The 72,089-nt window shown below is 36.9% G+C and overlaps 1 protein-coding gene across 1 annotated transcript; it reads left to right on the top strand.

The window, feature by feature from the left end:
- The first annotated feature begins 2,632 nt into the window (after nt 1-2,632).
- LOC143247619 (LIM domain transcription factor LMO4.2-like) lies at nt 2,633-51,618 on the top strand. Its single transcript, XM_076495956.1, has 3 exons — nt 2,633-2,767; nt 5,659-6,158; nt 49,278-51,618. Exons 2-3 carry the CDS (start codon nt 5,830-5,832, stop codon nt 49,546-49,548), a joined length of 600 nt encoding a protein of 199 aa, XP_076352071.1. The 5' UTR covers nt 2,633-2,767; nt 5,659-5,829; the 3' UTR covers nt 49,549-51,618.
- The last annotated feature ends 20,471 nt before the right edge of the window (nt 51,619-72,089 follow it).

Raw genomic sequence — 72,089 nt, forward strand, 5'->3', positions numbered from 1 at the left:
TCAACTTTAAAGACAAACAACATGCGTCTAATACCTGACTGACGGAAAATCAACTCACGCGGGATCCACCGGATTAAGCAATTAAAATATAAGGTGGAGTAAAGACTTGATTGGCTAAGTTAGAAGATAAATGAAAGACCTAAACGATACGTTTCTTGTTTAATGTAAAATGTTTCTTTTCTAAATATTTTGTTTATATGAAATAAAAACATTTGATTAATTACATTTCAGTAGATAAACTTGACGCTCAATATGCACGATACCTGAATTAGTAAACGAGAATATAGCTCTTCAGTAGCTTCTCACCAGAGGGCATTATGTTAGGAAGACGTATCTTTTTAAATTCAGTTTGTTCGTGGACTTCCGTTCAAAGCTACTCAAGGGTTACCTACGCTAGCATCCCTGATTTTGAAGCGATAGATTAGATTAAAGGTAGTTAGACAACGCCACCTACAGCCGACTCTTGGCCTACTCTTTAACCAAAGAATAGTGGGTTTCACCGTCACATTATAACTCCTCCACGGCCAAGAAAGCTAGCATATTTAGTGACGGGAGCTCAAATCAATAATGAACTAAGGCCAAAATTCGTGTTATTTGTATCACGAACCAATCAGGGTGCGTTTCTCAAAGCATTAGATGGAAAAGATTGTATCACGAACCAATCAGGGTGCGTTTCTCAAAGCATTAGATGGAAAAGATTTGTGGAACCCAGACTGAATTCCAACAAAACCTTAGCTCATTTTCATATATCACTGAGGACAAATTTGGATCTCGTGTACTGTGTTGTACACATTGTAACACATTTAAATATTGAACTAAAACACTCTTAAATATGTAATCTGGCTACATTAACACCGTCACTTATGTGATAATTAGAATACAAAAACAAACCTGCAAATTCTATTGGGGTTCTAATGCGGATAGCTGTGTTCAGTATTTCCATGTTGGGTTAGGAGATGGTAGGTAGTTTCATCGACACTCGCTCGGGACGCCGTTCCCTCCGTTTCACTTGTTTGATAGACAAGATGTTAAGCTGAGAGAAAAACCACCACACAAAAACACGTGTTTTTCTTTGTATGCCAGTATCCACCATCTGTTGAAGATTAATATTTCATCAGTGACCTGAGTTGTTCACTCGTATTGTACGACACGAACCAGGTAAAAATAGTAAAAGAAAGACGTAGAAACATGCTTTGAAGTTCACTTGTATATCCCACCGTTCACGTTCTTACATCCCTGGAATATTATTGGCTCTGTTCGATTTAAATCTTTTTAGGTTTATATTTAGTTAATAATTTCTCTGAAAACAAACCTGTGTGTGATGATAAGATAAAAATGTAAAACAAGAAAAGTATAAAAAAAAAAATGGAAGTTTTGCCTGTTCTACCATTAGGCCTAGTAATTGTTTCACTTCTGTTATATTGTACCATTAGGCCTAGTAATTAGGCCTAGTAATTGTTTCACTTATGCTATATTGGGTTCTAAGAATGACTTGTTTTGTTAAAAATAAGAATATTTATTTTTATACTCTATACGTTTCACCGATATTTATTTTGAGTTTTATAATTATGTAATCAAATAAGGAAAAACAAATGTTCAGGTCTTTCTCTCTAGTTTCATAATAAACACACAATATATATTAGCAGTTTTATAAAGGGCTTTAGAGATGCAGTGCAAAACGGTTTATAAAATAACAAAAAAAAATACAAGTTTAAGACACTCCCAGATACACAATAATTTGTATAAGAAATCATAAACTCGTTTTTGTGTGCGTGTGTGTTTTGTTTTTTGTTTCTTTTAGAATATATGTGATATAACTGTGGATATGGTCGTGTGAACTGTTTTTGTAGCTAAACACAAAGTTACAGAGTATCGAAACACAATGTGTTTCAACACTGACCACTGAGCCGTCAGGGAAACATTCATGTGAATAACACGGTGTGTATTCGTCATCGGCTGCTGCTGTCTCTACGCAAACTGTTAGCATTCGTTCACTCACTGAAAGTCTTTGAGGTTACGAAAACTTGTTTATATGCGTGTAACTTTGGCGGTTACTCGTAACAGTTCCACGTTACATTATTAGTTGTTAGCGTAGGATGTGGCGCAGAAGATCCATTATTCGCGATTTGTTCCGTAAAAATGCAATCCACACTTTAGGCCTAAGAATGCGCTATAAGTAACGTAGTAGTTGGTGACGGGCGTGTTCAATCACTTAATAATTAGTAATGGCTGTGAACGGATAACTTTTAATTAATTTTACGTGTAAACCTGAAACAAAGTAACGTAAACAATGGAACTAGACAATATATCACGTTTATTGAGTCATCAGTACCAAGTGGTTTAGTGTGACGATTTCTTACCACCCTTCTAAGAGTTGGTATTGTAATTTGGTCTTTGAGTGCTTGCCTGTCTGTCTTTCCGCGCACGTGCTTCGAAAACTAATAGACCGACGCACCTGAAAGTTACACAACATGGAAAGTCGGTCAAGCACAGCCCTCCATGAATTAGGTGCAGATTCTGTTTCACCGTGAAGTATATTTTCATAAGGGAAAGATAGAGCATGTTTATGGTTCTATGTTAATAACTTTATCAAATGTGATTGGATTTGTACCAGTTTTGATATAGAAATTAAGGTTGAATATTCATCACTCTACAGAAATGATCCGGATTGTTGGTTATTTCAGATAAGAGAAGCAGGGTTTTCTCTGTTTTCGAAGGTGAAATTTTAAGTTGTATAACCCTTAAAAAGACCAGCGGGGCTATAAAGGTATGTAGTTTATATGGTTGTTCTTGTTCATTAGGACTGTCGCTGGAACTAAACTGTTTCGTGTTTGCCGACATATAGTACCAAGTGTTTCCGTATTACCATCAGTTCGTTAATACCGAATGTTGTAAGCTGTACATATTAACACTAAATGTCTCGTGTACTGACACAGTTGTACAAGTTCTCTTGTTCTAAAACATTCATTGTTGTCAGATATATGTATTTCTGTGTATTAATACCGACCATAACACGTGTACTTTCACATCAGTTTCACGTGTCTTCATGTTATGACACATTTTGTGTGCCTCATTTATCATTGTTCGTAGAACTTTATTTTTACAGCTTCCGGATTTCTAATTCGATCTTTAATTAATAATGTGTTGTATTTGTTCATCATTTTGTTATTTCTAGATGAGTCTTTGTAATAACTGACAATGTATTCTGGTTTTATAATGTGTAAATTTCACGTGTCCAGTTTTTTGCTGTTTCCCTTTTAAGGAGATATATGAAAACTGATTAAGCCCGCCAGCTCTTAATTCTGTTTATATTTGTGCTGTTTAATAAACAGTTTTATTACACTTCCTTGTGAGTTCCTTTATTTCATACACCATTAATTTGATCTCGGTAGCATTCTGAAATTAATGTCTTGTATACAATTCATAATATACTACAACTGACCAGTGCTTAAACTTTTTAATGGTCGTTAGAAGGTTTTACTGAAGGTCCTATCTCGGCGATGAATAACTGTATAATATAGATTACTTCGATTAAAACCACTTTAACCCGCCCATTTAACAAACGAATCTTCACAAACACGAGTATCACCTATCCTTTTAACACCCAAACAACCTTCACGTATAAAGTAATGTTGTTTTTATGATCGAAAGGTCAGTAGTTCTCTGAAGATTTTTAAAAATATTTACATTATACTGATCTCCTATGACAAATGTAATGTTTTGTGATCTTAGACTTAATATTATATATACAGATTAGGCAGGAAAATGGAAATTATATTTAAAATGATTCTTATGTGTAAGTTCTATTGCGATATAATGGATTTAAGTCTCTGACAAACATTTAGTCCTATGAGCAGTTTTGTTTGTGCTGTAAACTTGTCTTTTTCCTGGTGTCAGGCGTGACTGTAAATCCAAGGGTTCCCTAATTCGCGTTCCACTTTCACAAGAACACTCCTCTTCTTGGAACTGTCACTGCGCTATAATAGTGAATGTCAAATCCAAATATTCGGTCAGACGAAAGTAGCCTAAAAGTTGGCAGTGGATACAGTTGACTAGCTGCATTCTCTATAGTCTTTCAGCTCAATACCAGGAACGAACATGCGCAGAAGCCATTATGTAACTTTACGTGAAAATTCTAAACAAATAAGGCTTTCTAGTGTTAGACAGTGGAGATTCCTAGTGGTTTTTACGGCAAGTCTCAAGCCACGGACAGCTCATTGTGTAGCTTTGTGTGGAGACAGAAAGAATTGGGTGAAAAGGAACACATCTGTCCACTTGTCCAACCTAACCAATAGGACAAAAGACAGACTACATACTTCATCAGAATTCTTGTTAAGTGGCATTATTTTAACTTGGAGCATTGGACGTTAATACGATGTAACTTACGCGCATGCCCAGTATCGTTTAAGAGATAGGCATGGATTTGAGATCGCACTCTTCCCTTCGTAAACTTCTCTATGTTCCGTTTCATTTCACATACCTATCTATATATACACAAGTTACTTAGGACTAATAATAATTAACTTAATTAAAGTAAGAACACAATCAGTTTTTCGTCCTATTATCAGCTTTTGTCACATGATCTTAGAAACTCTTTGTTTTCATGCCAATGTCCTACTTGTTCATAAAACTCGTTTGTCCAGTAGATAATGAAACCCGTGGCGTAACTGCATGTCTGTTAACAGATTCGAAACATTTTTTTAATGAACTAGTTAATAAGTTAAACTGACGTTTGGTAAAGCGCCCCCTCCCTAAAAAAAAAACGGATCTTAAATTACAATTATATTTGTGGTGATTTATTATTAGTCATGTCTATTTAGTAGCTGTAAATTCCATTCATCATGTCATGGTATTCATTTAAACAATGTTGAAGTGGAAATGAATCAGCTTTCACGCTGCTCTTAGTGTTTTTTTTACTGTGCTATTAAAAAGACACGACGTCCGAATTGAAACGATAAGTGTCCTTTTGGTGTCTATTGAATGACTGACAGACAACAAGGTGGTGCAAGTGATTAAAACAGGTGACCCCTTCACGTGGTTTTCATTTTATTTTATCCTTATTAACTTATTTATCCCTGGTTCTTCTAACGTATAGAGTTATTTAGGTAACAATTTTGCCAAAATAAGAGAGATTTATAAGTTTAACCTATGGCCCTAAAAGCTAATATCATTGGGCTGTAGTTTAGACTGTCGGTCTTGAATGGCAACATGCTAGTCTTAAGAAACATAACAAAGCTAATTACGAAGTAATTTCAATCAGTATTTCTAAAATCGCCGGTGTACCTAACACCTGTTGTTCCTCACCATATTTAGATCTTAGCGAATACCAGTCTTTCTTTTAAAATTCTGGAACTTAAACCTAAACAGAGTTTATATGCCATAAACGTAAATTCTAGTCTCATTTAAGCACAAAGCTACATAATGAGCTATCTCTGCTCTGTCAACCATGGGTATCGAAACCCAGTTTCTAGCAGTGCGAGTTCGCAGACATCCCGCTGTGCTACTAGGAGGGGGCACCAAAATAAATGAATATTTTCGGACTGAATTCCTTTACAAAGATATTTACATCACGCATGCTCATTACATTATTTCAACAGAAAGTAACGAAAGATATTTAAATGGTTTGTTTTGACGTGTTTTATTCTTTTTCCATTTTAGATCAAAGATCTTATCAACAGTCATGTAGGCACCGAAAACACCGTGAAAGAGCAGTTTTCTGAAGTAATTCAATCTCGCTAGAGAACCGAACCATGGATTCTCTCGAACTGTGACCAATATTTAAACCACCATTTTAACCAAAAGACGCTCTGAGGTACACCCAACTAGGCCATGAATCCAAATGGTCAATCACCAATGTGTCCAGGAGATCCAGGAGCAACTGTGATGGGTATGATGACTCATAATCATCATGGCGGAAATCCCATGATCCACATGCAGTCTCACTCGACGCAGCTTCCCACGTCAGCAAATACCGGTAGTGGGCGCTGTTGTGGCGGATGTGGTGGCAAAATAATGGACAGATTCCTCTTACATGCCATGGACAGGTACTGGCACACTGGATGTTTGAAGTGTTCTTGTTGCCAGGCAACCCTCGCTGACATCGGCAGCTCTTGTTACACAAAAGCAGGAATGATCCTCTGTAAAAACGACTACATCCGGTGAGAAAGTGTTCATTGTAGTTCTAGTTTTATAATAATTTTGATAATTGATACTTTATCTTGCGACACACACACACACACACACACACACACACACACACACACAAAAGTACTGTCCCTTTCGAAGAAATGATACAGGTTCCTATATCGTAATCGTTTGGGCGCGAGTCATCATCACCCACCGCCAACTAACTCTTGAGCTACTCTTTTAGCAATGAATAGTGGGATTGACCATCACGTTATAACCACTCCATGATTGATAGGGCCAGCGTGCTTTTGGTGGGACGTGGATTCTGTCCCTTGACCCCCCCAAGTTGCGGGTCAAGTGCCCTAACTGCCTAGTCATGTTGAGCGTTTCTGATTTTATACGCGTGTGCAAGCATACTTTGTGGAAATTCAAATCCGGAAAATAATCTGTGCAAAAAATTTGGACCTTTTCAAACAAATAACCACGAGTAATGTTTAACGCTTTCAATATCACCTGACAGGAGTGTTAATGATCTGGACTAGTGTTTCTTCCAGGCTGCGCAGCCGCACAACAACCAGTCAACCACTTCATTATGTCATCCGCGCACATTAGTGGGTAGTCTCAACACGATGATGGCCATAATAAGGCTGGCAGTTGATAGACTTAAGGCCCAAATAACCGACTTGTACCCATTACAAAGCAGTCTTAGTAGTCCAATAGGGTTGATGATCTAAAAGTACCCCGACCCTTAAAAAAAAAAAAAAAAGACAAAAACGTGCAGCCTACATCCGCATTACCTTGATATTGGTTCACATGAAAAACTTCATTCTGCACATGGATTGAAAAATTAGAGGGAGCTTTGGTCTGGATACGTTTAGAACCATTTCGAACGTCTTTCTAGTACATTTTTGTCTGTCTTTTCTCATTTCGATTCTGAGAAAAATAAGAGCCTCCGTGAAGGTTTCAATATGTGACTCAAAAACGGTGAGTTTTTATAACCCCAACATTTCACGCAGATACCCCCCAAAATTAAAGAAGTTTGGTGATCAATATTGTGTTCCATACCCGTTTTCATTATATGAATGTATTTCTTTTATAATAACTTGTTTACCTTCTTACCGGTTTCTCACATGCTATCTTTGATTTAACACAAATCGTATAACATTCGAATGTGTTAAATTAACAAACGTAATTGCTGGCGTCATCGTCTCTATAAATTCCACAAGATGAAAAAAACAAAAAAAACAGTTACGAAAACTGTCTGAAAACGTGTCTGAAAGAAATACGGGCCCCCAACTAGTACAGCGGCAAGTCTACGGATTTACAATACTAAAATCAGGGGTTCGATTCTCCTCGGTGGGCTCAGCAGACAGCCCGATGTGGCTTTGCTATAAGAACAGCACAAAGAAATACGGGCCCCCAACTAGTACAGCGGCAAGTCTACGGATTTACAATACTAAAATCAGGGGTTCGATTCTCCTCGGTGGGCTCAGCAGAAGGCCCGATGTGGCTTTGCTATAAGAAAAGCACAAAGAAATACGAGGAACAGTTACAATAATATTGTGATATTTTATTGTGATATTTTCACTTTTTGCCTTGTATTATAAACTACAATAAACCAGCCAAACGGAGCCGTGTTGAGCTTAAAATAACTTATCAAGTTTCGTTTGCGGACTTATATTTTAGTTTAGTCCAGCTTAAGGAAGACCCGGCATGGCTAGGTGGTTAAGGCATTAGACTCGTAATCCAAACATGCTCGCCCTTTCAGCCGTGGGAACGTTATAATGTGACGGTCAATCCCAATATTCGTTGGTAAAAGAGTAGCCCAAGAGTTGGCGGTGGGTGGTGAAGACTAGCTGTTTCGCCTCTAGCCTTACACTGCTAAATTAGGAAGGGCTATCTGCGATAGCCCTCGTGTAGCTTTGCGCGAAATTCAAAACAAATCAAACCAGCTTAAAGAACCACTTAATGGCATCAATCGTAAAATTATTTGTTGCTGGTTGTTTTGTTACCTTGTATACAACGTGAACAAAAATGTTGAAGGTTTTAAAATATATTTATGCTTTCAAAACTTGGATTAATCAACTAGAGAAGGACAAAACTTACTGTTATTATTTTTGGTTGTTTTTATAACTATACAAGTTCTTTCTGTTCTTCATTTTTTTAATCAGCTTTTGTAGAACAAATAATAATAATAGAACCTCGTTCACATCCAACTTAATTTGGGCCTTAAAAACGAGATAATTCCTGTGGGCTCGAGCAGCATCTGTTGAAAGCAAAAGAAACCATCACTTTTAAATTAAACGCCATCTATTTATCTTTTTTAATACTTTTTGAAAGGCTATATTGAAAATGTATTAAGCTGTAATTTTACAACCAAAGACGTAGACTTTTTTTCGGTTATTAAAAGAAAAAAAAATACGGTGCCCCATAATTTTCGACATTTCTTCCACGTGGCGACTCAGTATTCATCTCTCTTCGCTGAATATGCTCGCGCTTACTAAAAAACAAAGATTTTATTGGTTGGTTATGATCTCCCCTTCCCCAGCTACGCCAGGTTTTCTTGAGAAAATTTTCTTATTACAGCTGTTCTATTACCTAGGTTATCATTCGCATGGTGGACTGTAATAATGTCCATCATTTGTCTAAAGCAAGCCTTGTCATTCAGGTAACGTGATTTTTTTCTCCCTCGTTCGTTTAATCTGAAACGCACAACAAAAACTAGAGTCGTTTCAGTTGACGTCATAAAGATTTATCTTTCAGAATAATAATGGAAGGGGTCATGTACCATTTACAAGATTGGAAGAAGTCTCTAACCTCAAATATCGTAATTTTTCATATACAGGAGACTGAGGTATAAATTAAAAGACAATAACTATCTAAAGTAAGTGATAATATACAGGTTTTGTTTTTAGATCGAGAACTGGAAAAGACTGGATATGAGTAAAGAAAAGTTACTATATAGTGAGTGTTTAAAAAAACAACAGAATACATATTTGTCGTTTGCCGGAGGAGTAATTATTAATTAATTACGTTTCTTTAAACAGTTCTTTAGTTAATTGTGAGTTTGATCTTTTAATTTAATATATTTTTGTTGCGTTCTTATTTGTAATGAATAGTTGTTTGTTTGTCCTTTGAATTTCGTGCAAAGCTATTCAGGGATTATCTGCACGAGACATCCATAATTTAGTAGTGTGAGACTAGAGGGATGGCAGCTAGTCATCTTTACTTACCGCCGACTCTTGGACCACTCGTTACCAAATGATAGTTTTGTTAACCCTCTCATCATAACGCCTCCACAGCTGAAAGGACCATCATGTTTGGTGAAACAGGTTTCGAACCCGCGATCCTAAGATTGCGTGTCGAGCGCCCTCTAACCACCTGACCATGCCGGGCATGGAAATTTACAGACATTTATACAAGGCTACATGCGTTATAGAAGCTAGCTACTTTGTTCTGAACTAATGAAAACTTCCTGTTTGGTAGCGAGATTCGAACCAGCAACTTGCGATCAAGTGCCCTAACCACCAGACCAACTTGGGTACTTTCGTCGTTCACGATATTTTTAATACAATATGTATTCAAGATTTGTTACTGGTGCTAAAAGTATAAATTGTAACGTTAATAATCATGACTTGTAGCAGCTGCTACAAGTTGAACGTTTCTTGTACGATAAATAGCCTTGATTTGTAACTTTTGTTACAGGTGTCATTACGTATGGCGCAATATCTGTTTTTCATGTTTGCAGGTACCAATTTGTTTATCACCACATTTCATGCAACTTAATATCCATAATTCCTGCGGTTGTTACCAACTGTCAGGTGTAGTTTTTATTCGAGGCTTTGTTGCTGAATTGTAAGTAGATATAAAGGAAGTGGGATGGTGGATTGTTTGTCTTTAAAACTGGTAGTAAAATGGGCCGGATGTTAAGACTCGAATCGCAATCTTAAGGTCGACGGTTCGAATCTCGTTACCGATCATGCTTGCTATTTCGGACGTAGGGGCGTTATAATGTGACGGTCTATGATGTTTTGTTTTTTTGTAAAGAAGTAGTTAAATAATGGGTGTTGTTAGCTAGCCGCCCTCTTTTTAGTCTATCACGACTACACTAGGGATAGCTCGCGCAGATAGCCCTTGGTATTTTAAAACGAACCAGTAGAACCAAACGAAGTATTACAAAAGCGACTGATGGAAAGTCTGTGTTGTGGTATTCCATTTATTCAATAAGAATGGCAAAGTAACGTATTTAGTATTTTTGAAGTTCATTTCATACCTAACGTCACTTAGAGTTTGGGAGATAATTATCTCTGAATGGCGCTCATGATCTCAAGGATGACGTGTGGAAGTCAGTTATCAGGCGCTTCCAACCATTTCTATTAAACGTAATAGGCGACTGTAGTGAGTACCATTTCAAAATGCTCCGTAACTTACGTATCCGAACATGTATTCCCACCGAATGGAGCTGATTTAAAATGTCGTCGAGGCAGCTGACTGAATAAGACGTCACGAATCAGGTGATGTCACACAAGTTCCAGTGAACTGAGTCAAGCTCCATTGTTACTTGTAGCCTATTCACAGCCACCATTCTGAAAGCGTAACCTTTGAGCGTCGCTGTATTTTTCGACTTCAAATTGCAAGCGCTGATTTTTACCAACCAAAGATGCATTTTTGTTCTTTTAATCACAGAGGAACATTACGCACGTAAAAGCGTTCTGTTATTATTTTTGTGTTCACAGATGCATGCATACCTTTTGTAATTTAACTTATGAAGAAAGTTCTGTAAAATATGAAAAGTAGAAAAAAAGACGAAATACGAGGGCTATCTGCGCTCGCCATCCCTAATTTAGCAGTGCAGAGACAAGAGGGAAGGCAGCTGGTCATCTCCACCCACCGCCAGTTCTTGGGCTACTTTTTAGGTGATGACTAGCTGCCTTCCCTCTTGTCTTGCACTGCTAAATTAGGGATGGCTAGCGCAGATAGCCCCTGTGTAGCTTTGCACGAACTTATAGAAACAAACAATCTGTTTGTAAAGATTACCTAAAGCCCGTAAAGACAAAAAAATGTGTTTGTGCCATTACCGAGTTACTAATGTTTTTACTTTTTTATTAACATTCTAGTTTCTAAAAGTGTAATAAACTGAAAGATGCGTGATCAGTGTCTGGTAAGATAAGACGGCCCCCTCTTACTATATCTGATGTGAGAACTTGCACGTGTGGCTTGAAGCAACCAATAGAAAACCGTTTCCTATTTGTTCTAGTGCTGCTTCTGAAGTTACAGCCTTTCACCATAATTGGAACATTATGGTGAGCACGTGTATAAATCAATATTTCTGTATTAGGGTAATAAATATTAATCGCCACAATACTGGAGTGAAATGTCCACGTATAAAGTAGTTCTGTTTTTCTTCTGATAATCATATTCTACTGTAATTCAATAGAAGAAACATATCAGGTGAAGTTAGCTTTTATTACAAAAATGAAGTAAAGTACAGTCGTTCTTTTGTTGGTCTAGTGGAGGAACAGTAGAACATATCGATAAATAAACTTCACTCGGGCATTTTTATAAAAAATATGATCACGGTTTAATGATTTTGTGCACTCGCAATTCTTTATGACGTACTTTCCGTCATAAGAATTCACACGTGTGTCTATTGCACACTGTAATAACATGTATTGTTTTTTTTAAGTTGCTTTATTCTGTCTTGTATTTTCACAACGTACCTAAGTAAAACATCTTATTGCTATACTTTAAATAAAAACAATCAAGAAAGGCCACGTGTTGGCACGTGTATGAAAACTGAAACTGGTAACTGATGTCGGTTATTACTGGGATTTACAACGCTAAAATCAGAGGTTTCATTCTCCTCGATGGACAAGACAGATAACCCGATGTGGCTTTGCTACAAGATTGTTTTGAATTTCGCGCAAAGCTACTCGAGGGCTATCTGCGCTATACGTCCCTAATTTAGCAGTGTAAGACTGAAGGGAAGGGAGCTAGTCATCACCACCCACCGACAACTCTTGGGCTATTCTTTTACTAACGAATAATGGGATTGATCGTCACATTATAACGCCCCCACGACTGAAAGGGCGAGCACGTTTGGTGTGACTGGATACGAAACCTCGATCCTCGGATTACGAGTCGAGTACCTTGTTTGAGTGAAATTAAAATAATACACAGTTGCAGTTCCTCAGAATGCCTTTAGTATGCATGAATGTTTTTCAGGTTTCTGGGGTCTTTTCGTTTGGATCCATGGCGGTCTCTCTCTCTCTCTCTCTCACACACACACACACACACGCGCGCACGCACGCACGCTCTCTCTGTAGGACACAGGTTCGAATTGCGTCACCAAACATGCTTATCCTTTCAGCCATGTGAGCGTTATATTGTTATAATTACTTCAACATTTTGTTGGTAAAAGAGTAACTCAATAGCTGGTGGAGGGTGTTATTGACTAGCTTCCTTCTTTGTAGTCTGTCACTTTAAAATTAGGAACTACCAGCGCAGATAGCTCTCGAGTAGTTTTGTGCAAAATTTCACGAGCAAAAAATACTATCTAGTGTCTCCCGACCTGTACTGCTGGATTATACTGGAGTTTATCCTAGCTGGTGCCTCCCGACTTGTACCGTTGGACTATACAGAATAATAGCCTTGTTGAATTATTTTGAGTACTGCTTTCTGGGTGAATGTACGGCTTTAGCCACTGAACTTAGTGTTTTGGATCCTCACATTTTACAAAAGGCCTGTACTTTACCTATCACAGCTGAGATATGACTTGTTGCGGTTATTTTTCTAGGTGGTTCTAACACCCCTAGTTGATCCATACTTCTTTGTTTTTTTGTGCCGTCAAGTAAAGAGATATATCTACTTTCTAAATGCTTTGTGGATAACAATAAAACATTTGTTTCGCACGTGATTCAGAGGAAAGTTTGGGAACTTGTAAAAGGTCGACCCCCCATGGCGGATATAGAGCACTGTGCAAGAAATAAAGAAACAAATCTTCAGCGCGCACGTGTAATGAAAAAAATATATGTCACTTGCAGAATTATATGGTAGTTATGTGCACCATCCGGGGAAAAACAAATGCACGAGTTGTTGACTGATTTGATACAGAACGATTCTGGTTTACAGGGTTCCTCTCTAATAGCATATGACTCGCATAAAAATTTAATAAATTCCCATCAATGTTGGAATAAATCCCACTATTTACTGGAGGAGGGTCTCTTATCTATTTCACTACTACGTAGAAACTTGGTGATTTTTACCCCACGATTTTACAGTAATTACACTTAGTGTTGTAATAAGTAGAATGCAAGTCTACTCATTATAAAACGACACGTGAACTTCCACCAGTGGGTAAACAATTTTAAACACCAGTCGGTAAAATGTACGTTTAGATGTTCAGAAATTTATTAAAAGATCCGGTAAAACCTAATTAGGGCCAACATTCAAATATGATAACAGAAAGAACGTTAGTGTTTCAGCTAATTCTTTCACGAGTATTGTGAACACTTTACTCTGGGGCAACGTTTGTCGTAACTGATATGACCAGCATAACGTGTGAAGTGTGAAAAAAAGAAGCCAGACGAACATAAACGACGCCTACTGAATGTATATCTATTGAAATTAGTCTTAGAAACTATTGTCACGTGATCTACCATGTAAAATGCTGGCACCTTTTGAGTATAAACATTCAAAAATAACCTCATATCAACATACACCAATCACATTGCTCCTTCCAAAAATAACCTCACATCAACATACACCAATCACATTACTCCTTCCAAAAATAACCTCACATCAACATACACCAATCACATTACTCCTTCCAAAAATAACCTCACATCAACATGCACCAATCACATTGCTCCTTCCAAAAATAACCTCGCATCAATATACACCAATCACATTGCTCCTTTCAAAAATAACCTCGCATCACCATACACCAATCACGTTGTTCTTTCAAAAATAATTGCGCATCAACATACACCAATCACATTGCTCCTTTGAAAAATAGCCTCACATCAACATACAACAATCGCATTGCTCCTTTGAAAAATAACCTCACATCAACATACACCAATCACATTGCTCCTTTCAAAAATAACCTCGCATCAACATACACCAATCACATTGCTCCTTTGAAAAATAACTTCACATCAACATACACCAATCACATTGCTCCTTTGAAAAATAGCCTCACATCAACATACACCAATCACGTTGCTCCTTTGAAAAATAGCCTCACATCAACATACACCAATCGCATTGCTCCTTTGAAAAATAACCTCACATCAACATACACCAATCACATTCTCCTTTCAAAAATTGCAAATACATTTCTCAACGTCACACTTAGTTCAAGAATCATTTTACAGATTTTCGACGACAGAAATCCGAGACGTTTTAATAACAAAATCTCACTTTCCAGTCTAACACTGTTGAAGACAACTCGACTCATATTTGTTTCTTTTCCTGTTAAGTCAGATAAAGTAATAACAAACCACAAACTACCACCGTTTTCCACAACATATAAAACTGTTTTATATCTATAACTGGTATCAATCACAAACTACCACCGTTTTCCACAACATATGAAACTGTGTTATATCTGTAACTGGTATCAACCACAAACTACCACCGTTTACCACAACATATAAAACTCTTTTATATCTGTAACTGGTATCAATCACAAACTACCACCGTTTTCCACAACATATGAAACTGTGTTACATCTGTAACTGGTATCAATCACAAACTACCACCGTCTACCACAACATATAAAACTCTGTTATATCCAACTGGTATCAATCACAAACTACCACCGTTTTCCACAACATATGAAACTGTGTTACATCTGTAACTGGTATCAATCACAAACTACCACCGTTTTCCACAACATATGAAACTGTTATATCCAACTGGTATCAATCACAAACTACCACCGTTTACCACAACATATAAAACTGTGTTACATCTGTAACTGGTATCAATCACAAACTACCACCGTTTTCCACAACATATGAAACTCTGTTGTATCCAACTGGTATCAATCACAAACTACCACCGTTTACCACAACATATAAAACTGTTATTTCCAACTGGTATCAATCACAAACTACCACCGTTTACCACAACATATAAAACTGTGTTATATCCAACTGGTATCAATCTCAAACTACCACCGTTTTCCACAACATATGAAGCTGTGTTATATCCAACTGGTATCAATCTCAAACTACCACCGTTTTCCACAACATATGAAACTGTTTTATATCTATAACTGGTATCAATCACAAACTACCACCGTTTTCCACAACATATAAAACTGTGTTATATCTGTAACTGGTATCAACCACAAACTACCACCGTTTACCACAACATATAAAACTGTTTTATATCTGTAACTGGTATCAATCACAAACTACCACCGTTTACCACAACATATAAAACTGTGTTATATCCAACTGGTATCAATCACAAACTACCACCGTTTTCCACAACATATAAAACTGTGTTATATCTGTAACTGGTATCAATCACAAACTACCACCGTTTTCCACAACATATGAAACTGTTATATCCAACTGGTATCAATCACAAACTACCACCGTTTACCACAACATATAAAACTGTGTTACATCTGTAACTGGTATCAATCACAAACTACCACCGTTTTCCACAACATATGAAACTCTGTTATATCCAACTGGTATCAATCACAAACTTATATGTGTTATATCCAACTGTAACTGGTTATATATCAAACTCACATCCAACTGGTATCAATCACAAACTACCACCGTTTTCAACACTGTGTTATATCCAAACATACTGTGTTATATCCAACTGGTCACAAACTACCACCGTTTACCACAACATATAAAACTGTGTTATACAACATCAATCACATATACCACAAATATAAAACTGTTTATATCTGTAACTGGTATCAATCACAAACTACCACCGTCTACCACAACATATAAAACTGTTTTATATCTGTAACTGGTATCAATCACAAACTACCACCGTTTTCCACAACATATGAAACTGTGTTATATCTAACTGGTATCAATCACAAACTACCACCGTTTACAACATATAAAACCACAACATATAAAACTGAAACTGTGTTATATCCAACTGGTATCAATCACAAACTACCACCGTTTACCACAACATATAAAACTGTGTTATATCTGTAACTGGTATCAATCACAAACTACCACCGTTTACCACAACATATAAAACTGTGTTATATCCAACTGGTATCAATCACAAACTACCACCGTTTACCACAACATATAAAACTGTGTTATATCCAACTGGTATCAATCACAAACTACCACCGTTTACCACAACATATAAAACTGTGTTATATCCAACTGGTATCAATCACAAACTACCACCGTTTATCCAACACAAACATATAAAACTGTGTTATATCCAACTGGTATCAATCACAAACTACCACCGTTTACCACAACATATAAAACTGTGTTATATCCAACTGGTATCAGTCACAAACTACCACCGTTTACCACAACATATAAAACTGTGTTATATCTGTAACTGGTATCAATCACAAACTACCACCGTTTTCCACAACATATAAAACTGTGTTATATCCAACTGGTATCAATCACAAACTACCACCGTTTACCACAACATATAAAACTGTGTTATATCTGTAACTGGTATCAGTCACAAACTACCACCGTTTTCCACAACATATAAAACTGTGTTATATCTGTAACTGGTATCAGTCACAAACTACCACCGTTTACCACAACATATAAAACTGTGTTATATCTGTAACTGGTATCAATCACAAACTACCACCGTTTACCACAACATATAAAACTGTGTTATATCCAACTGGTATCAATCACAAACTACCACCGTTTTACCACAACATATAAAACTGTGTTATATCTGTAACTGGTATCAATCACAAACTACCACCGTTTACCACAACATATAAAACTGTTTACCACAACATATAAAACTGTTATATCCAACTGGTATCAGTCACAAACTACCACCGTTTACCACAACATATAAAACTGTGTTATATCTGTAACTGGTATCAGTCACAAACTACCACCGTTTTCCACAACATATAAAACTGTGTTATATCTGTAACTGGTATCAGTCACAAACTACCACCGTTTACCACAACATATAAAGTTGTTATATCTGTAACTGGTATCAATCACAAACTACCACCGTTTACCACAACATATAAAGCTGTTATATCTGTAACTGGTATCAATCACAAACTACCACCGTTTACCACAACATATAAAACTGTGTTATATCTAACTGGTATCAATCACAAACTACCACCGTTTACCACAACGTATAAAACTGTGTTATATCTGTAACTGGTATCAATCACAAACTACCACCGTTTACCACAACATATAAAACTGTGTTATATCTAACTGGTATCAATCACAAACTACCACCGTTTACCACAACATATAAAACTGTGTTATATCTGTAACTGGTATCAATCACAAACTACCACCGTTTACCACAACATATAAAACTGTGTTATATCTAACTGGTATCAATCACAAACTACCACCGTTTACCACAACATATAAAACTGTGTTATATCTGTAACTGGTATCAATCACAAACTACCACCGTTTACCACAACATATAAAACTGTGTTATATCTAACTGGTATCAATCACAAACTACCACCGTTTACCACAACGTATAAAACTGTGTTATATCTGTAACTGGTATCAATCACAAACTACCACCGTTTACCACAACATATAAAACTGTGTTATATCTGTAACTGCTTCAGTCACAAACTACCACCGTTTACCACAACATATAAAACTGTGTTATATCTGTAACTGGTATCAATCACAAGCTACCTATATTTTGTAACCGTCCTGTAATAAGTAATTTAGATTACTATAGGGCTATTATTTATTCTCTGAAGGGTTGTTACAGTGCGATATTTTTATACAACGAAAAGTGACGTCATTATTATTTTATTTCTTGTCCAATCCAGTGTCGCTTGTTTAGTTTTTATTCACAAATATATACCAGGCGTTTCTAATATGTTTTCCAGGCGATTATTGTGGATTCAATATTGTCGACGTTGTTATGAACTGTAGTATAACAAATGAGCTATGTTGGAAAGTCGACATTCCCGTATGATGTACGGTGTGCAAGCCAATACCTTTTTGACAAGACGTGAGTTCAATATTGCCTCGTACGAGCTGATACACGTGCCAGGCGTGTTCTGCCTCTGTATGAATGACTGTGTGTGCGCACTTCTCCCCTCGAAAGCAATAACTTGGTATAGAGATACGTGGGCATGTATTAGGCTCTATTTAGTTATTTATTACTTCTTTGGACAAATGTAGACTTTGATAAGATAGTTGAGGAGGTTTCATTATGTTAGCGCTGGCTTTGAATGAAATGTGAAACTTTCATACTGAGTGGAAGTGTGAAACTTTGAAGAACAAGAAATATAATTATAAACACACATAACGACAGAGAAAAAAACTCTTGGTATTAAGATATAGTAAGGTACCTCATTTGTTAGCCCATTTAATATTAAATAAGGTGTTAGTGAGCCCTAAAGAATCAGAATTGTTTATATTTTAATTTGAGATTTTGAAATTGTAGTCGCACACAACACTCTTTTGTTTGTTTGTTTTTTGACATCGCTTTCGTAGGCTCTGCATGGCCAGCTGGTCAAGGGTCACTGGTTCGAATCCCAGTTATACCAAACATGCTTGTCCTTTCTGCCGTACGAGCATTATAATGTCACGAATCAGTCTCACTATTCGTTGATAAAAGAGTAGCCCAATAATTGGCGGTGGGTGGTGATGACTAGCTGCCTTTCCTCTATTCTTACACTGCTAAGTTAGGGACGGCTAGCACAGATAGTTCTCGTGTAACTTTGCGCGAAATTCAAGAACAAATAAGCAAACACCGTTTTCTGACGACACTAAAATTTGGGATTCTGTCTCCAAATTTACACAGCCCGTGTGGTCGTTTTTCGTAATTTTATTTTCAAACAAATAATTGAATAACAGAAAAATGCCTGTTGTTTGATTATTGTGGAATTCTCAGAAGTTTCAAAGATTTTTAGTTATCCGATGACGTCACTGAACTGCACTGCTCAGCATTTTTACTTTGAGAGACTGTTCTTGTTTAGTTTGTTTTTTTATTTTGTTTTAAAAGGTAACTCTTGTCGAATTAAAAGAAACAAATGTTTACCATTGGCAGGCAGATGGTTTATGGGGTTATCTGTGGTATGTTCACAATAGGAAATCTAACTCTGGATTTGAGCGTCTTAAGTCGGTAAACTTACCATTGATCCACCAGGGGACAATGCCATATCGTATTTTCATTATTTTTAAACTGAATTTTTATCAAACAATATATACATATTGTAAGATTCTTTTTTAAAATATTTCTATTTGTTTGGTTTAGAGCAAAACCACGTCGGACTGTGGTCATCTGAAGGAATCGAGTGTCCGATTTTAACGTTGCGAGTCCGTAGACTTGCCTCTGTCCCACTGAACAACAATTCTACCATTTAGATATATTTACACTATTGAAAGAATCCAACCTGTCTTCAGCGCAGAAATAATAACTTCTGAAATGGAGACAAAATTTATATTCGAGAAAGCGTAAGCCAATAAAAGGAATTTCGTAAACACGTGCATGTTGGATAGCATCCCTATTGGTTAGGTCACTGTTTCAGCACCTGGTTAAGGTTGGTGCAGCATTAGAAACAGTACAACGTGTATTATACTTAGTAAAATATTAAAAGGCACTCGTTACATGTTTAAATCCATTCTTGCTCTTAACCTCTCACAAGTGTTTGTATCGTAAACGAATAACACGACTATTCTAAAATGTAAAATGAATCATTATTTTAAGTGGCCTTTGGTGGCCCAGCAAGGCCAGGTGGTTAGGCTGCTTGACTTAATCTGTAGGTCGCTGGTTCGAATGTCCGTCACACCAAACATTTTCGTCCTTTCAGCCGTGGGGGCATTATAATATGTGGTCAATCTCACTATTTGTTGGTAAAAGAGTAGCTCAATAGTTGACGGTGGGTGGTGATGACTAGCCATCTTCCCTCTAGTCTTACGCTGCTAAATTATGGACGGCTAGCGCAGATAGCCCTCGTATAGCTTTGCGCGAAATTCAAAACTCAAACAAACAATGGTGTATGCAACAACATGAATTTCATTATATTATGATGTAATCATAACAGAGCTAACCGTCTTTATAACATGATTATCTTATTTCGTAACATAAGGCAACTTCTTAACCGTGTCGTTTGTTAGATTCGTGCATGACGATACAAGACAAACAACAGAAACGAATCTTACCAGTTTTATGTGTTTTTCTTAACCCTCATTAGGCAATTCTTTTCTTAGAAATTAAAAATTACTCCTTAAATTACCATTGATGATACACTATCCTAATTAGTGCCACAAAATAAATAAAGTTCGTTAAAAATAGCTTGTTTTTGAGAACAGTTTGTGCAAGCTGTACACCATGTTTATCAATGGGGAAGCATCTGTTGCGTTTTATATTGTCTTAACTGTCACATGCAACTTTAAAACACTGTCAGGAGATGTGAGCACATGTGTGAACGGTATCTTCATTATATTTAACTCAACGTTATTGGTGATATTGAGTATAAGTTTTTTTCTCGGTAACTCAAAAACTTTAAATCTTTACACAGTGACTCCAGAAGGATCTGATCTTTCACAGTGACTCCAGAAGGATCTGATCTTTCCAAAAGGAACTGATATTTCGCAGTGGTTTCAAAATAGTTAGAGACTCCACTAAATCTGCCACAGTAATTCCAGGAGAAACTCCATTTATCAAAATCATTCAGAAATAATAAAATCTTTCACACGACTCAAAAATAATGTCGCAGATATTTCAAAATAATCTGGTTTTTCATAATGCTGTAAAATAATCTACTCTTTCAAAGTGCCTTTAAGAGAGCCTGATCTTTTATAGTGCCGATAAAATAACCTGGTTTTTCACAGTGCCTTTACTGATCGTTTATAGTGCTTAAAATAAAAGTGCCTTTAAGAGAGCCTGATCGTTTATAGTGCCGATAAAATAACCTGGTTTTTCACAGTGCCTTTAAGAGAGTCTGATCGTTTATAGTGCTGATAAAATAACCTGGTTTTTCACAGTGCCTTTAAGAGAGCCTGATCTTTTATAGTGCCGATAAAATAACCTGGTTTTTCACAGTGCCTTTTAGAGAGTCTAATCGTTTATAGTGCCGATAAAATAACCTGGTTTTTCACAGTGCTTTCAAGAGAGCCTGATCTTTTATAGTGCCGATAAAATAACCTGGTTTTTCACAGTGCCTTCAAGAGAGCCTGCTTCTAAAAGAATCAAATATTTTAATGTCTTTCTTTTTTCTCAATAGCTCCAAGAAATTTAATCTTAAACGGCGGTTCCTAAAGATTAAATAACCTACGATTTTCTGTATGGGTAAACAATATCTTCATTGTAATATAACTTTTCATATCGATTCCAAAGAATATAATCATTAGTGATGCTACGTAGAATGAATATCTTACTATTTACTTAAAGAATCTAATCTCAAAATGTATTCAAAGATTACCAATATTCTTGACTTCTACAATTAATATATTTTTTTCTGTATCAAAGTATCGCAGTCGTATAGAACTTCATAGGATTTGAGTTAGCTTTTTAGTAGAGCTAAGGATTCTAGAGCTGGTAAACCAGGTTCGAATCCATACATTTACTGTAAAGTATTCCCTGCATTTTAAACTGTAGGTGCGTTATAAGAATGACAGGCAATCCCGTAACACGGATGATGAGTGATAGGGTGCTTCTGACTGTCTGATTTCTCTCTCTGATTAGTAGTTTGAAATGAGGGACAGCAACAGAAAGCCCTAATAAATCTTCCATAAAGACAAAATACCAGAAGTTTGTTGTTTCTTTGATTTTTTTTGCATATTTTCTTCACCGTATATATTACAAGCATTAGTAAAAAATATACATGTCGTTAAATAAAAAAGCTATATAGAACTAGCAATTAAACCACAAAACAAGATAGGGTTGGAACTAAATACATCACGTGACTGGCTACTGATGGCATAGCAGACTAAACTGTCTCTACTTCACGTGGAACATAAAATTTCCGTGCTACTGGCTTTCCTCACTTTCTCTGTCGAAAGCTTTGGCGTTCGTATAGAATCTCAGCTTTCGCCATATATCTATATTATTATGTCTTCCTTTTATTTAACTTTAGAATACTACTGTGTTATAAAATAGTCATAACCCTAACTATTTAAGATTGGGAGTTCTGCTTCTATTTGTTTTGCCGATGAGGAAGTCAGTAATGTTTATAGAACTCCTGTTTTCATGTTTAATTTTTGGCCTAATGGTAAGTTATCAACATTTTATAGTAATACTTTGCGAACCGTGATGTCTGCCCGAGCGTTTGTCTGTCTCTCGTTTGAAAAGCTGTGCACGCAGACAACGCTTAACATTCACTTGTGAAGTGCCGACAGAACAGGAATGAATAATGTTGATGTCAAATTACATTTCACAAGCAGGATATTCTACACTAACTTGTAAGGAGTTAATCACATTTCACAATGTGACGTAACTTGAACAATAAAAATGTAGATTCACGGTCTGTTATTGTTGAGTGTCTTTTCGCATGACTGAAATTCTCAACAATTACTTTTCGTGGTGGGCGACATAAATATCTCAGTGTTGGCTCTGAGTGGAACTAAGAATGTAACACAGTTAACCTTTTTAAAGTCCGTGAAATAATTTAAATTGATAGATTGACTTAAACTTATTCATCGCTGGGGACGGGTACTTTTGCTTGTACTTGTATATTGAGTTCCAGAATTAAGCCTTGCAATCTATTAGAATAAATACAAAATAAATGTAAGAGAAATGAGCTAACTGAAATGTTATAAACACACGTGCCCGGTACAAAACAGGGGCAGGGAAAGTTTTGTTTGTTTGTGGGGGGTGGTGTGACAAAACTCTTCAGAGTCGACTTGGGGGATTATTTGACCAAACATCATGAAGTATTATAATATGTTATGGGGTTGGTTTAACGATGTTTAGTGGTGCGTTGCTTTGATATATATTATGTATCTTTCACTTACTTGTAACAGTCTGGTCGTTTCTATAGAAGTATGCAACTTATGAATAAGACAGAAACGAGAAACACCAACTAATAATCTTCCTTTTTAAATATAACCAGTCGAAAACTCATATCCGGCCCCAAGAGCTATCCCAGGCTCGCCTACCAGTGGCACAGCGATATGTCTGTGGAGTCACACGGCTAAAAATCGGGTTTCGATACCCGTAGTGGGCAGAGCACAGATAACCCATTTGTGGTTAATTCCAACCAAGCCACACGGATTTATACAGCATAATCCGTAACGTAGCGGATTTTGAACCACAGCGTATGTCAACATTAGATTCCATTTGATCTTGCTCAGCAATTCGGGTGGTTCCGGACCTTTGCCAGTAAAGATTAGATGAAATGAACGACTTAAGCTATTCTGCATTACCTGATAAATTATAGTTGCACAACTTTTAGTTCCTATGGAAACAATAAGTCGTATGCTCACGGGTCAAGTAAACTTTACAAGATGTATATTGAATAAAGACTGTTTTATGTTATCACTGCGTCCAGGCTTCCTCTTCGTCCACAACTCAGTCAAAATAAGAAAAGCAAGTTCACACCATGAAACATTTCCTGATAGAACCTCCTACTGTTATTGTTCCTCCTGAGAAATCTGCAGCTATGCAGTACTCGATAAATTCCTCCAAGGGCTCAGTTAAAAACCGGGTTTCGATACCCGTGGTGGGCACAGCATGGACGATCTTTCATGTAGCTTTGTGCTGCGTAATAAACAAACTTTTATTGTTTTTATTAACATTTATATAGAATGTGTACAGTAGTGTACTATATAGATAGAGTAGTGCCCACCAGTCAATATTCACGCTTTGAAACTGACCTGTTATTATCTTGTGGTCATTCTCAATACATTGTTCATCACAATAAATCTTTAATTTGGAATACTACATAAATCTTTAATTTGGAATACTACATAAATCTTTAATTTGGAATACAACATAAATCTTTAATTTGGAATACTACATAAATCTTTAATTTGGAATGCTACTATTTAATTCGTTGACTTCAACCCTGACCTCCATTTAATATTCTCCGTGTTCAACCCTGACCTCTGATAATTGGAGAGAACGTGCGTATAAATGTTTGTGTTTGTGTGTGTATAATATATGCACGATTTACGTGTTTGACGAGTGGTCTATACAGTAATTAAACAAAAATGTATATAATTATTTCTTTGTCTCTGTCTTTCTCTTATCTGTCTCTCCACACCTACCCTTGCAATGTGATCGTGTATTCCAGTAGGTGTTGCTTTCGCGAGTATTTTTTTACGTGTCTGACTGTCTATCTGTGTGTGATTGTCCGCTTACACGCGTGTCTGTCTTAATTCGTGAATATATATTTTTGTATATAAACGTACCACGTGATTCATATGGCACTCTGATTACATAGTGAAACCTGTGCAGTTTGAATGACAGTACTGTAATTATATTGACTCTACCAGTATCATTATAAAGTCGTTGGTAGAGGTAGCGACACTTTAATGTGAATTCCTGGAAGAAAAAAAAACAACAAAAACCTAATTGCATTTCTCGTGTTAGTCAGATAGGTCTCTGAAGCCTCCTGTATAATTGAGATTTTCGAGTGAAATTGAAAATTGATTGAACTATTTCTTTGTGTTTAAGTCCACAGCTAAACAATGAGCTATCTGGGATATGCCCACCACTGGTATCGAACCATGAGTTTAGCTCTTGCAAAAATCTCCAGAAATGTCTGTTGGATGAGTGTAGCTTAAGTTTTCTAGGAAATCACACACACTCACACAAAGCCTTTGGTTTATAAAAGTTTTCCGAATTTTTCATATTCATATTGTTTAAACATTTCGTGTGAGAATTTTTCATATTATGTTTACGTTAGAACCAAACACGACTTCTCAAGACGTCACACCGCAACTAATCACTTATGCTAGTATTATTTGGAATGGCGGCTGTTTGTTGTTGTTGTTGTTGTTTTTTAGGACATTTGTAACGGGGTTCATGAAATGTTTAGCAAGAAGTGTGCGTGTGTGTCTCGTGATGACAGCTCGGTTGTAGTGTTTGTTAATATTTTGATAATCGCCAGTTTTATGTATGTTCGGTTCAAAACTACTGCTGGTTTTAACTCAATTGTTGCCATCAACGTTTATTAAATTTCTGTTTAGTCGGTTCTACAGGAGCGGCATCTATCGGAACTTAAATCGTTCAACCATAATTTTTCATGCATGAATGATCACATCAGATATAACTTAATAACAAAAAAATCATTTTTTGTTTGTTCATACCTTTTAGTTTCAATTAATCTATTACTTTTGTCTGTATTTTAATTTTGTTTTCAATTTTGTGAAGAACATAAAAGATGTTTCTAGTTCCATTTCAGGAGATAAAATCGGGAGACATAATCTTGGATAAACAGTGAACATAAAACGAGCAATTGGCTAAAAACGTTTAATTTTTTTTGTAAACTTCGAATATCTGAGCCAATGAGCTTGGAAGAAATTTCGTCTGCGGAGCTACTACAACAGAATAGTCAGTACGAGTACATAAAGACGTTTTGGAAACTAAATGCCACCTGTATATTAGTGATAATTCTGTAGCCACGTGCTTTCAAGGCAAGTGTGTAATACGTGGGAGTGTAACATCTGTTGTTTATGGGAACCCTGTAGTAGTTTCTTTTGAGTCCAGTTAAAGAACGAATTGCAATTATTTCTTCTTAGATAAACATTAAACATTTATTTTGTTTAGGTTGTTTTGTTTTGTTTTGTTTTCGGATGAGACGGTAATAAAGGGCATGAATAAGACCAAAACTGAAAATACTACGTCATAACTGCATAGGCACAATTTTGGTGTGCATCACCATGGGACATTTGAAACATACAGACAAGATTAAAATCGGAACAACGTACATTGTGAGAAGACTAAATGTGTCGGAAAGTAACGTCTGTCTTTGTTTACAAAGAAACTCGTTAGATGTCTGTGGTTAACGGATATGAACTTTTTTCATTTCTTTTTTTTACGAGTTCGTTAATAACACACAACGCTGTTGTTGCACTGCTCGTATTGGCTTAATGTACTTAGCGATTCAAAAGTCGCTTTATATGTCAACGCACGTTGTTGAACTTAATTAAAGTAGTTACAGACAACACTCAGGACATAACACAACTAATAAACAATGGTATCACAATGTGGTATCAAAGATACACCGTCAGTGGTAGTAACACAGTGTTGCCAATGCCAAAGGTTTGAACATGTAGCAGCAGCGTGCCAAGCAACTGCGCATTATGTGGGCTGTGGAGAAAATCACCACATATCGCAATGTACTAAACAAAACCCAAACCTAAATGCTGTAATTGTGGGGAAGAACACACGGCAAACTATAAAGGTTGCCAGAAATACAAATCAATTAAGATACACTTATACAAACTTAAAAATCCAAACATGAACAAACCACAAACAATCTAAACCAACTACGACTCAAACACCAGAAAACACAAACACACAAAGAAATTCATATGCTGCAGTAGTCAAGAAAACATAAATCATGCAGGAAAAATAATCAACAAGTCATGAAGATTCACCTAAAACAACTGAAGACCCACACAAAACCACACCTATGAATATTGAAAACACACTAACCAATGCCATTACTTCTACCTGCTCTGAAATATTGACAGAATACACAAATCCAAACAATGAAAATAACCTAACAGATATAATCATTAAAATAATTATGAAAAACATACAGAAATACCCACCATAAATGTTAACATACATCATGAACTCTGTTAAACATGGATATGTTCACAGCACTACACATCAATATCCAGGGTGCTGTTGCTTCCAAGAAACATGATATTGAAGATATAACCAACTCCATAAAACTAGATGTCTTTGTAATTAGTGAAACAGCCCTCTATACCTACCATAGATTCAAAATAAAAGGATACACCATCATCATACAAGATAGGAAGGATAAGAGAGATCCAAACAGAGGAATATTACTATTGTATAGAACTGAACTTGTAGTTCAGGAACTAACAATGCCTTCCTCCAATGAATCAGTAATAATAAATATAAGAACTCAATACTGAAGTAACAGTGGTGGGCACTTATTGCTCGCCAAGCAAAGTATTAGATGCTAATCTATTACATTCCATATATAACCACAATCCCAATATAGTTATTACAGGATATTTAAATAGTAAACATAAAGTATTCAACTGTAGATGTACAAACCCAAATGGCAAAATACTTCATAAATTTCTAGCTGAAACTAATATGATATTATTAAATGATGCAACACCGACACATATCCAGTGAAATACTGGACTTATGCCTGTGTTCGTATAATATGAGTCATAAATTCATAAACTTCTCTATCGGTCACGATACAGATAGTACCCATCTTCCAGTCTTCAATCTCACCCCCACAAAATTAAAGTAAAAGATAAAATAAATTATAAAAAAGCTAATTGGTCACTATTTCAATCAGCCATAGACCAAACTTTACCAACTGAAGTACTAAACTTTGCCACGAACGCATCAGATATAGATGTATATAGTCATATCATCTCTGAGTGCCTAAAACATGCAGCCAACAGCTCAATACCGAAACAAAAACACTTCACAACAATATACATATGGCAACCGCATCAAGAAATAATACACTTAATAAAAGACAGAAGAAAACTACGCAGACAGTATATACAACATCGCAACCCCACGCTAAAAACACAAACACTATAAGAAATAAAATAAGACATCAAATCCGACAACAAAAACAAGACAGTTGGGACACCTTCTGCTCACAATTAAATCACAAAACAGATCCAAAACAATTCTTGACACACTTGAAAAGGTATACTAACACAGGAAAAACAAAGAGTACCCACCACTCGAATCACATGACAAAACAGCTTACACTAACCATGAAAAAACCAAGATGTTTAAAGACCACGTTCAAAACACATCATGAACCAGACATGAACAGATACTTTTACAATAAAGTCAATAACTTCATTGAACAGAACAAAACTATATACATGCCAAAATTCCCAGTAAACACATTAATAAAACCAGATAAAACAACAGACTGGAGCACTCGTCAACTAATAAAAGATACAACAGTAACAGAAGTACAAACAGCTATCAAAAACATAAAAAAACAAAGCACAAAGAGAAGATGGTATACAAGCTATCCTCCTAAGAATTGGTAATCGGAAATTATATAAACACCTAACAGCCTTATTTATCATTAGCAGCTGGATATATCCTTGTTTCTTTGAAGGAAGCAGTAATATTAATGTTCCAGCAAGAAGGAAAGCCTGCGAATAAACCAAACAATTACCGCCCAATTAGCCTAACCAGTTGTATCGGCAAACTTTTAGAAAGAATAATTAGTAACCGACTATCTATATACTTAGAAGTAAATTCAAAATTACCCGAAATTCAAAACGGATTTAGAAAATACAGACAAACTGCAGACCACCTAATCAGATTAACAGAAACAATTACAGACAGCTTTAACAAAATGAATGCACTGTAGCTTGATTTCTCAACATTGAGAAAGTATTTGACTTGGTGTGGCATAACGGATTACGTCACAGGTTAACGGAAAGGGATTTACCCCAGGGAATTATTCGCTGGCTATCTAACTTTCTGGACAATAGAACGTGTAAAGTAGATGTGAATGTGGCCCACTCAGGGTCCTTTTCACCTGAGGCAGGAGTCCCACAGGGAGGGGTAGTTAGCCCTATATTATTTATCATAATGTGAGTAATATGCCTCTGTCGGACCTAAATTTAGGTTTTGCATCACAATTTGCTGACGGTGTATCGGTCTGGAAAAGTGCCTCCACTACTTCAATAGCAGCAACAAACCTCCAACCAGTCCTGAATTATATAGAAAACTACTGCCAGAAATATAGAATAAAAGTCACTATTCTGAAAACCCAAGTAATATTATTAAGACTAAATAAACTGAAAAAAGATCCACCAAAGTTGTACATGAATGGACCACTTTTACTGACTGCTACTTCTGCTAAATTTCTTGGTTTAACTTATGATACAAAATTAACGTGGATACAGCATACAAAAAATATCCTGATACGAATCTGGAAAAGAGCAAATTATGCAAGAAGTCTTTCAGGTAAAAATCAAGGAACATCACCTGATAATATAACAAAAATCTACAAAACATACATTAGACCCACAATAGAATATGCATCTCCTGCTTGGATAAACATAGCACTCAAACAATTATAGAAACTACAAAAAATACAAAATTCAGTTTTAACTTCGGGCTATAAAGTACCACGTCCACTTCATCTACATTCATACACAAGTATGTAACCATAGAAACAATATCAGTAAGACTCTTGTATAATGCACTAAACTGTTTTAATAAGAATTGCCATAAAAGTGATTTATTATGTGATCTGGACAGATACTACGTACATGATGAACATAGTCCCAAGTACCTCTCTCCTGGCCCGGCATGGCCAAGCGTGTTAAGGCGTGCGACTCGTGATCTGAGGGTCGCGGTTTCGCATCCCCATCGCGCCAAACATGCTCACCCTTTCAGCCGTGGGGGCGTTATAATGTGACGGTCAATCAAACTATTCGTTCATAAAAGAGTAGCCCAAGAGTTGGCGGTGGGTGGTGATTACTAGCTGCCTTCCCTCTAGTCTAACACTGCAAAATTAGGGACGGCTAGCACAGATAGCCCTCGAGTAGCTTTGTGCGAAATTCAAAAAACAAGCAAACAAACAAACCTCTCTCCTATAAATATATATCTTAGAAACATAAATCAAGCTGGCCACCATGCACGAGACGCTTAAAATTAGTTTTATTATTTTTTTATGTTTTCTTTACTTTTCCTTTCTTTTTATTTTATTTTATTTTTTATTATTATTATTTTGTTTTTCCGATAAATATATGTGGAAAAAGGGGGGAATATATATATATGTAAGTGGAAAATATATATATATATATATATATATAAATAAAAGTGAAAAAAATGGAATAAAAGAGGAAAAAAAAACAACAAGTAAGCAAATGAAGACAATACATGGACATTTCCCTGAAAAGGGCCGGAATACTGTGGGATACTCTGGCCCAAAAGAACTACAACAAATTCTAACTAGTAGCCGACATGAAAGCTTGGGATGGAGGAAGAGGTCTTGTGCACCTGACCCTCCTAGGTATTTAAAAAAATTCAACATACCCAAATACCCACAAAGAAGAAGCGAAGCATGTTATTGTCAGGAGTGAGCCCGATAGTATTTACCTTCGATATAAACAGACTTAGCAATTCAAAAACCGCTTTTTATGTCAACAGATGTTGTTAGTAGGTATAGGCCCAATAGTTTTTAGCGTCATTCACCTTAACTCAGATAAAGGTTTAACTGTATGATGGGATTTAGAAACCTCTGCCTAAAATAATATTTCTAAAACTGCATGTTAACAAATGTATACTTTGTTATAAAGAAACTAATAGTTTTAATGCTGTTCGTTTGAGCTTAAGTGTACGCTTAACTATATATGAGGACTCGGAAGCCGCCCTGTTTAAAATAACTTTGTTAAAATTACACATCAGTAAATGATATCCAATTAACTCCATTTCCACTGTGCTATTAAATGAACCATCCAAACAATATCACCAAACCATAAGCACAGTAATACCGTGATGTGTATACAAGAGTAAAAGTATTTATATAATACTTACAGATTAAAAAAATCGCGTTTTTTGTTTGATTGGTTTTGGCAAAAAATGTTGGATCAAATTTAATAAAGTATTTACTTTATTAAAAAAAGCTTCTTTACAGACGTTGATTACGTTATATTGAAATAACTTTTCAGCTTCACCAATTCGTTTTGTGCCAGCCAGCGATTTGTTTGCAAAAAGTAGAGTTGATTTACATATTGTGTTAACCAAGTTTTATTTACGTATTATGTAAGCCAGGGCTTATTAAAATATTATGTTAATTAAAATGCCTGTTACATTAGCTTCAACTAATCATTTTTCCCTTCATTGCGTTTTTGTAGATTATTCACGTATTGTGTTAGCCTAAGCCTCCATATATCAAGCCTCAGGTATCGTCCTTTCTACAATGTCCAACTTCTTCTGTTCCCACCCTGTACCACACGAAGATTTCTTTTTTATCACCTATTAATCAGTGTTACAAACAACAGAGAATTTAGAGACCGTATCTTTTGTTTAGTGTGTGTTTAATATTTATAAAAGATATTATCTAAGACTTGTTCTATTCTCTGAGTTATGGGACATTAGAATACTCTCATGGAAACGATATATGTCACATCTTCCTCTATAGCAGCTTTTCGATGCTGGTTGGTTTTACCAAACTGCTTACGTCCTAGTTTTGTGTTTTAATTGAAAATAGCTTGGATTTATTCGTTTGGGTTACACTCGCTTAGCGTATGGCCAAGCCTAAAGAATGTTAGATTGCTTCGACTGATATTAAGAGCCGGTTGTCAGCTAGTTTTCGCCCCATTATTCACGTGAGAAAGCTCCAGACTTTGTAACTATTTGTGGTTCCAGAATCGAGGGCTGCAAGAAGCACGCTAAACAAACGTCATGGTGTCAGAGAAACAGTCGGATCAAGGTGTAATACGAAGTGAAAAAGTCTACTATACCCTGAGCGCTTTCGAAACGCGGACCTTTCTTCTTCAGGGCTAATCATTACAAGGTTTTTTATCACTTTGTAGCCAAATAAAAATAGCATTGATTGCGGTATTTGTAGAAAACTAGGAGAAGAGATTTGGGTCAAAAAGATTGGATGAGATCAGGTATAAATATAATAATACTGTTCTGTTGTGTGCTCATGTAGCTACATCGCAGAGTGTGGGTGGATTTTCACCAAAATTAATGTGGAGGATTATTAGTTCCATGCGAGGGTATTTACACATGTTAAGTTTTGCGGGTTTTGTGGGCATTTTTTTTACCACTACTCTGCCCCCTGTTGATGGATCTTCACTATAATTTGACATGAAGATTGGTAGAGTCTGTGCGGAGATACATGCACATTTGCGGTTTCACATTTTGTTTATCAGTAATATGGACGTGTTTTTTAAAAAAAAACAATTACATATAAGGGAAGAAACTTTTCATGTCGTAAGATAACCTTTCAATAATCATGAATTTATATAACTTACATCCAAAGGACAGGTACTTCAGCTAGTAAGTAAATGTATTTAAAACAGTAGTTTCTTTGTTTGTTTTTGAATTTCGCACAAAGTTACACTGGCCGTCCCTAATTTAGCAGTGTAAGACTAGAGGGAAAGCAGCTAGTCATTACCACCCATCGCTAACTCTTGGGGTAATCTTTTACCGATGAATAGTAGGGTTGACAGTCACATTATAAAGCCCCCACGGCTGAAAAGGGGTAACATGTTTGGTGCGATGGGGATTCGAACCTTCGACCCTCAGACCCTCGAGCGTCTTAATCACCTGGTAATGCCGACCCATGAAGCAGTAGTTAAAATGCTTGTGTGTTGTACGGTATGGTTGAAAATACTGAATGCTGGGATGACACTTCATCAGCAATATTCTGTGTTATTAAATCCTTTTGTTTAGTACGTAACGGTTGGAATTGGGCTCGATTTTCGGAGATTTCACTAGTTTTTTGTAGTTATTCCGTTACAGACGTTAATATATGAAATTTTCAAGACCAGTCACCTAATTAAGGAAATTTTTGGATTACAGATGTTAATATATTATTATTTATTTCATTAATGATGTTACCGGAATGACATATGTTAATATATGTAAAATATTTTCGAAAACTTTCAGTTTCGATATAGGGCGTCCATAGTTTCGTGACCTAATGAAGCAAAACTGTTATTCACACTTTGGGGCTGTGAACGCACTATAAGAGTGACAGTCAAATCCCACTGTTTTGTCAGCCAAGAGAAACTCGAGGATTGGTAAAAGGTACTATTGAACAGTTGCCCTCGCTTGAGGTTACCAAATAAAAGTTAGGGACATCTATGTGCAGATATCTCTTTTGTACATCACGCAAAAATTTTAAACAGATCATTCAGTGAAGTAATATTGATATAAGTATTATCCCGTGTTAATCATAGTACTTGTTTCAACCGAGAGAGGTCGCTAATCTTGCAGATACCCTAATATTCAGAACGCATGGCGCTGCGAAGTAGTTAACTCATGTTATTTAAATTAGTTAACACTGATAGTAAAGTAGTCGTTTAACGTCCTGAATTATGTGCCAAAAAATAACTAAATGTATGTAGTTTTGGATGTCAATTAAATTGTCTTGTAAATACACGTTAAACAAGCTGTTAGTCTTTCTTGATCTCGTGTAAATCTTCGTACTTAAAATGCTAAAATCCGGGGCCTCATTTCTCCGCGATGGGCAAAGCGCATTTAGCTCGTTGTATAGATTTGTCGTACCACTTGTTTCATAAATAGCACATAATGACAAGGCTTAACCAGAATAAATAAGTCGCCACGAGAGGTCGCTAGCTACATTATCTTATTTTTGCACATTTATTAACTGGTTTGCTTGTAGTTTAGCACAAAGCTTAATAATGAATGAGCTGTCTGTGTTGTGCCTACCACAGGTATCGAAACCCGATTTTGGCGTTATGACCCTCTAGGTTTTTCGCTGTTAACTGGTTCTGAGAAAAATATCACTGGTATCTTTAAAACTGGTCATCATGTATTAGCATATGGTTTGTTCTTACCCCAACTTTTAGGAGATGTGAATCGAGGGTGTTTTGTTTTGTTTTGTTTTGTTTTTATTTTTGTGTTTCTTCATTTTTCAAACGTTTTCTTCTTCCATCGGAATTATTTCATAAATATTTTAGGAGCGAAAATTATGCAAATAGAAACTCTCTGGTCGAAGCATCGTAAACATGTAAAAGTAACTGCGTTAGAAATGAGGACGTTATAAAAGTGCGATCAATCCCACTATTCGTTTGTAAAAGAGTAACCCAAGAGTTGGCGGTGAATGATGTTTTTTTCAGTTGTCTTCCCTCTAGTCTATCATTTCTAAGTTAAGGACGGTTCCACTGTGACTAAAAGTCAGGCTTCCAGTCGTCGTGGTCGATAGAACGCAGATAGGTAATTGTGTATCTCACGTTAAACAAAAATACGAAACGCAGTCGGTGGCTCAGCGATAGGCGTAAAAGCTTATAACGCTATAATTCGGGTTTCGATGCCCGCGATGGGCGCAGCACGAAATAGCTCATTGTGTATCTTTGTTTCTAATTACAGAAACAAACCCCAATCGAAAAATATCTCTGAATGAATCTAAATACTGAATTATAAAATTTGATTTATAAACTTTCGACAAAGAAATACAAATACACACTACTATTCGAACTTGTTTGTTGTTAAGCCCAGAGTACTATATCGGCTGACCCATCACAGAAGTATAACCCCAAAATTTAGTGTTCTAAGACTTCACACTTACCAAGAGAGCACTAAAATGTATGTATACACAAAACATGAAATCGAATATTTCGATTTTCTATCCTTTTGAAGTCATACGTCGCCTTTATGTTAAATATTCGAAGTTTAGTTAAAGGAATTATCCAAACATACACTTTTCTTTAACAAAATGTACACATGAATAAAACCTAGTGTGTATTTCTCACACAAGTTTTACCGTAAAATCCTGTCATGGATTTTTCGTTTTAATATTTTAAACATTTTTTTTTTCCGTATCACATTTTAGCTTGTGTATATATAATCAGCTATCACTAACTGAAAACGCGATTCATACCCTCCCGATTGACAGTTCTTACTATCAGGGAAAACCATCTTGCCGCCATCTTGGTGTGTTTCAATATATATGTTAATGTAGGGGACGTTCCAGACGTATCTCGTGCAAGTCTCTTCGATAATACCGCTAATATCCATCCTTTGGGCTTTGTTTTCAGTATCACGTGATCCTTCTAGCTTTTAGAAACAGTTGATGAGTCGGGTTTCCATCTTGTATGTTTAGAATGACGTATAAATGAAAGAACCATTTTCGGACTTTATATACATCTGGGAATTTCGTGTGAAACGCGAGTTAAAATATTGTTTAGTTGACATGCTATGCACCAGGTGGCGTTGCGGAAGCGTTAAGAATTTAATGTCGGGTTGCGACATAAACTGGTCAGATTGTAGTTTGCAAATTTTCAAAATACATTTTATACTTATATAAAAACTTTACACTGAGTAGAAACGACAGGATGGAATTGGTGAAATGTGCCCTAGTAATAAAAATGTACGAAGTTGTAGGCCTACAGAGTGGAAGAGATAAGCTATCGATTAGGCTTAGCCTCATGCGTGAAACGGTGCTAGAACTTAAACTTTAAGAACAGAGGCAAATGCAAAAACCTTGAATCTCTCGTCTGGTGAACTATTATTCATCTCTTATCATTTCTTTAAGCATAATTAACCGTCATTTTTTTTTTTTTAAATCCAGCTACCATGATGGTTACGTTTCAATATTAATTATTGTAAACTGATGGTGGTTACTTTCATGTTCATTTTTGTTAAGTTAAACCACAGTGCATCCTGCAATATGGATTCCATTTGAGCTACTAATTTCCTCATCTTGGGAAAAGTGTATAATACACATAGTGATGACGTAATTGAAAACATTATTTTTATCTTGAAAAAGAGCTCGGGTTATATGTTTCTATTTCATTTCTATTAAGAATTTTTCGTCACTGAAATCTCCACGTGCATGAAGATACAAAATTCACGAGCCAATATGTTGTTAACTTATGATGAACCAGGAGTGTGGGAGCGAAACTTTAAAGATGAGGAGGTGCTACATTTGCAGTTCGAGCCCTGAGTGTTCAAAACAGTTTTGTTTTCCAGAACAAGTCTTATTGAGGTACAATAATTGAAAAAAAAATTACATGTGAATACACAAAACTTAACGGGTACGATCACGCCCACCTGTGCTCTCGAGTATGGGAAAGCACTAACATCTGTGTTTTGCGTGAAGTAAAAATATATACAACAAATGTCTATACACAGTTAGATCATTTAGTTATGAGTAATTCAAGAACTGGGATGAAAACAAGATTTTGTGTTCATGTATTTTCGAACAAAATTGCCCCCCGGGGTAAGTACAGCGGTAAGTCTACGGATTTACAACGCTAAAATCAGGGGTTCGATTCCTCTCGGTGGGCTTAGCAGATAGCCCGATGTGGCTTTACTATAAGAAAAAAAAAAAAAACACGAACAAAATTATAGCAGTTCTACTAATAAATGATTTTCCCAGCATTTAGTAACAGAATTGTAATAATTTTTTTTCCAAGGTTCAACATTTTACAGAAAATTAAATGTAAACACTGTATGAAACGAACGTTTCCCTCGTGCAAGTTACTCGATAAAATCATCTATTGAGACTTGACAATCATTGGCCAAAATGCTTCGCTATACAGATTCATGCATTCCAAATACAGAAGTTTTAATTTAGTGCTAACAATGTAAAGATATAAATTAATATGAGAAGACCAAGTTATGGGTAATATCCATGTGCAACAGTATAGAGTATAGAAGTATTTCGTCATTTGTCCAAACCAGTTGGGTATGTGGAATATCATAGGGACATATCAGATGATAACTGGTGCTGACATTCACTCTTTTTTTTTTTAACTAGCGAAACCGTATGGCTGTAGACAACATTACAGAGCTGACATAATCCATAGGTCCGGCATAGCCAAGTGGTTAAGGCACTCGAATCGTAATCGGAGGATCGCGGGTTCGAATCCTCGTCCCACCAAACATGCTCGTCCTTTCAACCGTGGGGGCGTTATAATGTGTCCGTCAATCCCACTATGCGTTGGTAAAAGAGTAGCCAATGAGTTGGCGGTGGATGGTGATGGTTAGCTGTTTTGACTCTAGTCTTATATTGCTAAATTAGGGACGGCTAGCGCAGATAGCCCTCGTGTAGCTTTGCGCGAAATTCAAAACAAACCAATGTTGCCGTAGATAATTACTTACTAATAGGCTTAAGCTAAGGCTCAGGTAATCTGTTTATAACTACTATTCATACTGCATAAACAAACAAATATTTCTGTGCAGGAAATTCGAAAAAGAGAGCCTTAATGATTTAATGGCTTTCTTTGATAATTTGTCCAGAGTTGTGGTATTTAACTTGTGTTCTTGGTCCTCTAACCTTCAGAATTTGTGAAAAATAAATCTCACTTTTTATTTAAAATTACGTGTAACTATTTTTTTTTTTTATCAATCCAAAACTTTTTCGTCTGGCCTAGCGCGTTAAAGCGTGCGCTTCGTAATCTGAGGGTCGCGGGTTCGCGCCCGAGTCGCGCCAAACATGCTCGCCCTTCCAGCCGTGGGGGCGTTATAATGTGCGGTCAATCCCACTATTCGTTAGTAAAAGAGTAGCCCAAGAGTTGGCGGTGGGTGGTGATGACTAGCTGCCTTTCCTCTAGTCTTACACTGCTAAATTAGGGACGGCTAGCGCAGATAGCACTCGAGTAGCTTTGTGCAAAATTCCAAAACAAACAAACAAACAAAACTTTTTAGTCTATTTATTAGAAGTTGTTTTTGTCATTACATCGAAATCCAGTAGTTTCATAACGAACAAAAAATGTCAAAGTTGGTGTTACACACGTGCCAGGCCGTTAGGGCGCTTGACTCGCAATCTGGAGGTTGCTGGTTCGAATCCAAGAGTTGGAGGTGATGACTAGTTGTCTTCACTGTAGTCTTTGACTGCTAAACTAGTGACGGCTATGAATAATTATGAGTGAAATTCAAAACAATCAATCAATTTTTTTACACGCGTGTTAGGCATAGCATTTCTCTGACTCAGTGCTGCCCCCAAGTGGCTCAGTGGTAAGTCTGTGGATGATAACGTTAAAGATTGGGTTTCGATAGCGTAGCTTTGTGCTCAGCTATAGTAAACAATCAAATAAAGACTTGTGGTGCTTGAAATAATACTTTATATGACGACCAAACTTCATCTTTTGAGACGTTGTACGTAAAGCGTGTAACATCCGAAGTTACTCGGACAGTTCGTTAGAGAAACGTTGTAAGAACTGGTAACTCCGAGAACCGTAGGTCTCTACGTTTTGCCTCTGCTTAACTTATCTTTCTCCTTTAAGGTATCAGTGCGTATTCGGTTGTATATGGATCGATTCGCGCTGCGAGATAACCATTTGAACACGTGTTTCAATCCATCATAAGAGTATGAGGAACCACAGTTTTGGAAGCAGTCACAATCTCTCAAGATTTATCGTTTTTAATAATGTTCAGGTTGTCTTGCTTACATGTATCGTGCTATCGTACGCCGATGAAGTCGTTCGAAGAAACTTTACACCACGAAATCTTAAGTCGGCTCTGGAGCTCGGCAATCGCACGTGTTTAGTTCGTGAAGAGCGTGGAGATGATCTCCCAGATATCGTGTTAGATTTATAGGTAGTCACCCGAGAGCAGAGTTTGTATAATTCAGTATAATATTTTCTTAGATCTCACACCCAGCCATACAACACGTCTTTTGGATCTGTGGTGTGTACGTCGTATTTATCATAAACTGTTTTGTTGTTATATTATTTATGAAAGAAGAGAAACTGTTTGAAATAGCTAACAATTTTTTTTTCCCCATTTCGTGTAAATTTACACGTGTCACGTTGTTTTCTAACGTGACCGGTGCTCCTTTATTGTTATTTACTTGTTTTTACCCTTAGTAAAAAAATTATTCAAAAATAGTTCTGATTTAATTTGACTAATAATTATAACTCCTGTTATTTATTTATATTTATTATTATTTAACAAACTTTTACTGACATTCATAAGAATTGATGAATCAGCAAGTTAGTCTTCTTGTATATTAGTTTTATTTTTACATGCAGGTTTCTCACATATTTTTGTTTGTATCAAGTTGAGCACTAAGATACTCCATGGGCTAGTTGTGACCCACTCACCACGGGTATTGAAACCCGATTTCTAGTTTTTTAAGTCCGCAGACGTGCTGCTGTACCACTGAGGGGTGGAATTACATTAACATATTCACTCGTGTGTGTGTGTGTCTGTTTCATGAGTGACTATTATTTTACTAGGGATATGTATAATTGTGTTAACTTTTGAGCGGTTAAAGCTTTAAGGTAATGTGTCTTAATGAAGCATTATATATATATACACACGTGTGTGTGTGTTTTTTTCTTATAGTAAAGCCACATTGGGACTATCTGCTGAGTCCACCGAGGGGAATGGAACCCTTGATTTAGTGTTGTAGACTTACCGCTCTACCAGCAGGGGACACACACACTCATATAATATTTCATACAATCGGAAATTGTATATTTACCACAACAACCACGAATGATATTTTCATATCGCTAACATTAGACCACATAAAATACAACTGTTTAGTGTTTAACTTGGATCACATGCGAACAGAATAACTTTTAATATTCGAGATAGACTAAATACCTTTCAGAAATTCTCGGGGCTTAATTTATGCAAATGAAATAGACCTGGTCCTTTCTTTTAATGTTATATAGAAACGTGTGAACCCAAATTTATCTCAGTGGCTTTGTTGTTGTTGTTTAGTTTTTGTAAATTCTACGTGCGCGCTCAGTGATGTTATCACGAGAGTTATCGCGTCAGTTTTCCATCTAAGCATATTCTCCACGTGTGAGGAAATTGGCCGGTGCGCGTGATTACAGTTTATTTATAATATAAAATGTCAGAATGTTTGTTTAAAGCAAATTGAAATTTCCGGGTTCTTTATTGAAACGATTCTTTGATTTAGTGAGTAACTTATCAACACGAAGCTTTATTCAGTAAGAAAAGTATTGGTTTTGTTTTCAGTCAAAGCACGTGAGTTGATTCTGTGTTTTCTCTTCATTCGAAATTACTGCGTGTGAACAAATGGAACCGCTGTTTCATCTACATATAAGTGACATCTTGTATGCTGGGAAACTGATTAGGTTTGGTTGCCAAGGTGATACGGAAGTGGCTGTTTGCTGAACTTGTTCTGTGTCAGAAACAAATTCAAAGCTAATAAAACGTTTCCCAATATGGTTATGAAAGCAGAGCCTAAGTAATTAAGAGGAAATGACCGACGGTATTACAGAATACGAACCATATTAAACATTAATTTACAGCGGACGCTATTAATCCAACATAAGATTTGTCATGGAACAAAAGAAGTAGTGCACATGTTCTGTACAGCAAATGAAATGTAATAAATTTCACCTTCACTCTGCTAACAATTTGCAACAATATTTGGACGTAACGTTACGCGTCATAATTGTGAAGCTGTAACGTAGGCACTCCCAGATGCATTGTTAATTAATAATTAAGCCTAAATTAAATATTTAAGACGTGGCATGGTTTAGACTTCTATAAAAGGAATTGTCTGTAGGAAACGTTGCAAAATATTAACTTCAAATAGGGGAACGTGGTGTTTTTAATCGTGCTATCACGTCTACTTGTTAAGTAAAACTCTACGAGGTCGGTATATATTTATTTTTGCTTCCTTGTTTTAAAAGCAAAAAACAAACTTGTCTGAAGAATTAGCTCAAAAACAAATTTTAAACGAAGTAGCCAGATGTTTTGTCTCTTTGATATAGAAACGGCAACAGTTGCCGTCGAAACGTCTACCTTAAAGTGTGTATTTATTTGTAAGCAGTATTTTTTACGTAAGTGTAACGCCACCCGCTAGTACAGAAGTCTGTGGCTTTACAACGCTAAAATCAGGGGTTCGATATCCCTTGGTGGGCTCAGCAGATAGCTCGATGTGGCTTTGCTATAAGAAAAAACACAGCTAAGTGTATTTATACTTAAATTTAATCCGACCCGGCATGGCCAGGTAATTAGGGCGCTCGACTAATAGTCTGAGAGTCGCGGGTTCGAATCCTCGTCACACTAAACATGCTCGCCCTTTCAGCGATCCCACTATCCATTGATAAAAGAGTAGTTCAAGAGTTGGCGGTGATGACTAGCTGCCTTTTCCTCTAGTCTTTCATAGCTATCACTTTCAGCCATGAGGGCGCTACAATGTCACGGTCAATCCTACTATTCTTTGTTGAAGAGTAGCCCAAGAATTGGCGGTGGGTGGTGATGATTAGCTGCCTTCCCATTGTTATGTTAGGGACGGCTAGTGCAGATAGCCCTCGTGTAGCTTTGCGCAAAATCAAAAGCAAAAATTCGAAACAAAAATCGGACCCTCACCATTTGTAAGTTATTTAAAAATCTTCGGTTTATAAACAAATCGATTATTTGTAATAAGCACGTAGCCCCCTTGTAAGTCAGCGATAAGTTCATGGTCTCACAACACTAAAATTCCTCAACGTAACGACAACTACAATCATTGGACCCGAAACTAACAGCTTATGTTAAGTGTGTCATGTTGTACAGATAGACTAGTTAAGATTTGTTTTTTATATCGTTTTGTTATTCACTGTAAAGGAAAACACTTCGAACAACATCAACTCAACATTTTCGTCTCTGCAAGCCCCAGTGTAGTTGGCTTCTCCAGATTACACGTATATACAGTAAGTTTCGCGCACGCATTCGTCGCTGTTCAGTTTGGCGTGACATTATTTGTGTGTTTTTCATGTAAAGTTTATGTATAAGGTACAAATTTTGTGTTTAGGGATATGAATCCCCCCCTCTCCAGTGGCTGAGCAGTAAGTCTGAGGGCTTATGACGCTAACCATTGGGATTCTATATTCGCGGTGGGCAGAACACAGGTAGCCTATTGTGATTAACAACAAACAAATCAATGATATCGCCAATAAACGTTTGTTCCTAAAATCATGTGTTGTTTGAGTACATCTATCCTATAGTTAGGCTTACAAACACGATGGTTTGAAACCGGTACCACAAGGGGACGGCTAGGCTGGTAACATGACGATTTGAAACCAGTACTGCAACAGGAAGACGAGGTCTTTATCACGGCGAGTTGAAACTAGTTCTGTAACAGGAAGACTAGGCCTTTATCACGGCGATTTGAAACTAGTTCTGTAACAGGAAGACTAGGCCTTTATCACGGTGATTTGAAACTAGTTCTGCAACAGGAAGACTAGGCCTTTAACACGGCGATTTGAAACCAGTAGTGCAAGAGGAAGACTAGGCCTGAAATAAGGCGATTTGAAACTGATATTGCAAAGTGGGAATATGTCTGGAATAAACGTTTTAAAACTGCCACTTAATTGGTTAGCTAATCCTGTAAGAAGTTAATGAGTTGAATTAATCTCCAAAATGTGTTTTTCTGTGTAACAACGTAGCACTGTAACGTCGTGTGCTAATGTATTGTGTCCACCTTTTGACAGATAGGCATTCAGTTACGTAATGTAATAAATTAATCAGAAAAACATAATATTTGGGGTTTGTTTTTGCAATGTATTAAATTTTTTTAAAAAACGAAAATCGCCCGTTACGTTTGGAACATGTAATGGTCATTGACATTGAAAAGTCGACATCTTGAAACGAATACACAGCAATAAAAGAAACGTGTAAAACTGTCAAAGAAATACAGTGTAACAAAACATAATACCAATTTTAAGGTATTGATAGTTCCTCTGTACACGGTGCACTTAGTAACTTCTCTTATTGTATTATATTTTGTTGTAATATATTCAGACGTTGCCAAATCTCAAACATTATAGAGAATACAGAAGAAAAAAAATTCCCATTAACCTTTCTGTAAGCTTTCGCTTTATTTTCTAGTTGATTAGCCCTAGACACGCAACTGCGCAGACTCAGCATTTTATACCGTTTGCAATTCAGGTTCGCTTGACGCTTTTTCCTGAACCAATTTTCCGGTCGCCTGATCACGGATAATCTAGTTCGCCAACTCGCCAGAAACGGAAATTAAATTCCCGGAACTAGCACTTGAAGAATATTTGCTGTTTGCTCTTGTAGACACTGTTTACGTTTTCCTGTACGTGTAACTCAGAGTCCTCTGTTGATTCTTGTGGACCATGAACAATTTGAAAATAATCCCATTTTACTTGTTTGTTTGTTGTTGTTTTTCGCGAGAGAAACTCCGTTAGATACGAGCGAAAAACAACTGTACTCGATATATCCGAGACGGGCTGTGTACTAGTGCACGGACATTGAATCTATAGATTCAGGTTTCGAGGCCCGTGCTCAAAAGCTGGCCTGGCATGGCCTAGCGCGTTAAGGCGTGCGCTTCGTAATCTGAGGGTCGCGGGTTCGCGCCCGAGTCGCGCCAAACATGCTCGCCCTCTCAGCCGTGAGGGCGTTATAATGTGACGGTCAATCCAACTATTCGTTGGTAAAAGAGTAGCCCAAGAGTTGGCGGTGGTTGGTGATGACTAGCTGCCTTCCCTCTAGTCTTACACTACTAAATTAGGGACGGCTAGCACAGATAGCCCTCGAGTAGCTTTGTACGAAATTCCAAAACAAACAAACAAACAATGCTGCAAAAGCGCCCTCTACAGTGTGGGGCTGTGGGTATGTTATAAGACCGACGTTTCATATTCCACTGTTTGGTCACTTAAGAGTAGCCAAGAAGTTTGGCATTAAAAGTGATATTTATTAATTACTTTCACTCTAGTTTAATGGTGGATTCGCGCAGATGGCCTTTTGTGTGGCTTTACACAAGTACTTCAAAGCAAACAAGTGAGTTATCTGGTATTTTTCGTAATTGTATTGAACTGTGATTCGATTTTATTCTTGGTAATTACGTTTGTTTTAGGCCTAATAGAAACGTGCACCTCCCAGAAGGAGTCCCAAAACGTCGAATGCACTTCATTGCAATATTATAATATTCTTAGCAGCGTCACTATAACACGAAATTGTTTACGGACCAACATGTTTGATAAGGAGCTTTTAAGTGTTTTCGTCTATATATCAAATGAACTGCTATTCTAGACACTTTAATCTCTCTTTAGATTAAATTCATCTACCAATGTGCCGATTTATTTTGAATTTCGCGCAAAGCTACACGAGGGCTATCTGCACTAGCCGTCCCTAACTTGACAGGAGGGAAGGCAGCTAGTCATCACCACCCACTGCTAACTCTTGGGCTACTCTTTTTGCCAACGAATAGTGGGATTGACCGTAACATTATAACGCCCCCACTTCTGAAAGGGCGAGCATGTTTTGGTGACAGGGATTTGAACCCTCGACCCTCAGATTACAAGTCGAGTACCTTAACCATCTGGCCATTCCGGACCTAAATATGACTTTTCCATTCCGGATTGTTTTCTGGAAACCCATTTATAAATAAGTTGGTACAAACAGCCGTGTATATAAACAGAAGGTCGTATTATACTTAAAGCTTTCAAATAGCGTTTAAACGATCGAAGTGTTTAGTTTTAAGTTGTTACTATTTTAATAATATTGTATTTAGTGTGATTATTGAAATGTTACGTTGACATTGACTTCAACATATTCGCAAGCCCAAACACATGAAGTAATCCCTGGAATCCAATAATTCCAGTCAGTACTTTGATTCCACTTAACCCTTTGAAACCAAATAACCTTTTCAGCTATGATAACCTTTTGAAGTCGAAAGGTAATCTCTGACAGATGACTCCAGTAACACCCCCAGTGGCTCAGCGGTATGTTTGTGGACTTACAACGCTAAAAACCGGGTTTCGATACCCGTGGTGGGCAGAACGCAGATAACCCATTGTGTAGCTTTGTGCTTAATTCCAAACAACAACGACTCCAGTAACATAAAACGCCTCCTGGTGATGGAATAAATGTAGACATGATGTTTAGAAATTCATTCAGAAATCGCCGTTTAAATAGCAACTCTTCGTTAATTATTGTCTTTAATTATAACAGACCTTTCCACGAATAATTATTGTGTATAACTTATAACGAATATTACTAGATCCACACAGAATCAACTTCACGATCCATCTAATAAAACCCAAATCCTCTGGTGATGGAGTGAGACCTGACAGATCATGTCAGAATGTTTAACCAATAGGAAGTATCTGATTTGACTCGTTTATCACGTGAATATTTTTCATTGTTTTAAAATGTTTGCGCTAAAATATTCAAAGACTAGTCGTTCCAAATTTGTAACTGGTAGTTAATCAACAACGCCAACCGCCAGATCTTGGAATGTTCTTGTGTTACCAAATAGTTGGATTTGACTGTCATCCTTATAATTTACCAAAGGCCGAATCACTCAGTCGGGACGTGAACATTGGACTCGCAGATCCACAGAGCAGCATGCTAACCACACGATCACGCTCCGCTCGCTTATTTCTGAAAATCGTTAGCTTGTCTCAGACACCTGAAAATAAGTTCAATACCACGTATTGATATATAATTTCATTTCAGGCGCTCGAAAGAAGCTGTTTTTTTTTTTTTTTAGAAGTTTTAATAAATATCCGGGTTCTTTCGTCAAATGTGAATTTTTTGATGATTGAGCAAAGCCGCAATGTCACGTCACACCATCGTCCTTAAATACATTGTAGCTGTTTTTCTTAGTGCGATTCTATATGATGGGCTACCTGTGCTCTTGCCATCTCGGACAATTGGACCCCGGATTTTAGCACTCTAAATTCCTAAACGCACTTTACTTACATTTGCAGAGCTTTTGTCTTCTTTAATATCAGTTCAAAAACGGACATTCTTTGCATTGACAGCTGTCCTCAAAATACAGAATAAAGCGATTTAGAAAGCTTTCGGCAGCGACACAGACATCTTGATCCAAACACACGTAGTACACGTTACTATTTACATGTGATTTGTATTTTGTAATTAATCAGTTAACTCATATGAAGTTACTAGTTGTATAAACTCACTCAGTTTAGTATGTTTACGAATCGCTTATTGGTATATCTATTATTATTTTCGGAAGACGATAAGTTTGCGTTATTACAATGCTAAAATTCGGGACACGATATTAGTCATCAGGTAACCTATTGTGACTTTGTTTTGAAACAACCAACCAATCAACAATTTTTGTTTTATTCATTACTTAGTAACTGCCTTATCATTGGTCAGTTTTATGCATGTGTGCATTTTTTATCCAATCATCCAATCGATAAGTACTTTGTCCCTGTTTTCTCGCGACTGCTTCAATATCATATTCGTTATCATATTTGGTTTATCTTTATGATAAAAGGCGGCTCTGTGAGTAGTCGATAAGATCTTAATGTATTCATTTCTTTTTTTTTTCTAAAACCTTGCATAAAGCATTCACCTGCATAACCACCTGCCAACTTAATCAGCTGAGTTGCAGCCGCATCAAAAATTGCTAGTTTTTGAGTTTATTCCTGTCCTGTTTCGTCAGGTAATTTCTGTCTTTTCTATAAAAAAAATCTGTTTCCAATAGCTGTTTTTTTCTCACATAGTCAACAGGCCTAGTATTTAGGGCATTCAACTCAAAGTCTACGGGTCGTAACTTAGAATTCCCGCTACTGAATATGTTCTCTCTTTCAACCGTTAAGGATATTATAAAGTTAAGGTCAATCACATTACTTGTTGGTGGAATAGAAATCCAAGAGTTGGCGGCTGGTAATGTCGACTAGTCATCTTCCTTCTGGTCTATCCATGTTCAATTAGGGCCAGCTAGAGCAGATACCTCTCGACGTGTTTTGTGCGAAATTCAAAACAAATCGGTCCGACATGGCCAGGTGGGTTAAGGCGTTCGACTCGTAATCTGAGGGTCACTTAATTAATCTCAGTCTATTCTTGCACTCAATAAAATGACAAGGTACATTGGCATCCAGTGGAAAAAAAATCCCCGCGACTACTTGTAAATTTCGAATAAAGCAGAATTTGGGTGTTTTGTTGTTTTTGCCCAAGCATTTTTTTGGACGTATAAAACTATATAAGAGCATGTACGTTGATTCGCTATTCGCGCAAGATTTTCGGAGCATTGCAGAAAATTAAAGGTATGTTGGGGAGAATATATATCTGTGATAGGGTCATTCTTTAACGCTCCATGCGGTCACACACCAAAAAGGTTTCCAAGATTGTCAGCTGTTACACTTCCTGTAGGAAGGAATCATTCCACTAATCTGGTTATCATGGGACTTACACTTCCCGTTGGAAGGAATCATTCCACTAATCTGGTTATCATGGGTTCTTACACTTCCTGTCTGAAGGGTTCGCTTCACCAATCTGATTATCATGGGTTCTTATACTTCCTGTCTGAAGGGTTCATTCCACTAATCTAGTTATTATGGGTCTCGTAACTGTAATGTATCAGTGTGCTTAGTTACGAAACCAGTAACTGTTGCAGCGTTGTGAATCATATCAGTTTTGAAACTGGGGTAAAATAGTTTTTAAAGGAGCTTTCATACGCAAACTTTCACACAACGTTTACTTTACTTATGAACCTTCTGAAAGGGGGAAAAAAATTGCATGTTACAAGAACAGCATATTTTCACTTGTTTACGCCTCTTCCATCATACAGTCAGAGGTGTAAGCCTTACTTTCTTTGTTTCTAGATTTAAACGTGTTGTTTAAGACCTTTAAAAGTACAGTTGTAGGAATTTCTCACTTTATAACAAAATTCTGCTGTCTGCTTGTCTGTTTTTCTGTAGTATGAATGGCACATGATCACCTGAGATATTGGTATCGATGATTAAATAGCTCATAAACGAATCATGCTTTCAAACACCATCCTTGAGGAAGTTAAAGGTTTAAACCCATCTTATTTTACAGTAATTCGTCGATTTCTCTTATAAACTCGTATAAAATACTGGCCTTCACTACTTCTGGCCAGGTGGTTAGGGCACCCGACTGTTAATATGAGGGTCGGGGTTTCAAATCCCCGTGTCACCAAATATGCTCGCTCTTTAAGCCGTGGGCGCGTTATAATGTGACGGTCAATCCCACTATTCGTTGGTAAAAGAGTAGTCCAAGAGTTGGCGTTGGGTGGTGATGACTAGCTGTCTTCCCTCTAGGCTTACACTGCTAAATTAGGGACGGCTAGCGCAGATAGCCCTCATGTAACTTTTCGCGAAATTCAAAACAAACGAACAAAATCCTCAAGCCAATCATTCGAATAAAATAAAACAGTCCTAACTGAAGACGAGTCTGTCTTTTTCAAATCTTCAACTTGTTTCCTATTATCCTAAGAACACAGCTCCAATCGATCTGAGGCCTTCATCCTTTCATATTCTTGATAATCTTGTTAACCTTAGGAAGAGATCCTTCTAACTTTCTTTTCTCGAGGAAATAAGCAAAGAGATCTCAAAGTGTTCTTATAAAGTAACTCTCCCATCTATGGAATCGTGCTACTAGCCCTTCTCTTAACCCCTTCTAACAAGTCAAAATCTGAAGATAAAAACCAAAACTGTAGACAGTGTTACAAATGAGATCTGTCTAAGGAATTGTTTAGATAGTTAATTACCATATCTGACTTGTAATCAATAAATGTCTATAAATACACATTTATTGTTTAAACTTTTGTGACAACAACAGAGCACTGATTCAATGACTTGAGTGACCCATCCACAACTAGGCCAAGATCCTCTCCTCACTCGTGGTATTGACTGGATAAACGTTTGGCCAAAATCTATTATCTTTCGCACTCACTATACTTAAAGGTCATTTTTCAAATATTTTCTCAATTTACTAAATGATCTAAGTCATTACTCAACATCCTCAATACAGAAATATTAAAACCGATGTCTGCACGCTCTATTAATTACACCCTATTAATATTTTTAATTAAGAAGACGCAAAGATATAACCTGTAACGAGTGTTCAGCATGTCTGGGCTCCATTAACAGGAACCATTTGTCTTCTCTCAACCTTCCATTGGCACCAATCCTATTAATTAATCTGCACCCATCCGCCATGGATATAACTTTCCTTACCTAATCTTTAGGTGACGCCTTACCAAAAGCTTTTAAACTTTAGTCAGGTCGTTCAGCATTTCTCAAACATTTCACTTAAGTGTATAGCTTGCTGGCAACTTGCGTATTATTTTCAAAACTACTTTGTTTTCTTTCCTGTTCCGTTCTCAACTAATGGTGTTACTGTTTCTTTCACAGTATGTTTGGCAACACCGGTGCCTGCAGTGCCTGTGGTCAGGTGATCCCAGCTAACGAGTTTGTCATGAGGACCCACGGAAACGTGTACCACCTCAAGTGTTTCGCTTGTGTCAAGTGTCGTAACCAGTTGGTGCCAGGTGACCGCTACAACTTTGTCAACGGCAATGTCTTCTGTGAACAGGACTGTTTGAAAATACTTAAAGGCTCGGTATCGGGAGGCGGTGTTCGAAAGGGGAAGGTACGAGCCAATTCGGCCATTAAAGCTGTGTGAGAGCTCCATCTCGTCCTTTATAGAAGAAACAAATAATAACTGGACATCAACAGCTTGTGTACATATCAATTAATTTCTGTTAGGGTTTGGTTTCACGGTTATGAAGGTGTTTTTTATATTATTATTTTGTTGTTTATCACCAAAAGCCACTGTACCACGCCATCTCTCGATCAATAGAAACACTGGAGCTCAGTGTTCCAGTTGACTGTATATCATACGCATCATTCAGCATGTCTAACTGCAATCTTTTTTGTCCTATTACTCGAATAATTTATCTCGTGATTCGTTAACGATTTTTAAAGGAATTTTGATACTGGTCGATGTTTGCGAGAGACGAAAAAAAAATGTACGATAGCTTATATTAAATATTTTACACAATTACCTGCATCAGACTTACAAGCAAGAACCTAAATCTTTAACAAGTAATTGTGTCATTTGATAACAGCTTTTATCGCGAAACTGTATCGTACCGTTTGAAAGTTGCAGTGATTAAAAGACTTCGTTATTTTTTTTTCCGAAACCACAACTGGTAAAATTTCAAGGATAAATAGAACCTTTGAAAACAGCAAGTCCTCAAAATTATAGAAAACACAGCTCTTTACTTTCATGTGGGCCCGGCACGGCCAAGCGTGTTAAGGCGTGCAACTCGTAATCTGAGGGTCGCGGGTTCGCATCCCCGTTGCGCCAAACATGCTCGCCCTCCCAGTCGTGAGGGCGTTATAATGTGACGGTCAATCCCACTATTCGTTGGTAAAAGAGTAGCCCAAGAGTTGGCGGTGGGTGGTGATGACTAGCTGCCTTCCCTCTAGTCTTACACTGCTAAATTATGGACGGCTACTACAGATAGCCCTCGAGTAGCTTTTTGCGAAATTCCAAAACAAACAAACAAAACAAACTTTTACGTAGTAACTTCTGAGGACTTACTCTTACAATAAGTCTCATATAATACAAGAAAAAAATCTTCCAGAAAAACTAAAGCGTCCGTAACGTTAATTCTTTGTTTTTTTTATCAAATGCAATATGTCGGTGCTACACGTCAGTTATTTCAAGTATCGTCGACATTCAAGCGTCGGTTAAGTATTCTCCTTACTGATCTTCAGAGATTTCGCTGACAGTGTACCACGTGACAGATCGTCACTGGTCGTTCAGTGATGTCATCTCGTATCAACCAATTGTATCCTAGTGTGTCCTACCTCTCAAGAGGCGACAATCCGATATTTCGAAAATTGAACATCAAAGCAGTTATACACGTAGGCCTAATGTTCACTTAGGTTGTTATATGACATGAACGTAAGCACGTGTATAATGTGATTTCGGGATACAAGACAAAAATATTTAGAGTATATTTATAATCATTGCAGAGTCTTGTATTATTGATGCCCTTCATTAAAGCGTTCTGTTATCTTGAAATAAATTATATCAAAATTCTCATAACAATAATATAGAAACAAGATGGATGACACCAATAAAAGGTAAAGCCAACTTCAGTATTAGTGGCAGGAATTTTTGAAATATCAATTTGTCCTCTCCCAAGGGAACATAAAATAAAGAACGTGTGTATTAACTGCTTTTTACCGGACCATCGTGAGATCGAATAGATTTATGAGCACTTTTAAATCTACACTTAGATAATCCGCAGTGTTTTTCACAAAAGTTTGATGTATTCCGTTGAAAGACGGCTTGGCATGGCCGGGTGGTTAAGGCACTCGACTCGTGATCGGAGGGTCGCGGGTTCGAATCCTCATCGCACCAAACATGCTCGCTCTTTCAGCCGTGGGAGCATTATAATGTTACGGTCAATCCCACTATTCGTTGGTAAAAGAGTAGCCCAAGAGTTGGCGGTGGGTGGTGATGACAAGCTCTCTTCCCTCTAGTCTTACACTGCAAAATTAGGGACGGCTAGCGCAGATAGACCTCGAGTAGCTTTGCGCGAAATTCAAACCAAACCAAAACCGTTGAAAGTCCACCATGAAACCACCCAAGATAACAAGTTGTCTTGAGTTTCTTAAAACTGCTCACGGCTCGTGTAATTTGTGGTTGAATCTACAATAAAGTGGTATTATTGATGAACCTTTGCGTTTAGTTTCAAAACTAGAACTTTTTTTTTTCCGATACATGTCATTCTATTGTTTTGCCGATTTAAGATCAGAATTGTTTAACGTGTTTACGTTTCTTTTTTTTTCTTCTACGAATGAAACCATGAATTAACTAAACAGTAAATAATGCTATAACATCTTCATGAGGTACAAAATATAGTACCATAACCTCTTCATGTATGAGGTACAAAATCTAGTACCATAACCTCTTCATGTATGAGGTACAAAATATAGTACCATAACCTCTTCATGTATGAGGTACAAAATATAGTACCATAACCTCTTCATGTATGAGGTACAAAATCTAGTACCATAACCTCTTCATGTATGAGGTACAAAATCTAGTATCATAACCTCTTCATGTATGAGGTACAAAATCTTGTAACATAAACTCTTCAGTTATGGTGTACTGCACAGTGTTGTATTTAAAAATACATGTATATATTCTAAATCGGCACTTCATTTCGGCTGTTGTTCCCCCGTAAGTTGTAAAGCTCAAAATCCGGGGTTCAGTTCTCTGCGTTGGAAAGAGATCACTGATAGTCTATTGCAATAAACTGTGAAGAGTAATTTGCCATTAAAGAAAATTTGTTTTTAAAAAAAGGATGGGTAATTTGTTTCAGTGTTAATAATTCGTTCGTCTTAGACCAACTTTTCTCCCAGTTGTTCGTCGCTAAATCTGAAGAACTACAACGTTAAAAACCGAGTTTCGATACCCATGAAGGCTACAGCACAAATATTCCCATTTTGTAGCTTTGTACTTAACAAGAAGTGGACATTTTAGATTGAATAAAAATGTTACAATGTTCTATAGAAACAAGATTTCTGCAACTATCTCTGTTACGAACAATAAAACTAATTGGTTTCCACACCAACTGTAGTTTCCGTGATCCTTACAGTCTTTAAACTCGGATTACCATCCGAAAATATCAGGTCATCTCATAAGTAATGTCCGAAAATTTAATACAGAAAATGCTACATCATTTTTTATCTAAAATATGTAGTAGGACGTGTATAAAAATGTTGAGATAAATGAAAGAAACTAACCCAACTGCAGTAGTGCAGAGGAAACTACATGAAACATTCAAGGTGTTGCCACATTCAGGTCGTCCTGTTGAGTTTAATGATGACTTGCTTCTGGCTGCACTTGATGAAGATTGTGCCGTAACAGTTGAAGAACTAGAAGCTTAATTCAACCCACTTAACAGTTCACCGTCATCTGCAACAGCTTGGAAAGGTGTCAACACTTGGAGAATGGGTCCTCCATGATTTGACAGAAGCCAACCTACGAGCAAGAGTGGACATTTGCACTTCTCTGCACTCTCGTGAACGTAACTCAACTGTTTTGGACAGGTTAGTGACTGGAGATGAAAAATGGATATCTTTTAAAAATGTTAAGCGCCGCAGACAATAGCTCAGTGCAGGTAAACTGGCTAAAGCACAGCTTAAAATTGGCCTCCAACCAAGGAAAGTCTTGTTAAGTGTTTGGTGGGATATTGTTGGTGTGATCTACTTTGTGTTGCTGCCACTCAGTGTAATGATCACATCAGACTTCTACTGTCAACAGTTGGAGTGCTTGAATGTTGTACCAAAAGAAAAGAGGCCTGCTTTGATCAATCGTAAAGGTGTTGAGTTACACCAGGATAATACACGGCCCCATATTGCAAAGATCACATCTGCAAAGATTGAAGAGCTAAACTGGGAAAAACTTCCACATTCTCCTTATTCTCCAGACCTGCCCCATCTGATTAGCATCCATTTCGAAGATTGCAGAACTATCTTGATGGAAAAGAGCTTGGAACACATGAAGATGTCAAAACCACCCTCTCTACATTCTTTTCCTCCGAACCCCAAGAATTTTATAGAAGTAGCATTCAGAAGTTTGTGAATCGTTGGCAGGAAGTAATTAACAATAATGGAACATACATTATTGATTAAATAACATTAAAAGTGTTTGAAATCCTCTATCTTTTTGTGACCCTAAAATCGGACATTATTTAAGGGATGACTTGATACTTCAAACAGATGTCGACTACACTTAAAACAGCAGTACGTTTAATTAATTTGCAAATTAAATACACACTAAAAATGTTCGCATTTTGAGTTATCTCTTGCACACCAATTAAACTTCGTTTATGTTAGGCAATTTACATTATTCGAAGAGTATTGATTGAATCACATCAGATTAGGCCGTCATTATGGGGTTCCATTTCTTTTTTCTTAAGACTAACCGTTTTACACAAAAAAAATACACTTATCCCAAAAGCATATTTATAAACCTGTAGAAATGTATTAATATATTTCTTCAAAACTTATTTATATACTCCACAAAAATGTATTAATACATCTAACAAAAACATTTATACACACCACAAAAATATGTTCACATGTCTCGCAGGAGCGTGTGTATATAGCCACAACCTAGTTACACAATGGTATGCCTGCGGACTCACACCGCTATACACCGAGTCTCGATACCCGTGATGGGTAGAGTACAGATAGCACTTTGTGTAGCCTTGTATACAAAAAAAAAAAAAAAATTACACACCTCGGAAAACGTATTTAGATGACCCTAGAAAATATTCTATACTTTGTAAAAGAGTTATACACCCAGAAACAAAATATAATTTATGCTTCCTAAAATCATTTATATGTTCAACAAACATATTCACGTCTGTAAAACATACGTTAACAAATACAATACGAAAAATTAAATTTTATAAAGACATTTATGAATCGACATATGTGTAACCTAGCTAGCTATTGTAATATAGAAACCTTTAATCCCACAACAATACTGGAACAAGTAAATTAAAATTTTAAAACAAAGTTATTTAAAAATTAAAAAATAAAATATTGTCCTTACTTCGACAAATCGCTGCAATAACATCAGTTAAAACCAAAGTAGAGATTTTTTAAAGTTTTGTGGTTTAGACTTTTTTGTTTGAACAATGTTTTTAGCAGTAAAACTTTCGACATTACTATAACTAGATCTCTAAAACCGTATTTATAACCCACAAAATAAATATTGGTGTATCTCTCTAAAACCGTATTTATATCCCACAAAATAAATATTAGTGTATCTCTCTAAAACCGTATTTATACCTCACAAAATAAATATTAGTGTATCTCTCTAAAACCGTATTTATATCCCACAAAATAAATATTGGTGTATCTCTCTAAAACCGTATTTATACCACACAAAATAAATATTGGTGTATCTCTCTAAAACCGTATTTATATCCCACAAAATAAATATTAGTGTCTCTCTCTAAAACCGTATTTATAACCCACAAAATAAATATTAGTGTCTCTCTCTAAAACCGTATTTATAACCCACAAAATAAATATTAGTGTCTCTCTCTAAAACCGTATTTATATCCCACAAAATAAATATTGGTGTCTCTCTCTAAAACCGTATTTATAACCCACAAAATAAATATTAGTGTCTCTCTCTAAAACCGTATTTATAACCCACAAAATAAATATTAGTGTCTCTCTCTAAAACCGTATTTATATCCCACAAAATAAATATTGGTGTATCTCTCTAAAACCGTATTTATATCCCACAAAATAAATATTGGTGTATCTCTCTAAAACCGTATTTATATCCCACAAAATAAATATTGGTGTATCTCTCTAAAACCCTATTTATACCTCACAAAATAAATATTGGTGTATCTCTCTAAAACCGTATTTATATCCCACAAAATAAATATTAGTGTATCTCTCTAAAACCGTATTTATACCTCACAAAATAAATATTAGTGTATCTCTCTAAAACCGTATTTATATCCCACAAAATAAATATTGGTGTATCTCTCTAAAACCGTATTTATACCACACAAAATAAATATTGGTGTATCTCTCTAAAACCGTATTTATACCACACAAAATAAATATTGGTGTATCTCTCTAAAACCGTATTTATACCACACAAAATAAATATTGGTGTATCTCTCTAAAACCGTATTTATACCCCACAAAATAAATATTAGTGTATCTCTCTAAAACCGTATTTATACTCTCAATCAATGCACTTTAGAAAAACGTATTTGTACAATTCACAAAAGGATAAGTGGCTTATCCACGTTTGGGGAACTTTAGTGGCGGATGTTTTTCACTTTCACTGCACATAACCATAAAGTACGTAAGATAATTGCTATGTACACAGACCTGACATCGCCAGGAAGAGGGCGCTGAACTTGTAACCTGAGGATTGCGGATTGGAACTCCTCTCCCACCAAACATGCTCGTCCTTTCAGCCGTGGGGGCGTTATATAGTGACGGTCAATCCCACGATTCGTTGGTAAAAGGGTAACCCAAGAGTTGGCGGTGGGTGGTGGTGATTAACTGCCTTTCTGCTTGTCTTACAGTGCTAAACTAAGGACGGCTAGCGCTGATAGCCTCTCTTGTAGCTTTATGTGAATTTCAAACAAGCCGTACTTAACGTTATTCTAAGAAACAAGGAGGACTTGTGCCACTTCAACACCAAATAGATTTACGTTTGTATGGAGTGGTTTTTGTCTTCTTGCACACACAGCATCATCTACAACATTCTTTGGCATCTGTTTAATTCTGCCATCCCTTGTTTTTGGCTTTAGACACAAAACTCCTGTAGAAAAATAGTGTTTTAGGGCAACATGAATTATGATATGAAAAGTGTAACTGGCATTTTCTTAACCACAACGGTCATGTCAAAGACTCCCCTCCCCTACCAAGGTTCAATCATAACAGTACCTACTTTGGAACACTTGACTAGAATAAGAAAAATCAGCCAACAACACCTGTTACGCATGTCTCTACTTTTAACTGAACAATTAACACGATTGATTGTAACAGCCAATGATCATGTGCTTAAAAGCATATCGTAGCGCAACCGTTGAACCTTTGGATTTGCAGCCCGGCACGATGTCACACCCAGTCCAAAACAAAGGGGCTCGGCATGGACAAGTGTGTTAAGGCGTTCGACTCGTAATCCGAGGGTCGCGGGTTCGAACCCCGATCGCACCAAACATGCTCCTCCTTTCAGCCGTGGGGGCGTTATATAGTGACTGTCAATCCCACTATTCGTTGGTAAAAGAGTAGCTCAACAGTTTGCTGTGGGTGGTGATGACTAGCTGTACCTTACTTTCTAGTCTTACACTGTAAAATTAGGGGCTGCTAGCTAGCGCAGATAGCCCTTGTGTAGCATCGCGCGAAATTCAAAACAATCATTCTCACTAAATCTTCGCTTCTCTTTTCACTTCTAATGTATGCTCATATATCAAATTAATTCCCTTAGTAATAAAACTCGAATGGTGTCAGGGTTTAATTCCTAAAGTTCGTTACTTCCTTTCTTTGCAATTATAACACCAATTTTTCTATCAGTTGAAGGCATTAACAGTATTAAATTAGCGTGTAACACTCTATAATGTATTTCTTTCCTTTTAAGCATGTTTGCCTGATTTCAGTTTATTATTCTGCACAGAAACTTTCATGTGTATACAATAAAGAACGCGAAGTGATGTTACCTTAATGTAAACTTAGTCTAACACAATACAATGTCATTGCTTTTTATCGTATTCTCCGTATTTCAAGTTAATTATTCTATTAATATATTTACATAGTTCAGAAACAACAGTAAAAAGACGTGAAATGACGTCATCTAAACGTGTTACGAAAGCGACATCTTTATGGGAGAAAAAGCTAAATATAAGTGAAACAAGTATAGAACAAATTAACTTAAATGTTATTTTATTTATCTGTGCTTAATAGATTTCTGGATGAATAAAGCAGAGAAGGGAAAACAGAACCAACTACAGCATTTGTTTCATGGTTTATAAATAGACGAAGCAGTCCTTTTATAGAACTAATTATCAAAAAACTTGCACATGGAGTTTTTGTAGTTACTGGTCTAACAATAACAGAACTAACTTGAACAAACAAAGTTCCGTTTAGTAGCAGCTTACGTCGATTCTCTACGTCAGCTTTTGTAACTCCTACGGCTGCGCAGAAATGTCAACTTATTTGGAATAAGAAAACCACGCGCGGACTCAGTAATTGGATTCTCAGCTATTTCGCTGTGATTCTCCAGGATTAGTCAAGTCTTCTTAACTTGGGAGATTCACTAGCAAGGTTAAGCTAATTGGCTGCACCAGGGTTATTCTAAAGCCTTATTTCGAGTGGCTTGTTGGTTGAGCCACATTCTTCTAGCGGTCACATGGGTAAGAGTTAAAACATGACAATTAAAGAACTTCGTGCTGGCCTAACGAGTTGTTTTAATTGATTTGGAAAACAAATATGAATAATCTTTCCAACTTTCAAAGCAACCGTGTCCAATTATCTGCGTCTTTATTATCTTGTTTCCAGGAACACGTATATATTTTGATTTTCTGTCCTGCCAGCTAATATTATCTTTACAAATTAAACTAGTTTTATAGTTTTGCTTAGGTCGTAAGTACGCACTCTCATGTTGTTTGTTTTTGTGTGAATTCATGCCATTATGTTATGCTAATTACACGTAACAACTAATTTATGGATTTGTGTATTTAACGAATGGATTCGGCTTCATTTTGTTTTACTTTATTTGTTTGCTTGTTTTGAATTTCGCGCAAAGCTACTCGAGAGCTATCTGTGCTAGCCGTCTCTAATTTAGCAGTGTAAGACTAGAGGGAAGGCAGCTAGTCATCACAACCCACCGCCAACTCTTAGGCTACTCTTTTACCAACGAATAGTGGGATTGACCTTCACATTATAACGCCCCAACGGCTGAAAGGGCGAGCATGTTTGGCGCACGCCTTAACCCACCTGGCCATGCCGGGCCTAGCGTGATGAAGGTAGGTATACTTTAACTCACACATGAATCTTTATTCTTAAATGATGTGCCAGGCATGGCCAAGCGTGTTAAGGCGTTTGACTCGTAATCTGAGGGTCGCGGGTTCGCATCCCCGTCGCGCAACTATTCGTTGGTAAAAGAGTAGCCCAAGAGTTGGCGGTGGATGGTGATGACTAGCTGACTTCCTTTAGTCTTACACTGCTAAATTAGGGACGGCTAGCGCAGATAGCCCTCGTGTAGCTTTGCGTGTAAGTAAACAAAAACAAACAAATCTTAAATGATTAATATCTGGTTTTGTTGTCACATGTAATAAATAATTGAAATTTACTAAAAGATGTTTTAGCAACTTCTGTAGCCGGTTTGAGAGTGCTATTGTTTCAAATGTGTAGAATGTATTTAAAAAGTATTCAACAGGTTGCTTTCCTCGATTTACCAGAATTGGAATGTTTCTTGCATACACTATAAATTACCAACTCGGAAATACCGAATAAAAAGCAAAATAACCGGTCTTGAAGGTCCCTTTGCTTAAGAGATGTAATACAATATGTGGTCGCATTTATGAGCATGAACAAGTCAGACAGCGAATTAAAATAATACAGACTAATTCTTCTTGTTTCAATTGCTAAAATTCCGTTCTGAAGGGTTAAAGTTTACAACCGAATTTTATTTTGTTACTGTTCGATGAAATAAACACTAGTTTTAATTAGAAAAGTAACCATCAGATGGAGCTAGTATCGACGACTTAATTTAATCCGAATCAATGTGCATCCTTTTCTTCTACGGCGGCCCCGGCATAGCCAGGTCGGTTAACAAGTTGGACTCGTAATCCGAGGGTCGCGGGTTCGAATCTCCGTCGCACCAAACATCCTCGTCCTTTCAACCGGGATGGTTATAACATGACGGTCAATCGTTGGTAAAAGAGTAGCCCAAGAGTTAGCGGTAGGTGGTGATGACTAGCTGCCTTCCCTCTAGTCTTACACTGTTAAATAAGGAACGGCTAGCGTAAATAGCCCTCGTGTAGCTTTGTGCGAAATTCAAAACAAACCAAACTAATCACCATGAACTGAACTTATAAACACACTTGACAGTTGCTAATACCAACCACAGGTAGAAGGAAAAGGCCGACTATAGTCAGCCAAAATTGTTATATGGTAGTGTAGATAGTCAGCCAAAAACTGTTATATGGTAGTGTAGATAGTCAGTCAAAAACTGTTAGCTGGTAGTGCAGATCGAAGCCAAAAACTGTTATAAGGTAGTGTAAATAGTCAGCCAAAAATATTTATATGGTAGTGTAGATCATTAACCAACAACTATTATATGGTAGGTACATCGCCAGCCAAAAACTGTTAGCTGGTAGTAGAGATAGTTAGCCAAAAACTGTTATATGGTAGTGTAGATAATCAGCCAGAAACTGTTATATGGTAGTGTAAATAGTCAGCCAAAAAACTGTTATATGGTAGTGTAGATAGTCAGCCAGAAACAGCATTATGGTAGTGGAGATAGTCAGCCAAAAACTGTTAACTAGTAGTGTAGATAGACAACCAACAACTGTTATCTGGTAGTGGAGATATTGAACCAAGTCCCGTTTTGTTTTATGTTCTCTTAATATCTGTTTTAGAATCAAGGTATGTTACTATCTATAAAACATGCCAAGAACGTTGGACGTCATTAAAGCAGAGCACTGAGCTTGTATCAGAAAGTAAACTAGTCTTCACTTTTCTTACACTTCTTACAGATCTAAATAACCGTTTGAACTCAATAATTTAAAGTCTAGAGCAGAAGAATTTAAAAACAGGTCAAGTTTAGGTCCAGAAGTTTAGTAAGTAGAAAACTTACCATTACACCAACTTTTACAGATCTTAATAGTTTTAATGAATTACACATTACCATGAAAACTGTTGGGTGTGTATTACGTTGACTATCTCTGGTCTGTCATTTCGAGTTAAAGTGACTTCGAATTCGAATAACCTTTGTTTATTTTTGCACAATTATCTGAAATAAACAAACCGATAAAGTCGTGTTATTTATCATTATTTTTAAATGTTCTACAAATTATAAAGTAACTAGCAAGAATATATTTTCCTGATCACTATAACCGTCGGATTCGAATCTCCGTTGCATCAAACATGCTCGCCCTTTCAGCCGTAGGGGCGTTATAATGTGACGGTCAATCCCACTATTCGTTGGTAAAAGAGTAGCCCAAGAGTTGGCGGTGGGTGGTGATGACCAGCTGCCTTCCCTCTAGTCTTGCACTGTTAAATTAGGGACGGATAGCGCAGATAGCCCTCGTGTAGCTTTGCGTTAAATTCAAAAAACAAACAAACTAAACCAGTTTACTCCCTTTGTTTTAATTTGTGGTAAGTTTTATCTCTGGTAACAAATTATTACTAGTGTTTTCTTGTTTTCACTCTAACGTGTGTAATTTACTGCAGTTTTGTGTGTGAAGCGATAACTTTGGAAACGTAGTATGGATGGATCGTATTTTGTTCGCATGCTTCGAATTTCTTGTTTTGTTTCGTGTTTCGGTTTTTATTTTTTGTGCTAATCACACAGACGATTTGGTAAAATGAAGCAAATGATTTTGTTGCTCTGACATATTATGTGACTTTGTAATTTCTATATTGAATATATGTAACAAAGTGAGTACGGTTCATTACAACGAGATCTCCTTTTACGTAAAAGATCGTTACACTGGCGCACGTGGAAGACACAAATATTTTGACATCGCTTATTCAAACCTCTCAGAAAAACAAAATACGTATATCGGTGTTCGTTGTGTTACAACGATACGAAGGTGGAATGTTTCTACGCAACGGTCTTTGTTAAAACGGGATTGTCTCTTAGTGTTTCGCTTCCCCAACAATCTGTAATCCGTGTTAAGAACGCGAGTCGCGTGGTTTCGCACGTGGTCGTGATAAGGACAGTCGATGAACACTTTATTTTAGATAAACTTTCTCTTCGCGGTAACAAATATCTGTTATGTCAACGTATTGTAGCCCTTACTGAGTGATGAATTAACCCTTTCACTTAACAAAAGTTCGGAAGTGGTTTCCGATAAACACGCACAAAAACAGAAATAAGAAAAGGGCGTCTTTTTATCGATGGCTCGTTGTAAGGAACAGAAACAGGCGAGCTACACTTCTGTTTACAAGTTAATGTTCGCAGATTTGTACGAGAGCTTTTTCTGAAGTGTTTGCTGGGAAGGGTCGAAGGACAATCAGACGTACGGGCAGAATATAATTAGAAGCTGACTAGGAAAACAGCCATGCTCCACAACAATCAATTTGCCTCTTTTTTTTTTTTGCTAGTGAAAGGATTTAAGATTTGGTTGACACAGAACGTGATAAGCAAAAAAGTGGTTGGTGAGATAAAAAAAATATATCTATATTTATGCTTCGGTAAATATTATTTTTCACAGATCTTTGTTATATATACCCAATTATAATACGTTTTTTTTTTTGTATAAACAAAATATTTAACTCTTAATAATGTAAGTATTCAGTTTAGAAAATGTAAAATAGAAGGCGTCTATTGGTTTCTTCACTGCATCGCTATGCATAGGCAACTGTAATTTATACTTTTATGCTAGCTGGAATACCTGTTCGTTGGAATGAAAACTCATGTGTATTAAAGATGGGAAACTGAGTTTATAGTTTTCTATTTCTTCTTAACATGATCGACGTTAAAAGTGCAATAACATACAAGAAGGCACTGATCAGGAGAAGAAAGACATGCTGTGTTCAAAAATTATATCGATATGAAATTAGATGGAGGTCCATCCCCTTCACGACCTTCCTCGTGTCATTCTGTATCATGAAATCAGCTTGTGTTAATTTGGTAGTTTTATAAAATTATAAGGGTGTCCATCCTCCCTCTTATGACCTTCCTTAGTGTCACCCTCTATTATTCTGTCAAATTGTGATGATTTGGTAGTTTCCGAAATTAGGTGTGAAAGTAGAAAGGTGATCCAAAGCCCAAACCCCTCATGACTTTCCTCAGTATTATCCCATATCTCCGTGTTAAGTTTTGTGCTGATTGATCAAGAGGTGTGGAAACGTATAAGTAACAGACACACAGACATACTGACGTTTATTTGTTTAGATTAACTCTGCATGTCTGTCTATCCAAGCACCTCCACTTTGCAACTCATTTTGATAATACTGCTATGTAATGCCTGCAGAAAAGCCAAGTTAGTCGTGCTTCCCACTCTTTATTGGATGTATAGAACATTTTAATAAGCAAATATGCACACACACAAGCATATACATGTAATGTTTTTCTGAATATAAATGTACCGGGGCACCACTTAGTTCGAGGGTTTTTCTCTTTGTGTGTGGATAGATGCGAGTTAAATGACAGTGAATTTCGTTTCAGTCGAGTCTATGTTTTATTTTGTTAGCCCACACCATTGTTGTTAAACGTCTAGGCCCGGCATGGCCAAGCGCGTAAGGCGCGCGACTCGTAATCCGAGGGTCGCGGGTTCGCGCCCGCGTCGCGCCAAACATGCTCGCCCTCCCAGCCGTGGGGGCGTTATAATGTGACGGTCAATCCCACTTTTCGTTGGTAAAAGAGTAGCCCAAGAGTTGGCGGTGGGTGGTGATGACTAGCAGCCTTCCCTCTAGTCTTTCACTGCTAAATTAGGGACGGCTAGCACAGATAGCCCTCGAGTAGCTTTGTGCGAAATTCCAAAACAAACAAAGTTAAACGTCTACTGATGGAACGTGTTTATTACATTAAAAATATATAATTCGTTTACTAACCTGTTGAGCTCAGAGCGCTGTGATTTAATTAATTACGTTTATTCGAATGTTCTTTAAATGCACTATCAGATGCTATAATCCTTCGTAAGGAGCGCAGTTATGGGTATAATTTAAAGTCTAAACTTATTTGTTTTTACACCTGTAAACAGCTTCTTTAAAGTGCTCAATTTTGTTGGTTATAAGCGCGCAGGAACGAAGCTGTCATGACAGTATTCCTTGTTTCTTTAGGTGTTTTTATAAAATATAAACAATGCTTGAAATGAGGAAGAATGTCTTCCAACTTAAGCCCGGCATGGCCAGGTGGTTAAGGTGCTCGACTCGTAATCTGAGGGTCGCGGGTTCGAATCCCCGTCACACCAAACATGCTCGCCCTTTCAACCGTAGGAGCGATATAATGTGACGTTTAATCCCACTATTCGCTGGTAAAAAAGTAACTCAAGAGTTGACGGTGGGTGGTAATGACAAGCTGTCTTCCCTCTAGTCTTACGCTGCTAAATTAGGGACGGCTAGCGCAGATAGCCCTCGAGTAGATTTTTTAACATAGGTCCTCAGGTGGGGCAGCGGTAAGTCTTCGGATTCACGAGACAAACTCAGGAGATCGATTTCCCTCGATGGACAAAGCAGATCGACCGATGTGGCTCTGCTATAAAAAAACACACACTTTTCACATATAGTTTCCAGAAAACAAAAAAAAACTATATCATTGAACACTCGTAAAACAGAACAATAAATTGATTGTACATATCTAAGATAGAAAATAAAGTGATTCGACATATCTAAAATAGAAAATAAACTGATTGGACATATCTAAAATAGAAAATAAAGTGATTCGACATATCTAAAATAGAAAATAAACTGATTGGACATCTACAAAACACAGTGATAAACTGATTGGACATCCTTAAACTTCACTTTGTAAAATTCTAGGTGAGGACATAGGAAATCGTGTAGCAGGAATATTATTGATTTTTTAGTAAAAAAGTTTTAGTGATAACATGAAGGTTGACGTACATGTGTAGAAAGATAGGTTGAGGAAAATTCGCGAAAGCAATAGAACGCTTTCCTATTTCACTAGTATTAGAAAATGTTTGGTATGTTAAACTTGGATAACAGCTTACATGATACAAGGGTTAAATGGATGTAATCCAATGTGACGTAAGGGCTAAGCGGCATTATGGAAGAGATATATTAACTGCAATGATTATAACGTCCCACCACAACCAAAGATGAGGAGCATGCTCAGCCCGACAAGCTAACCACGAGGTCACATCCGGCTCACTGGCACTATAGACAAGCCAACATGTAGTTACCTAAAAATATTGTTGATAAATAAAAGAGATAGGATAGGGGGTAGGCACCTTGATATTATTAGGAGATGTCTGGGCTATTGAGTTTTGTTTTTTCTTTAGTTTTTACTAACGAAGATTTAACCAGCATTCCACATCTTGAACAGTTGTTAGATGGGGAAAAAGTTGAACAAGGTGACTACATTAATTCTTAGCTGGTTAAGAAAAAACTGGGAAGTTTTAAAACCATCAGGTTACTGGGTCAGATAATACCATCAGGTTTCTTAGTCAGATAATACCATCAGGCTTCTTAGTCAAATAATACCACCAGTTTCTTTGGTCAGATAATACCATCAGGCTCCTTAGTCAGATACCATCAGGCTTCTTAGTCAAATAATACCACCAGTTTCTTTGATCAGATAATACCATCAGGTTCCTGGGTCAGATAATACTATCAGGTTCCTGGGTCAGATAATACCACCGGTTTCCTTGATCAGATAATACCATCAGGTTATTTGGTCAGATAATACCATCAGGCTCCTTAGTTAGATAATACCACCGGTTTCCTTGGTCAGATAATACCATCAGGCTCCTTAGTCAGATAATACCATCGGTTTCCTTGGTCAGATAATACCATCAGGTTCTTTGGTCAGATAATACCATCAGGCTCCTTAGTCAGATAATACCATCAGTTTCCTTGGTCAGATAATACCATCAGGTTCCTGGGTCAGATAATACCATCAGGTTCCTGGGTCAGATAATACCACCGGTTTCCTTGGTCAGATAATACCATCGGTTTCCTTGGTCAGATAATACCATTAGGTTCCTGGATCAGATTATACCATCAGGTTCTTTGGTCAGATATTACCATTAGGTTCCTGGGTCAGATAATACTTTCCCTAAGGTTTTGAAGGAGGTTAAATATTGGATACGTGAGCTACTTGCTAACATTTTTTTTCGTCCTTGAATAATAAGAAGGTACCAGAGGATTGAAAGTTAGCTAATGTCACAGTAACTATTTGTCTTACATCAGTTGTGGGAAAAGGTTTAAATACTCTGTTAAATATTCTTTGGAAAGTTATTTCACAAAGTTTAGAATTTGATTGTATAGTCAACCTGGTTTTACTGAGAGACAAAACTGCTTTATAAATTTTTGGACATTCTCTGAAAAGGTTACAGTACAGGAGGATAAAAGTATAGATTTGTTATATCTGGATTTTCAGAAAGCATTTGACAAAGTGCCACATAAAAGGTTTGTAAAATCATATATCTGTGGGTGTGGAGAATAAGTTAACTGATTGGACAGAAGAGTGGCTAGATGAAAGAAAGTAGAGGGCTGTTAGAAATGAAGTTCACTTAAACCGGATTAATGTCACAAGTGGGGTACCTCAGGGTTCAGTCTTAGGGCCTTTGTTCTTTTATTTTTACATCAATAACATAGATGAAGGAATTCTCAATAAAGTACCTAAATTTACAGAAGACATCAAGGTCGTGTGTGTTGCTCGCTGTGAAGAGGATAACCCTGCTTTACAAAAGGATTTAAATCAATTTGTGAGTTGGCCAAGTAAATGGTAGATGGAGTTCAATTATAATAAATGCATGTCGGTTATTGTACTTTGAATTATAAGCATAATTTCGATAGGAACAACCTTAATAATGTTATGAAAGAAAGTGATCTTGGTATAACTGTTCACAAGTCTCTTAAGCAATCCAAGCTGTGTGCTGTTGCTAGAGACAGGGCAAATAGAATTTTAGGTTACACATACAGAAATATTGAATACAAGTCTAAAGAGGTTATAATTTTATTGTAGAGATCACTGGTTTGATCATATGTATAATATTATGTTCAGTTTTGGGCTCCTTACCTTAGGAAAAATATTGAATTGTAAGAAAGGATTTGGAGAAGAGTTAGTAGAATGGTGACTGTTATAGATTGGTTGTCATATGAGGAGAAGATGAAATTTCTTAAATGGAAAAAGAGGATTCAAATGAGGTATTTAAGACTTTAAAGTAGTGCTGGTAACTCACCTTTTGTCATATTTAACAATAACAATACCGGTAATGAGGGACACTGGTATAAATTTTAGCAGCCCGACATGGCAAGGTGGTTGAGGCATACGACTCGTAATCCGAAGGTCGCGGGTTCGAATCTCTGTCACACCATACATGCTTGCCCTTTCAACCGTGGGGGTCATATAATGTGACAATCAATCCGACTATTCGTTGGTAAAAAAGTAGCCCAAGAGTTGGCGGTGGGTGGTGATAACTAGCTGCCTTCCCTCTAGTCTTACGCTGCTAAATTGGGAACGGCTAGCGCAGATAGCCCTCGTGTAGTTTTGTGCGAAATTAAAACACAAACAAAAATTATCTGAAAATGTTAATACAAATTTAAATAAAATTACTCCGTATTTGATCGTGAGGTTCCAATGACAGACACGTCTTTCAAACTGATAGATTTGAAATATTAATCGTTAAAAAAAAAAAAGTAATTATTGCTATTTTCCCCTGTAGCAAAGCCAGTTGGGCTATCTGCTGTGTCCATTGTAGGGAATCAAATCCGGGATTTTACCGTTGTAAGATCGTAGAGTTACCACTATCCCACTGGGGGACAAAAATATTGGAATTGAAATAATTTCACAAAAAAATATGGAATAAAAATTTACTAAGCTTATAAAAATGTTAATTCAGTTTTACAGTAAGAAAGGAAATTAATTAATGCCACCAGGCTTCTAGTCTGAAATTTGTTATTATATTGCAACATTACGTATTCTTCACACTAATTAGGCTTAGGTATCCAATTAAGATGGCCTAGACTTAGGTATCCAATTAAGATAGCCTAATCAATGTTGTTGTCTGTTTCCGTAGTGCAGACCTGCATAATTAGCTTCATGACCTCTGTCCATTGGACGTATCGAACTCGAATTGTACCGTTATAAACCCTAGAGCTTGCCACTGAGCCAAGGGTTGTTATCGGTATTAAGTGGAAAAAAATCTAAGTGTAATTCCTACATTCCAAACACACGGGTATTCGAAAGCTAACTGGTAGAAATGAAAATAAGGACTGTTAAACTAGCTTGTAAAGAGTTACAAACTAAACGAATTCATATTTAGTAATCTCGAACCACAATTAAACGACAATCGGGGCAGAAGAGAAGCCTAGTGTTCAACGGACCCAGTCTGTGAGCCCAATGAATCGTACAGTTCGTCAGCCCTTGCCGCAAAAATGAAATCCGCAACACGCGACTGTTGTGAAAGATCGCATCCCTCTGGCTCGTCTGCGTCGACAATGCACAGTTAACTCATTGTGCTGAAATTTTAATAAATAGAGCAAATGAGAGAGAGAGTGAAAAGTAGTTGAACATTATCGTTTCTTATACCTCGGTGGGTTGCTTTTATATATTCTCAAGAAGGCCGGTATGGCTATTAAAACTTTAATTAGAATAAAGTATAGAATTGTTTGTTTGTTTTGGAATTTCGCACAAAGCTACTCGAGGGCTATCTGTGCTAGCCGTACCTAATTTAGCAGTGTAAGATTAGAGGGAAGGCAGCTAGTCATCACTACCCACCGCCAACTCTTGGGCTACTCTTTTACCAACGAAAAGTGGGATTGACCGCACATTATAACGCCCCCACGGCTGGGAGGGCGACCATGTTTGGCGCGATTCGGGCGCGAACCCGCGACCCTCAGATTATGAAGCGCACGCCTTAACGCGCTAGGCCATGCCAGGCCTATAAAGTATAGAACACTTTGACCTTCTTACGTCATCTTCAGCTTAATAAAGGGTTGTTTTTTCGTCCTGATCAATATGCTAAACTATTTCAGGGATTTGACATCAGAAATCCCCTACTTTAAGGACACACTACGGTAAAAATGATCTTGACTTGACTTTATATTCTTGTTTCAGGTAAGGCTTTGGGAAAAATATTTCATTTATTCGAATAAAAACACACAGACACATTTGCACTTCTTTTTGCGGCGTACTACTACATTTCTAGTGCGTCGAAAAGCATTAGTTACGTGAGACTACTTACGATTGTTTGTTTCTGAATTTCGCGCAAAGATACACGTGGGTTATCTGCGCTAGCCGTCCCTAATTTTGCAGTGTAAGACTAGAGGGAAGGCAGCTAGTTATCACCACCCACCGCCAGCTCTTGGGCTACTCTTTTACCAAGGAATAGTGGGATTGACCGTCACATATAACCCTCCCATTGCTGAAAGGGCAAGCATGTTTGGAAAGACGGGGATTCAAACCCTTAGATTATGAATCGAATGCCTTATTCACGTGGCCATGCCACTCACTACTTACGATAGGATCAGTTTAATCATTTCAAGACAATGTACACATATCTGTTAGGAAAACAGGGTCGTATTTTTAGAAAACTTGTATCATCTAATTAAAATATTCATGACATTGTATTAATTCGAAATAACTGGTTTTAAGCCTCGTCTGTTTACAATATGTACCTTCTCACCTAGCGAGCTTTGTGATAACTTCATTTTACTGTTATTTTGTTTTCATCACATGTTTAAATTTTGTTTGTCTGTAGTTAAACACAAAACTATAAAATGAGCTGTCTGTGGTGTACCTACCACGGGTATCGAAACCAAGTGTTTAGTGTTATAAGCCTTCATATTTACGGCTGAGCCACTGAAGGGCTGTGTATTTAGAAGGCATGAGTTTTTTCCACATTTATAAATCACTAAGTTAGGACTTCAACTTGTAAGAATTTCGATCTTGCTGCAATGGAAGTGGATACAATATTCAGAATATGAATATTTAATTAACTTAGATAACAAAAACTCGCACTCAAAGCACGTATTGAAAAGTATTCGATCATTCAGTGTCGATCAATTCAATAGAGCATTAGCAAAGAAATTATTCGTTTCAAAAACTGACGAGTGGTGGCTCTGTCACGTTTATTCCTCTAACACTGGGAAGTTCAAGCATCTTATCGGAATAAAAGACACAGATTGAAAAATGAATTTCCTTAACAGAAACGTAATAATACTTATGATTAATAAACACAGTACTGTGTGTATATTACTGAATACGTTTTATACGGATGTTATTTAAGGGCCTTGTTTGATAAAGTGAAAACGATTTCTTTAAAAGATTGAAAATGATGAAACGCAAGGTTATAACGTTCCTAATCAGGATTTACTACACATTTTATATTGGTAGAGTATTATAAATAATAAATAGTTCTTTATGAATTGGGAATTTTTGGTGGGTTACTAACTGAAAAAGAAAAAGGCTTGTAATATGTGATATCGTGTTGACATCTGGATCCAAGCAAATACATAAAGCATGAAATAAGAGAGTTTTAGGTTGAGCGTAGATGAAATAAGAATTGTTTAATTATTGAACAGTTAAATAACCTAGCTAAACGTATAATGTTTTAGGAAAATGAATCCCAGATATCAGGCCCGTTGTTAGTACGGTTTTTAATTTAGAAAGGCCCGCCATGGCCAGGTGGTTAAGGCACTCGACTCGTACGTAACCTGAGGGTCGCGAGTTCGAATCCCCGTCTCACCAAAATTCTTGCCCTTTCAGTCATGGGTGCGTTATAATGTTCGGACAATCCCACTATTCGTTGGTAAAAGAGTGGCCCAAGAGTTGGCAGTGGATGATGATGACTAGCTCCCTTCCTTCTAGTCTTACACAGTAAAATTAGGGACGGATAGCGCAGATAGCCCTCGTGTAGCTTTGCGCGAAATAAAAAACAAACAAACCACAAACACTCCATTCCTATTGGATAGAGAACTTGGCCTCCATATTGTTTTGATTTAAAACAAAGTTTGCTTTAGCGTTTATCCCAGTGGAAAAGCAAAAACTCTAGGGACTTACAACTCTGAAATGCAGTGTTCGATTATTTACGGTAAACACAGCAGAGAGTTCACTCTGGCAATGCTATGAAAACAACAAACCGTTATTTCAATTTCGTAATCGCAAATACATTATTTCGACTGCATTATTAAATAAAAGATTCTAACTGATTTTGATAATCGAACACTGGTCAATTATTTATTTAAACTTTCTATTTACTAAATTTTATTATAATAAATAACACACGAAGCCATAAAACATTGCTTCTCGTTAAGATTATCTTTAAGAGTCTTATATTTTTTAATGGTAAGTTACTATGCATTAATAGCTAACATTATCCAGTAATCTGTTCCATTGAAAATAAACAAAGAAAAATATAGCTGAAAGTTTCGAAGCTAACCATAGGTACTTGCACAGAATATATGCTTCATACCAATAGACATTTTTACCATATACAAAACCTTATCGTTTCACTGTCAGTACTGGTTTCCCATTTTCCCCCGTAATTCAATAAACCTTGATTCAAAACTTGGGAGGGGCTACATTACAATCACAGGAATCTAAACCATTGAAATAAGAGTGCTGTACTTTCTTTCACTCGAAGATAATGAAATAAGAGAGCTGTACTTTCTTTCACTCGAAGATAATCAGTCTCTTGTCTAAACCAATAGGATAGCTAGCAATCACCCCTGGTAGCAGATGGTGACGTTCCCATCTCTCGTGAGGGACAATCCATTTAGTTCTGTTACGCTGTTACCACTACCATTATTACAAACACCTTTCACTCGATAAGTACCTCTGTCATATATTGTTCTCCTTTAAAGTTGATAATATTTGTGCATATAGAATACTTTTGCTGGCAGTAAATAAGCTATTGTTTCATACTGTAATGACATGTTGGTCCTCGTATTATTGTCTCGCGGACAACAATCACATTATGGACTTAACATTAGAATATAGTTAGTTTGAAAATCTCGTCACTTAAAGATAAGTTACTTATGTCGTGTATCTTTTATAAGTGTATATATATCGCTTAAATCAAACAAACGGAAAGGTTGAAACGCCGCAACTACAAATATTGGGGTGTAAAACCAGAAACAATTGGAGTGTAAAACCAGAACCAATTTTTGGATAATGAGGAAAACATTGGATTTCACAGAAAAGGCAAACACTGATGTAGAGTCCACGCAAAAAGAGTCCTAACCAAACAAAGAAACTTGTTTCCTCTTACTTTTATTAATGGACAGACCAATGAGTGTGTGTGTGATAAGAGTTACCATGATCATCCAAATTAGCATAGTTCGACAACGTCAGGGGTCAAAGTTTAAATTAACAACACAATGTGATATCAGGTAACAAAAACATGTTTATTGTTCAACAACTTTGTTGTTTATGTTCTGCTTCTGTTAATCTGAAGAGTAGCCCAAGAGTTGGCGGTGGGTGGTGATGACTAGCTGCCTTCCCTCTAGTCTTACACTGCTAAATTAGGGACGGCTAGCACAGATAGCCCTCGAGTAGCTTTGTGCGAAATTCCCAAACAAACAAAACTGTTAATCTGTTTAATGTCTGTGTGAAGCTATTTTAAGGCCATCTGTCGAACTGAAATGAATTTAACGAAAGTGTGAAAGTGTCGTTATTTCACTCCTTTTGGTTCAAATGAATTTAATAACTATGTGAAAACGTCGTGTTTTTATTCCTTTCGTTGATTGAAATGAAGTTGACGACGGTGTGAAAATGTCGTTGTTTCTTGATAT

The sequence above is a fragment of the Tachypleus tridentatus genome, chromosome 3, assembly GCF_004210375.1.
Source record: "Tachypleus tridentatus isolate NWPU-2018 chromosome 3, ASM421037v1, whole genome shotgun sequence".
Classification (NCBI taxonomy): domain Eukaryota; kingdom Metazoa; phylum Arthropoda; class Merostomata; order Xiphosura; family Limulidae; genus Tachypleus; species Tachypleus tridentatus.

Coding starts and splice junctions, on each gene's coding strand:
- LOC143247619 (XM_076495956.1), top strand. CDS start 5,830: ATGAATCCAAATGGTCAATCACCAATGTGTCCAGGAGATCCAGGAGCA. Junction 6,159..49,277: donor TGTAAAAACGACTACATCCG/GTGAGAAAGTGT, acceptor TTTCTTTCACAG/TATGTTTGGCAACACCGGTG.